The sequence below is a fragment of the Lissotriton helveticus genome, chromosome 12 (assembly GCF_964261635.1).
Source record: "Lissotriton helveticus chromosome 12, aLisHel1.1, whole genome shotgun sequence".
Lineage (NCBI taxonomy): Eukaryota > Metazoa > Chordata > Amphibia > Caudata > Salamandridae > Lissotriton > Lissotriton helveticus.
In genome coordinates, this window is record NC_136073.1 from 344,736,407 (window position 1) to 344,808,495 (window position 72,089).

Genomic DNA, 72,089 nt, shown 5'->3' on the forward strand with positions numbered 1-72,089 from the left:
GTTTGAGCACTACAGACAGATCAGTGACTATGTCATTCAAAGACAAAGGGATGAAGTTGGGAAAGCTATGACCATGGATGCAGAGAAATGGACCCGAGTCAAATGACTGACACAGATGCTAATCCCTTTGAGGTTTTCACACTGGAAGTTAGCAAGGAGGACAGTATGATGGGCCAAGCTATCCTGTTGTTGCATCTGTTACAGGACAGGTAAAGAAGGTGTCTGAAAGGTTCGCCCCTGCAGGTATGAACGAAAGCACAGAAGCACATGCTGTGTTTGAGAGCTTACTCTTTCACTTGGCTTGTAATGTGAGGCTGCAAAATGACATAATCTAACCCAAACAGTACATCTGTGCCACGCTACTTGATCCACAGTATAAAATAATTCTGCCCACTTTTATTCTTTTTCTGAATGGGATGTTTCAAAATACAAGAGGTAGATTATTGAGCAAGCCGATGACCCGGAAAAAGAATGGCTGGGACTTGGAGTCCTACCTGGAAGTTCTGGGGTGCCATCTTCATCTTCCAGAGAGGAGGCCTGTCTTACAACAGCAAGTAACACCATCAACTAGAACACCAGAAATAACAGCAACAGATGGACATGATCCAACCTCTGAATTGTATTGGTTTCAATTGGCTGGGCTTAGGTCCAGTGCAGAGGTGATGGCCAAAGAGGTTGAGCAAGTGGCAGCACCAATGACTATCCACAGGATGTTTCAGGAGTATCCGGATGATCCAAAAGAGGTGTATGTGGATCAAAATCCTTTGATGTATAGGAATGGGAAGATGCACCTATGGGCAGAGCTCAGCCAGCTGGCAATAACGAATCTGGCTTGTCCTGTTGCCAGAGTTTCTGCTGAGTGTGTGTTCAGTGTAGCTGGTACGGTTGTTACAGTGAGAGGACCAGTCTCTCGCCTGTCAATGTGGAGAGATTGAATATGATCAAAATGAACCTACATTTCATACCACACAATTACACCATTCTTAAACCAACAGAGGAGGAGGAGAGTTGGTCAGATTCAAGAGGGCTTTGTCCATTTGGGTCCAAAGATGGGCCAGGTTCTGCTCCATCCTAACGAGCCGGCTCTCGATAGTGTCCAGCTGCTGCAGGATGCGCCGCACCAATAGGCTGCTGTCAGAGCGACCCTGCTCTGCCATGGCACAGGGTGGGGAAAAGATTTGAAAAGAAACTGGAAAAGGAAGGAAAGGAAAGAAGGAATAAGAAAGGAAGGGGAAAAATAAACATCACAAAAAAGTCACGATAAACACAAAAATAATTTAAAGGAGTAAAATAAACAGAATCAAAAACACACACTAATTCAGTAAATAAACATGAGGGGCAGATTAATTAGGAGGGCGGAGGTTTACAAAGATTAAAAAGGGTTTCAAAATTAGGACTAGCACCCTAAGCAGAGTATAAAACAAGATGGCCATGCCCATATGAACTATGTGGTGCCTTTCGAGTGTGATTTGGAATGCAAGGACATACTCCGCATTGCGTTGTGCTAAGTGAACGGGTGTCCTGGCAAACTCTGCCTGTGACTGGAACTCCGCGCAGCATGGTGGAGTCTTTTAGCCACTCCATGGAGTCCCGCTTAGCATGACTATGTGATCTCACCAAGGCCTACCTAATATGTGCTGAGTGTGATTGCAACCACATATTACATCTCTTGTACAATATATATATATTCATCCCTTAAGTGACAGACTGCAGAATCAGAAACAATGCATAACTTCCCCAGGGGAAGAGCATATGGGAGATATATGGGCATTAAACATTGAAAGAAGTTGATCAACGTGAGTTGCATAATGTGCCACACTCTGCAAGCAGTCACTGCCAATGAGTAACCTCTCAACAGCAAGGACCCCCCTTGCACAATGGTGCTAGGGCGTGTGCATTAGTGCAAGACACCAGTGTGTCACTGGGCAGCCAGGGAGTACCAATATGTAGTGACAAAACTATTCTACTTATACAATGCCCTATCACTTTCACACGGCGTACAACAGTAGGAGACTACCTGTGCTGTGCTGTATGTGAAATCCCCAACTGAGCCCCACTTACAGTGTCTAAAGTATGGAAAAGGGACCATAAATTTATCAAATTTGAGGTAGACGAACAGTTGTCCATAGGTCTCTGACAAAGCTACATATAAATTCATAAAGCACAACCTCCTAGACAAAATTGCCCTATTGCAACTGTAGAGAACCTCCTCAAAAGATTCCAAACCATGGAACGATGGGACGATAAATAACGACAGATGCTCTCTTAGAGTAATTGAACGATGCTACACCCTCAACTGACCTCCTCAAACACCTATTTTAGAAAAATCTGAAAATCTAAAACTGACTTCTTCGGGTCTCAACTAGACCTGGCCAAGAACCGCCCCAAAAAAGTTTTCGATCTTATCAAAGCCCAAACCAAGTGCCTTCCTAACGTCCTCAACACCAACCCTCTCGCTATTCCCTCCTTTGATGAATTCGCCTCCTTCTTCACCTCTAAGACATAATCCATTAAATCTGATCTACTCAAGGACCTAGTATCCATCTCAGACTTGAAAGAGCGCCCATCTCAGTCCCTAGACGGTGCCCTAGCTAATGACCTCCCATTATTTAAACTAAAAAACAATGCATCGTGGTCCCACTTCAACACTTACAGTGAAGATACCATACTAAAAACGTCAAACGCGCTGAAACCCTCCAATCACTTCACAGACCCGCTACGAGCAAACTACATTAAAGACTACATTCCTCTCCTACTACCCCTCTGGACCAAGATCATTAACACTTCCCTTCTTCAAGGATCCATTCCGGACACCCTGAAAACGGGGCAGGTCTCGGCTATCCTAAAGAAACCCACAGCGGACCCCTTGGACCCTAATAACTATTGTCTGATTTCAAACATCCCTATGTTAGCCAAACTCCTGGAAAAATGCGTTAACATACAACTGAACAGTCACAATGTTCGTTTCAACCTACTGAACCAACTTCAATCTGGCTTCAGAGCAGGTCACAGCACAGAATCAGCCATGACACATGTATTAGACGACGCTCTAAAATTCCTTGACCAAAATGAAGCCTGTCTTCTAATCCTACTCGACCTGTCATCAGCTTTTGACACCGTCAAACACAACAACCTGCTGAATCTCCTGAAACAAAGAATGGGTTTGTCTGGAAGTGTATTTAACTGGTTCGCCTCTTTCCTCCAAAATAGATCCCAAAGATTCAAGGTCAACAAATCCCTGTCCATCCCCTTGTCTGTCACTCTGGAAGTTCCACAAGGCTCCTCCCTCTCTCCCACCCTAGTCAACCTTTTAATGGAACCGCTCACTGATCTTCTCCGCCTCTCCAAGATACACTTTCACATGTATGCTGACGACACCCAAATATACATCAAAATCCATTCTCTGGAAGACATCAAATCACTCAACACCACACCACAAAAAAACCAAATTTGGCTGGCCGAAAACCACTTGAAACTCAACTCCCTCAAAACGGAATTCCTTGTAATCGCTCGCCCTAACAAAACTCACACTATCATAGACTGGATGAAGCACCAAACAGCTCTCAAAGGACAACCGCTCATAGTCGACTCAGCAAAATCTCTAGGGGTAACGCTGGACCGTAATCTTAAGAAGCAGCAACACATCAGCACCTCAACAAAGGGAGCCAACTTCCATCTAAAGACCCTGCGAAAACTGAAACCCTATCTGCCCGCCTTCGATCTCAAACACGCAGTTCAAGCCCTAGTTATCCCACACTTGGAATATGGAGCAGTAACCCTATGCAGACTCCCTAGGTCATCGACTGCCCAGCTAAGAGCCACGATCAACTCAGCTGCAAGACTCATCATAGGTTCTAAGAGAAACGCCCACATATCCCCAGACCTGAGAGCCATGAACTGGCTACCGTTTGAAGCCAGAATTCATTTAAAAATCGCTTTTATGGCACACAAGGCCCTCTACCACAACGCCCCACAATACCTAGCTCAGAAATTGGTGCTCTCGGCGGGTAGCAGAACTTCCAGGAGTGCCAAGACTCTTCTCCTACAACCTCAACGATTTGCCAAGAAAAAAACGTATAACCGATCCTTCTCTGGTATGGCTCCGCGGATATGGAACGCTTTGGCTAGTGAAACTAGAATGAACCCTTCCTCTGCCTCCTTCAAAAGAGAAGTGAAGCTATCCTCATGGCTCAATTAATGTGAACCCTATGTCTACTCACTGCACTGTATTACCTGTTTTTCTTCGCTCATATTTGTTCTTCTCTTTTTCTTTGATGTTTTGCGCTAGCTTAGCACCGTCTTCACTTGATCTAGACGTATGTATAACGTGCCTATTTTGTGTTATACTATAACGTAATATATCGTATATATACTTTACTTGTCCAGTAAAGCGCTCTGATACTCGCAGGAGTCTGGTTCGCGCTATATAAAACCTTCAAAATAAATAAATATAAATAAATAACTCAATGTATACAATGGTACTAACTCTAACCTACAAATTGATGAGGAAATACTGAAGTAGACATCCTTTTAATGTATGGGAATTATCACTACCTATACCTACCTAACCTACACTAACTAGCCTAACACTAGCCTAAACTATCCAAACATATCTTAAACTTATCTAAATACATTTTAAACTGTCTTAACTTATCATAAACTATATTAACGTATCTTAAACTACCTTGACTACTATACACGCATGGCAAGTTAAACATCAACCCCCACCACCTTAATACACATAGATCAGCACAATCCAAAAATCTTCCACATCATAAACATACATTCATACACATGTAATCCTAAACAAATAAATATATATATTTTTTCTTTTTATCATTTTTCAAACACACACTAAACATCAACCCCCGCCCACTTAAAAACCTAACAGTCTAAAAACAGACAAACTTTACTACCTATTAAAATATCTAAAAACGAACACTAAATTACACTATACCTATACTAATCCCTAACCATCACTATGCCTAATTTCCACAAACAATAAAATCAATATGTAAAAGATAGGAAAATATAATGGTCCAAGGAAAATCTATATTTGTGCACTAAAGTGCTCCATGGCCCACGGAGGCTGGTCTGTTCTTCTATGCATTCTCCTTTTCATCTCCTGCAACTCCTTAAGGATCTGGGCCTCAAATAAAGATCCACTGGCAGCTGTGGAACTCCTGGGCATGTGGTTGGTACATGTGAGCCTGTAGAAGGCCCTGCAATGGTCTGTGTTGTCTCTGACAGCTCTTGGCCTCACTCCAGATGTTTGGGCCCACAGGATTTATGTGCTTGGCCCTGCCATCCAGCATGCCAGGTCCCTATGGCCTTGGCCCTCTCGTACAGCACACCCATCTTCTGTATGTCTTTGCTGCATGGTGAATGTGGCAATAGCAATCCTACCTTAATGCGTGCTGTTTGGCTTTGCCAGCTGTTATATTATCTAGAGAGGTCAAGGAAGAACTTAACAGTTCAAGTTGAAAATATATATGATTTCTGCAAAAATAGGCGTATATTGTCATGCAAGCTTATGTGGCAGTACAGACCAACACAAAATAATGAGAAGGAGATAAGGACAATATCCCTTCAGTACAAAGTAATCTCATAGTCAAACAAGGCAAACTGACTCAAGTGCGGCAGTGTATGTGTACGATATTGAAAAGTAGCCACAAAATGATTACAATCATATCATTCCTTAGTGTATGTCACAACAATGAAATAGGACACATGGTTCAGATATGGACACTTTTGGTGTTGCTATTGCACCATGCAAGTGGGGTTGTAATTAGCTCATTATCATATGTGAACGGTGATAAAGTAAGTAAGTCCAAGTTGTGTGCTTCTACATTGCCTGACTCATCTGGAGTTACACAAAGAAACACACATTGATGTCTTCATGTATTCAGTGTCAAGTAGCCAATACATTAAGTGAGGTTGGTAGCAAACCCCCTGCAAGACATAACTGTAGTACACTTCAGCAACTTACAGCTGTAGCAACACCAGGATGACCTTAACATAATCAAATGTCTGTACACACATTCTCCCAGGGCCGTTTTCATCACCACATTATTTAAATAAGGCAATGCATCTCAGGAGTGTATGTTTGAATGCTGTACAAGAACTTGTGAGGTATGATGCAGGGTACCTTGCAACATGTGGCAAGGGTAACTGTGTTGGTGCTAGCCAGTATGTTAGGTGAGCAGTGTAATGGGCCGTATGCTGCTGACACAGTGCATCCCTGCAAGTGAACTTTTACAAAGTGCAGCAACATAACTTCACACCTTGCATTGTATGAATGCCTCTTAGGAATGGAACATAGGGTATATAGGGGCCAGGAGTTTGGCATTTCAATGTAAATCCTTGTACAGATAGATGCATCTGTGCAGCTGGCCACACCATGCCAATGGGACTGTATCCATGCATTAAGGCCTTCTTGCACTCTGTAGGTTTTACAGCACTGACATTTGCACAATGTGCTCCAGGATATTCACATTGCACTGATATAGGAATACTGACATTCAGTTTTGATCTGCAAAGCCATATGACCATATCCATGCCATGTGGGCATCCACACTAACAATGTGCATGAGTCAGGTAGTCTGGTAATGACTTGTACAACACCTTGGTTAAATTGAGTAGCAGGCCCATAGCCTTACAACCTCCAGGGCATCTGTGTAATTGTTCCTCTGTGAGGCCATTTCTCATAGGTAGGACATGGACTACTCTGAGGGAGGGCAAGTACCCCTGAGGCTGGATAACAACATCCTTAGCTCAGGTTAAGATAATTATGATACAAAAATACTCACAATAATATGCTAGCACCCTTAGAGAAACACATGTTGAGATGCCATTTGTCCTCCGTCATGACACAAATTCATGTTTAGGAAAAAGTTAGCCTTATCACCACAACATTTGCTGCATCTATCATAGGAGTAAGGATTTGTTTGTGATGGCTATCCTGCTAACAAGGTCCTACATAAAATAAAAAAGTGATTTCTGAGGATTCTGGCCCGCTTTTATGTCATCATATTCCTGAGCAACACTGGTTGGCTCATTTTCAAGACATCTATAACAAGAGGAGGGGGCGGGTAGTAAAACTCCTGGGGCACTGTCCAAAACCAGCGACCGAGTGGTTTTCACCTTAGACAAAATCCAACGGGAATCCTCACCTTGACCAGTAACAAGGCCCCGGGCCCAGATAACATACTACTGGACTTGTATGAAGCTAATATTGAGGTTTGGGCTCTGTTAGTAATGAAGCATTTAAATGCGGCTGCACTGGAGGGGTTGACACTCTCCTGGTCTACCACCATGATCATCCCCATATTCAAGAAAGGTGACAGAGAGAACCCACAATGCTATTGGACAATCTCACCTTTGGATGCCTCGGCTAAGCTTCCAGAGAGGGTGGTTTTAAACAGGTTGTCTGAATGGGCAGAAGATAATAACTTCTTAAGTGACGTCTAATAGGGATTCAGGGAGGGGAGGTCGACAGCCGACCAATGCCTCAATCTCCATCTAGTTATCAACAAATACACAGTGGCTCAGGCAGAATCCCTACATCTTGCGTTTATGGACTTGATGTCCGCTTTTGACAAGGTAAATTGAGGTAATCTGTGGGCTCTGCTTTGTGAGCTAGGGGTCGATTCTAGCATTGTGGCACTACTATCTGATCTTCACTCAACAACCTCAGCCATGGTGCCATTCACTTCAAGAGGAGCATGGACCAGACCATTCTCAAGAAGCTATGGGGTTCACTAGGTATGAATACTGGCGCCCTTCTTGTTTACTGTGTGTGTGTGAATGGGCTAGAAGCTGCGCTTCTATAGGTGCAGGTCGACTGCCCTAAGATCAAGAACAGATTTCTCCCAGTCTTGCTCTATGCGGATGATGCAGTCCTGATGGCCCGTACCCCACAGGAGTTGGATTTACTACTAGCTAAGTATGTGTTGTTCATGGGACTCCTGGACCTCTCGGTCAGTTTCTCAAAATCTTACGTAATGGAGTGGACCCCAAATCGACTAGGCGCAAGACCTTCAAGTTATCAAAGTTTATCCTGTCCAAAGATAATGCCTTCCCCTATTTGGGAGTTTTATTTGATGCCAAAAACTGCTGGCGACCCTTGATGGAGGCTAAAAGATCAGAGTCTGTTAAAACCATGGGGGCTGTTTTTAGTTTTGCACAGAGGCTTGGCTCAAGGGCACAGAGGGATCTTTTAAAAATCTTTCAATCTAGGTGTATTGCACATCAGTGATATGGTAACCTTTTCTGTATTGATCCCCCAACTTTGGAATAGTCTACCAGAGATCCTACGTAAGAAATTTGCCCTTCTCCCATTTAGGAAAATACTCAAGACTCTTCTATTTATAGAGGTTTTGGGCACATCATAGGCCCGTGACCGGGAGCATGCACATTCAACTTTTGGCAGGGTTTTAGATACTCTCTCACAGCACTAAGAGACCTGTTAGTGATTATGTGCTCTATAAATCCCAGTTAACAGAACAGTCCAGTAACATAACATGCCGACCTGGGGCTTGATTACTTCTCGGACCTAATCGCCCTAAGCCCGCTTTTGTGCCCTATACAGATCTGGAGCAGGGAGGAGCTGAAATTTAGTCGGCTGACTCTTGAAGACAGCTTGTCCTTGGACCTGGTATTGAGTATTCTATGGGTAGCCAATATTAAGGCATCTTTTTTTCTTTAGGTAGGTCCGACATTTTTGAGTCCAACTGATCTCTTCGCTAGAGTCAGGGAGCATTAAAAGACTGTTTCTGGATTGCTCTCATTTGGCGAGAGAAAGTCTAGAACTCCAGAAGCCAGTAGTTAGGGGCCATATGCTTCTAAAGGCTAAAGGGTTGGATCCGTACTTGTGCCTGGTTCGCTCCCAGCATGATAGGTTTTTATTGGGCAGGTTCAGGTTTAATCAATTGCATAATTTTTTGGCTGCCCAGCGTAGGTGGGTTCGGCCGGAGGGAAGGGAATCCTGTGGCTGCGATAAAGTGTCTCAACAAGATTTGCTTCACTTTACAATGTTATTATTACAGTTGGCTGAAGAATCATTTTTTAATCCCTTTTCCTAAACTGTTGTATTTTAAACAAATTAGACCTGCCTTGTTGTATTTACAGATGCTACCCACAGTCCAGTTAATTTTTACTGTTTTATCCTTTTTACGGGCATCGAGGGAATCGACACTTGATTAATCGTTTCATGTGTTCCTTTATGAACAACTGCATTGTTTGTTTTTATCGTCTTTTAATGAATTCGATTTTATTCTATGGATTTGTATTGTTTAATGGTGATTTTATTTACCAAATAAAGAAATATTGATTGATTGATTTGACATACAGCTACAGGGAAAGGTATGGATCACCAAGCATTTCAAGTGCTGATCAGCATAAATCTCTAACCACACCTATAACCATTCACATTGAATTAATGTAGCAGGAGAGGTTAAACATGTGCAGTATGTATGAGTATAGTATGATGCAAGATGAAGCACTATATGTGGCATTTTGACACACACCTTCTCAAAATCAGATTTTATGATACCGTCATGTTTACACATGGTAAAACTGCCTGGATATTGTTTCCAACTCATAACCACCAGTTTCATATTCAAATATGTACATAGGCAACCAAACCGTGTCCAGACAAGTTTAGCCGAGCTCATTCCACTTTGCTGCTTTATCTGTTAAAACATTGCTTGTAATGTTTGTTCCAAGTGTTGTACATCAAATGTTGAATGTATTGAACATCTAAAGAATTAGTTCCAGATGATGGTACATGTGCCAAATGCATCAAAACAGTAGATGAGCAAACATCACCACAGCTGCTAAAGATGCATGATTTCTATGGGCATATTTCTGGGTTCAAACGGAAATGGCGTGGTTAGCAAAAAAACAATAGCTGTAGGCCTAGCTCTCTGACTGGGTGTGAGTGTTTGACATTGTTCAGCATTCCGTTATTCGACTTTTCTTTCTGCTTTTGTCACCCCAAATGGGACGGGTATGCCCAGACATGGGTGCCGTGCTCGCTATTCCACCAGATTCAAGATATACTGGCTGATGAGGGATGCTACACCAAAACAGGTCCTAGGATGCTTGTTTCTGGTCCAGGCAGGATCTGGCCAGTCAGTTTGGGCTGCACGGGGAGCAGGTTCAAGACATATTTGCATATGGCGTGTCCAAACTGGAATGGCGTGGTAAACAAAAAAATTATGGATTTAGATCCAGATCATCCTGCTCAACACGCGCTCCGTCCACAGGCACGCCATCGAACTCTGGAACCTCCTCGACACAACATCACCAGACGTCGCCTTCCTCACAGGAACCTGGATGAACGCCTCCTCAGCCCCCGACATCGCCATAGCCATCACGGAGGGCTACAAGATCACCCGGAGGGACCGCGTCAACTAAACCGGAGGAGGCATCGCCATCGTCCACAGAAATACCATCCGCATCACGACCAACTCCGACGACATCCTCACCGCCGCCGAACACCTTCACTTCCAGATACACACCGACCCCAAGACCACCCTCAGAGGCACTCTCATCTACAGACCCCCAGGACCACGCACACAATTCAGCCATCGCAGACTTCGTCAGTCCGCACGCCCTCACCTCCACAGACTACATCCTCCTAGGTGAACACCCCCACCCACTACGCCGGCCACATGCTTGACCCCGTCTTCTCCTCCAGCAAGCACATCTCCTTCAGCCACTCCACTGGACTACACTGGACAGACCACAGCTGCTTCCACTTCAACTTCAAGAGAACCACGACCCACCACCACCCGCAACAGGTTCCCCGCAGAAGCTGGAGCAAGATCACCGCCGACCAGCTCGCCACCACCCTCAGCCAAAACCTGCCCACCAACACGACGGACCCAGACGAAGCAGCCCGCAACCTCACACAGTGACAAACCGACTGCGCCGACAAACTCGCACCACTGAAGAAGCCTCCCAGCAGACCCGGCAGCAGGAAAGCCTCGTGGTTTACCAACGACCTCAAAAACGCCAAGAAAACCTACCGCACCCTTGAGAAAGCCTGGCGCCACGACCAAACAGCAGAACACATGACAGCCCTCAAGAACGCCAGCCGCAAACACCACCAGCTGATCCGCACCACCAAGAAGACAGCATTCAAAGAACAACTGGACAACAACACCCACAACAGCAAGGAACTCTTCAGCATCATTAAAGAGCTTTCCAACTGCAGCGCCTGCAACAAAGGCATCACACCCTCTCAAGACCTCTGCGACTCTCTCGCCTCGTTCTTCCACCGCAAGATCGCCGACATGCACAACAGCTTCGGCGCACTGACCACGCACCCAACAACCGAGCCAGCACCCCCTACCACCACCCTCTGCACCTGGACCCCCGTCAGCACCAAAGATACCACCCGCCTGATGAACACCATCCACACCGGCTCCCCTACCGACCCATGCCCACACCGCATCTTCAAGAAAGCCGACTCCATCATCGCACCCCATCTCCGAACCATCATCAACAGCTCCTTCGCCTCCGCCACCTTCCCGGAGAGCTGGAAACACGCCGAACTGAGCGCCCTCCTGAAGAAACCCACGCGGACCCTACGGACCTCAAGAACTTCTGCCCCATCTCGCTCCTCCCCTTTCCAGCCAAAGTCATCGAGAAGACCGTCAACAGACAACTCTCCGCCTTCCTCAAGACCAACAGATCCCTCGACCCCTCACAGTCCCGATTCCGAGCAAACCACGGCACCGAGACCGCCCTCATCGCACCCACCGACGACATCAGGTCCCTGCTCGACAACGGGGAAACTGCAGCCCTCATCCTCCTGGACCTCCCAGCAGCCTTCGACACCGTATGTCACCACACCCTGATACAGCGCCTCAGCAACACCGGAATTCAAGGAGCGGCACTGGATTGGATCATCTCGTTCATCGCCGGAAGAACCCAGAGAGTCCGCCTCCCCCGTACCGTTCCGTGGCCACCGAAGTCATCTGCGGCATTCCGCAAGGATCCTCACTCTGCCCCACCCTCTTCAACGTCTACATGAGCCCTCTCGCAGCCATCGCTCACCAACACAACATCATCTCCTACGCCGACGACACCCAACTGATCCTTTCCCTCACCAACGACCCCGCCACCGCCAAAGACAACCTCCAGGAAGGAATGAAAGACGTCGCAGAATGGATGAAGATCAGCCGCCTGAAACTGAACTCAGACAAGACAGAAGTCCTCAACCTAGGACCATCTCCCTCTGCCTGGGACAAATCCTGGTGGCCCCCTGCCCTGGGCATCGCACCCAAACCAACGGACCACGCACATAACCTGGGCTTCATCCTGGACTCCTCCCTCACGATGACCAAGCAAGTGAATGCCGTCTCGTCATCCTGCTTCAACACCCTGCGCATGCTCCGACAGATCTTCCGGTGGATCCCCACCGAAACCAGGAAGACGGTCACCCAGGCCCTTGTCACCAGCCGTCTGGACTATGGGAACACCCTCTAAGCGTGAACCACAGGCAAACTCCAGAAAAGACTCCAGCGCATTCAGAACGCCTCAGCACGTCTCATCCTGGACATCCCCCACCGCAGCCACATCTCTGCCTACCTGAAGAACCTGCACTGGCTCCCCGTCAACAAGAGGATCACATTCAGACTCCTCACCCACGCACACAAGGCTCTCCACGACACGGGCCCGAAGTACCTCAACAGCCACCTCACTTTCTACACACCCACCCGCCAGCTCTGATCCGCCAGCCTCGCCCTCGCCTCCGTCCCATGCTTTCGGAAATCCACCATCGGAGGTAGATCCTTCTCCTACCTGGCAGCCAAGACATGGAACTTCCTCCCCACTCACGTACGGCTGACCCTGGACCATCTCTCCTTCAGGAAACAACTCAAGACCTGGCTGTTCGAGCAGTAGTGACCCCCCCCTCAGCGCCTTTAGAACCTACAGGTGAGTAGCGCGATATACAAATTTTATGATTGATTGATTGATTGATGAGATGTCTTACTGGAGGTAAGTGCTGACATTTTTCAGTATTCCGTCCATCAACTGTTATTTTGTGCATAATTCTTGTGGCCTGCATACAAGCCCCTACATGCATATTGACATGCATGCTTGTCAATTTAACATTATTCTGTCTACAAGTTCAGTTGTATTTGTACACTGACTATAATTTGGTTTCAGGTAATTGATACATCCACAAACACATCACATTGTCAGAACTATAATGAACCACACATAAACCTTACAGAGCTACAACCATGTACTACTTATTATACTTATTGGTAGCATTGGGATCCCAGGAGGTGTCATCTTCTCCCCTGCTGTATAGGGTAGGTCCACTTAAAAGACAATGATTTGAACATTGCATTGTAAATAGTGCAGCTACACTTGGTCTAAATTAAATTTAAAAGTATTATGACATCTAAGTGATTTGTAATATTCAACACCCTTGACACACATATGTATACATTGTATGTATATGGGATGCAGATAGTCTTTTTGCATGGCAGAAGTGGCAGGATGTTGATGCTTAGATATATATAATATCACATGTCTGAAGCATGCCTTGTGTACTGCTGGGCACCATAACTCAAACGGGGAACCATTGTGCCTAGACAGAGCAAAGTAGTGCTGAGATGGGAAATGACATCTATACACTGTATGTAACATTGTAGGGACCAAATCAGACTTTATGGGGCTGGTGCACAAAGTGCTGACTAGGGGCAATGCATGCTACCTTGCAACATGGTGCATGCCTTGGAAGAAAGTTTTTATTTTTCAGCCCTGAAAGGTCCATCTTCCTGAACAAATACAATTGCTAGAGGCCTTTTCATCTCTCTACATATGCTGAATACTGCAGCACACGTAAAATGGTTAATATTATCGCAGACTGAACATTAAATTTCTCCTTACCCATCACCTGTGCAGGTTTTATAAATGTTTGGCTCATGTCCTGCTCAAGCATGTGTGTGAAATCAGGTAATACTTCCAAATCCATGCATGGTCAATCTGAACAATCACACACATCCCATTGAACAGCCCCCTGGGGCAGGGTAAAGCACTTACGTAGCATTACACTTTTTTTTTTGTAATCACCACATGACCCTTACATGTTCACACTTTTGTTTAAATGTGATAGTAACATAACTACATGCAGAATGTACATACATACATAAATGCATACACACCTAGTGGGCCTCCAATCTCCAACTCAAGGTTGAGAACCAGATCCGCATCTTGTGCCACTGTAGTGTAGTTCCTATATTCCCAATAGGCTCTGCACATTGGAATATTATATCCTGTAGCTTAGAGGTAGGACTGAGGTCGACTAGGTCTCTACCGTGTATATTAGACTTAATTGTGAGTGCCAGCTGGCTCAGAGATCACAAGAAACTTTCTCGAATACACAAGAAGGAATTAGTTTCTGATAACCGCATAAACATGGCAACTTTGTTTCCCAAGAATAAGAACATTATCTCTAGAGTTGCGGAAACAAAAGATAGTTATTTCACTCAGTCAATCGGGCATGGTTCATTTCACCAGAGGTGCAGAGAAGTAGAGAGACTGGCGTTTTCAATAAAAAGGGTTTTTATTGAACAGTCTTCTTTCTCATGCATAAGAAATGAACTGCTACAATTGTAATACTGGTTGCAAAGTATAATGCGTACTGTACGAAGAGTATTATAAAATAATACTGTAAAAGCATGATATGGGTTCTTAGCCATAAAATACATAGAATACATACATTTATTAAATAAAGACTAAAAGTACTCAACTGGTGCTTCTAAAATACGCCTACCCCGGTGTACCTAACCTAGGTCTAGTACGAGGGAAGAAGTAAGTGAGGTGTAGCTTAGTTTCAGTATTCTTTGCCAAGAATCTAATCCAAGAATTCTCTATGGGTCTAATCAGCTCCATACCTTGGTTTAGAATGAAGGAGGTCTTGTATTTCTCTCTCAGGACTCGATTTCCCAGCAACCCGCAAGGGTAGCCTGGAAACACTGGAGCTGGATTTCTCGGCAAGAGAAAAGACAGCGTTTCTCTCAGTGCATTTGCTGGAGGGTCGGCTTCCTTTGGCACTTGCTGCAGTGAGCAGTGTCGTGTAGGTAGATAGTCAAACTGCTCCAAACCACTGTGTGTTTGCCTGGGCAAGTGTGGGCATGTTTATACCTTGAAGGTGCCGAGTTTGACGTAGGGTTGGACATAATAACGTCATCAAAGACTCAGTTCTGTGAAAATTCCTTGAGTTCTTGGATAAATCAATATTCAAGCAAAGGGAAGTCCCTGCCTGCTGAAGGCGGGTTTTTCCAAGAAACCGTTGTGGATTCTCGGACTAGTGGAAGTAGCCATGCCATATTTTGACTGCATAGGCTAAGTCTACATATGGTTATGATTTCTATGCCTATATAAGGACAGGGGATTTATACCTATATATGGGCCTGACTCGGGAAAATTACACTAGGGTCCTAGATTCATACACAACACCACAATGTCAGCTCAGCAATGTTAGAGCTGGTAGATGGTGCGCTCATCCCCAAACACCTTGCACATGCCAACGTACCCTCTTCCAGTACTCCTTCCTATCCTGCAAAAGTGCACACAATTCACACAAGACAGGGACAGATCAGAAACTAGCAAGACCGAAAATCGCAAGAAAACACCACACCCTCTTCAAAACACATCCAACACCCAGCACAAGCCAACATGCTGTAAGAGAAAGTGAATGCAACTTTCACACGTCCTAGTAAGCATCCTGCCACACCCATTGCGACATTTCCTGGGTATATTCACCCCATCTCCGATATCTGCTTCATTGTATATGACATATCGCTGCTTAAATAGCCATTGCAGGATGGATGCACTGGGCAGTGGCTCTTCTGCACTCAGTTACACACATTGGCGTAAATCTACAGGTTCCTACCAGCACAACTGGTGAAGTACTCTGTGCAAACGGGGCAATGCACAGGTTCTGACCCACACAACTGGGCTAATGTGTAGGATCTACTTTAGAGGACTGTGTTATGCTGGATCACACACCTTCGGCCAATTATATTGGTCGAGGACAGGGGTGGCACCACTTACCAGGTCTGTATGACAGCTGGAAATGTTCAGGTGGTGAATCTGGGTGGTTGGAAGTCTTTCATGTGCCTGTAACTAGATGACAAGTGGCCTGGCAGATTGCCCATGGAGTCAGTCTGGAATCAAGAAATGCATGTACACTCCTTATCATCCAGTCAGGCGAACAGCAGGCAGCATGGTAGCACAGCAAGGCAAGAATCATGAGCTGTACGATTACACATCATTTGTCACAGTCATTATTAGAGTACACACCTGGATGCCCCCCACTGTCATTGTACATGTAAAGATTGTTCCTGTGGCCCACTCTATTGTATTCCGTATTTTGTATAACCTCTCTATTACTGCAATGTATCAGGAATCCTTCATTGTGATGTGTCATGGATGCAACACACACGTAGGGAAGCATAGAGACAGTCTGGCTCTCCCATACTCCAGTGTATGTTTCACCCAGCTTGCAGATTTATTGGACTTTCTAACTCAACTTTGTGTAATTCCAATATTCCACAAGTTTTTCTCAGGCAGTCTTATGCACACAGCTAGCCGAGGTCCTCCATCTAATGTAGTGGCACAGAAACGTAGGGTCAGATGTATGACCTGAGATGTGTGATGCTTGCACAATGCAACATTTAACATGTGTAAAGCAAATTTATTATGTTATTTGTTGAGCCATCCAAGTCCACTTTGCGTACCCCTGAGAGGGGTCATTCATCTTGAGTGACGCAATGCATCACAAATCACTGCATTGCCTTACTCTGCACCAGAGACAGGAGTCTATGACCGTTGCATGGGTGCACACATGCAAATCCCATTATTTTAGATGCATTTACAGTCTAAACATATCAGAAAGTACAACCTTCCATGTGGTGGGGTAACAAGGAGTTATATCTTTAATTATCATTGTTACTTCCTTTTTCAATTTTCATTTAGCATGATTTGCGTATTGATTAGCTGACTGCTGGAGATTAGTTGGTTCTGTCCTATCATACAGTTTCAGATGACACAATACTTCTAACAGTTGTTATTTTGGTACTAACATTCCATGAATAGTGAGAGAATGACACGATAGAACAGCATTGTCTACATGTTGTATTAAGTTGTTCCCATTATGGGAATTACACCTTGTTAGTATGTATGATCTATATTTCTGCTTTTCTTACCAATGAGGAGGCCATTCCCAAATTTCGCATTTTGAAACCACTCATTTATTATACTGTGGTGGAAGATGTAGGCCAGGGGTCTCCAACCTTCTCTGTACTGAGACCTACCTATGTTCAATGCAACGCATTAAGAGCTACTAATATTATTAGTGTTTTATAATCTCAATTTTGTTATACGCATATTAATTCAACCAAGCAAAAGCTTTCTAATTTATTAAGCTGGACTGCACAGAGCTGAGCTACTCAGAGGTAGCTGTAAAGCTACTGTAGCTCACAAACTACTGGTTGTAGACCCCATGCGTAAAATGATGTGCATTCCCTGCACATTTTGGCCAGCACATTGATAAAAATCCTCTGGTGATCCACTATGGTCTGGACATGTGGCTTAATGCCTAGAGCGGCCAACTTTGAAGATGGGGAGCCAGGTTCGAGTCTGGTGGGAGGCTCAAACATACTGTGATTCTAAGCAAATCCCTTAATCTCCCCATGCGGGAAACATCCTTTACAACGCAACTGTTACAACGCACTACCATTACGACGCAACCATTACAACGCAAGTCATTACAACGACTTGCGCTGGGGGCGCTCTAGGATAGGGAATAGTTTTAATTTACTATCCAACACCTTCCCTACCATTCACGGGGACTGGAGTTGGAATAGTAAATTAAACTATTCACTATCCAGCGCCCCCCCCCCCAACGCAAGTTGTTGTAACGACTTGCGTTGTAAAACTTGCATCGTAAAGGCATACGTTGTAATAGCATGCGTTGTAACAACATACATCCCCCCCATGCCTAAAAAGGAATGTGTCTGTCTGTAATGCAACTGGTGCTCATGTAAAGCACTCTGCTACCTTTGGGTTGAGTTTGCGCTATATAAAACAGCAGAAAATAATTTTTTTATGTGTGCTTCCAGTTTCTGAAGAGGTGGGATGTTGCAGCAGGAGGCACTAACTGCACATGTACATGTTGGAATCCAGCAATGACATAACATCCTTGCTTGGTGTGCAGCTGTTCTTGTTGAGCTTTGAGGAAGAGGAGGTTTTGGGCTGTGAGTTTGATTATGGCTTCCAAGACAGAGGCAAGGAATGCAGAAAATGCTCCCAGTGAAATTCCTGTTTATCTGGCTGTTGAGATGTGGAAGGAATGGGATGCCAGCATGTGTAGCACAGCCAGAGGTTTTGCATGTGAGGGAATGTCTTTGGGCCTAGCCTTTGGTTGCTGAAGACTTGGCCCAATTGTATTCAGCAATTGAATGATGCACTCATGATGCACCCACTCCTCATCTGTGTAATCGTATGACCTCATCCTCCCAGAGGTCAAGTAGGGATGTGTGCTGCAGAAAAACACGCTCCCTTCTCCTTTGCTGTCTACGTGGTGGTGGTGGCCTTCTAGTGACTCAGAGTTGCAGGATGATGACCTGCATGGCATAGTTGAGCTTGCCAAAATGTTTTGTGAGGTTGCTCTTTCTGTACCACAGCCAATTCATAATTTCCTATGCCTATGCTTATGCTTTGTGATGAGCTTCCCAACGATGTGTGACGCACTGGCAAACCCATAAATATGACTGTGACTTTTACTCGGATTTTGTGGGGCAATGCCTACATTGCATATATTATATTGGGCGTGGCACATCTAGTTTTGACCCAGCAAGCATTATAAAAGGATGCATTTTGGCAAATGCATGGCTTTATAAATATGACTTACTGCTTGCTTTGCTGCAGCATCACAATTCATGATGCAACACCTAGTGTAAGCCTCTCATAAATATGCCCCCTGTGAGTATAGTGTGTCCTCTGAACATTTAGGACCTGATTCACAAGTGTAAACTTACACTTTGGTGTGAGCTTATAACGTCTTTGCTCTTCAGAAACAAATTTTACTAGAAGTAACTTTGCGACTCTGTATTCTCCACACACGAAGCGGAGACTCCACCACTTCTCACACGAGTGCAGAGACTCCGCTGTCATAAAGATACCAATCGAGATTTTCAACCCAGTGAGAACAGGGGTCTAAATATGTTGCATTATGGTTATGGTCTTCTAAACAACTCAGTACCTCTTGTAGGCGTAAGACTTAAGTGCTGCCACTCTCCCTTATGCAAGAGATCGAGGGATTTTATAGAGCCTTTGAACACTTTTGTTTACGAAGAGTTAGGTTGAGCTTTCTGGAAACTTAGAGACTTTTTACCAGTTTTCTTGACAAGTCACTAACTTCTACCAATTTAAACAAGTATATACCTCTGTGTCAACATGTGTACTGTAGATCGTTTCTGTATGGCTTTTTGCATTCATTATGTTCCAAGATTAAAGGCACAAAAGGCATTTGTACTCTTGGGAGAATGTTGTAAAATACAGAATATCAGTAAAAACAGCAAAGCTGTGCCTTTTTTCGGACATTAAACAGATTAATGCTTTGACCGTCCTTTTCCCTTTGATCAGAATGTGATTTACTTTTCTCCTTGATGATGTAAAATGTCCTTTAATTCCTCCCGATTGTTCACCAAAGCCAAAACCGTTTGTAGATCATCTCTGATCACAGGATCTGAAGCACAGTGCTCATCTTTGCAGAATTTCTTCACATCGTGGCATCCTAGACACAAATCTCCATCAGTGTCAAAAGCCTAGCATCTCCCAAGGCAAAGACAGAGAATAAATTGGCACTCATGGACAGCACCGGGGTTTTTAACTGAGCTTTCCTTTGTTCATTGCACAAGCGGGAGGAAACACCTCCTAGAGTGCTCATGGATTTCTACTGGAAAAAAAGCCATTTGTTCAAGGATTCTTTAAAAGCAAGCTGTCAAGTGTTTAAACATTTCTGTGTTGAATATATTACTGTTACCGATCAAACCTCCACTATCCTGATTTTTTAAAAAGCTTTTGTCAAAATTAGCAGTGGAACAATATTCGGAGCAGAACACTAACTCTCACGAACCTGAGGTATTAATTTTACACCCCAAGAGAATTCTCTTTTTCTGCTGATAGAATCCTGGAGGGTTCAATTGCTTCTTTTGACAACTTAATATCTTTTTCTTTCAAGTACAGATCTTTAAATAACAAAAGAGAGGTTACAACATCTGCAGGAACTTAATTAATGGTTTTGTATTTTTCTGCTACTGATCTGCAACCGTAAAACATACATTTCGGGAACTAATAACAGAGAAATTATTTTTCATTGTTATCAGAATCATTGTAATAAACAACATTTCTCCCAAAGTTTTTTAGAAATGATAAATTTGAATAGCGTTGACACAAATCTCTTTATTTGATAAAACCTGTGGCGACAAAAATGTACTTACCACCGATACAAAACTATTTACATGTGGCTATTTTATTCGTAGTGAACATATTTTTGTACTTAGGAGAAACTGTTACAGTAATAGGGTCGCTGACCTGCGTCACATGAAAGCGCAGGAATGTGCTGTATTTATCCCATATGGGACATTCCTGTCCTTTTCCCTTGTACTGGAGCCGTTTTGTCAGCCTAGAGCCAAAGCAAGCACCCTTGCACTATGTTGCAAGGGTGCCTGTGTTCTAGGCAGGATTGCTTTTTGTCTGCACATAAACAATCATGAGAGGCTTTTTCCTCTTTCTATGTGCGCTGCATCTGCAGCACACATAGAAAGAGGAAGTAAGGACACACATAGAAAGAGGAAGTAAGGAGGAGAAATAAGCATATTTCTCCTCGTTGCGCCTCACCTGGGGAGGCATATTTGTTTGGCCTTTCCCAGGTTAACAATGTCTTGTAAATCTGGATATGCATCAAAGACCATGGGAGTTGCATTGGAGCACCCATGAAATGTCCATGGAGTGCCTATCGAAGGCAGAGTAACGCAACGCAACTCAGCGATTTGCACTGTGTTGCGTTACTCCAGATTTTTTGAGCCACTCAAAACCATGCAAAGTGGCTATGCATGGCTTCAAAAATCTGCTTTAAGGCTGTGTCACTCTTGCATCACATTGTGTGGTGCAAGAGCGAGGCAAACCAGGTCATAAATATGGCCCTTAGTTGTTGGTCAATTTATTTCTACTTAAAGTACATATAAATGAAATCATACACTGGGGCCCTATTAGAAGAGTTAAAGTCATTCAAATCCGTTCATGAACTAGGTGGGCGCGAAATGTGCAATTTTTGCTGCAAAAAATGTCATTACAATGAAGTCAAATAACACTTATTAAGTGAAATCGTGCATGAAATGTCATACAAGTGCATGCCTCATATTAAAAAATCGTGTAATAGACTGGTTGGAGACTCATGTGAGGAGAAAATGTCTTTCAAGTGATTTTCTACTTAATCCAGCCACCCAAAGATGGCCTGCAGTAATAAAAAAAAAATACTAAAAGTTTCATGTTTTCCAAGATGCAAAATTCCTGAATTATGTGAGATGTTGCCCATGTAATACATCTCATAGCTCCAAATTACAACACCCTACAGTATAAGAATTTTTAGGTATGAGATTACAAAACAGGTTTCCAACACCACACAAATTGGGGGTTTAAGTTTGCACTGAGGGTATATGATCACACCTGTTGCAGCATATTGGTTTAACAAACTTCCAAATGTTAAGAACAAAATGGGGCCAATTCTTGAAATTGTATTTGTGAGTACTGGCAGGAGCATGCTTGTAGTACTTTTTACATACTCGTTTATACCTTTGTTAATTGCTCATGAAACATACAACTCCATAATCGTAAAACTGCAAAGATGACACAGTCCTTTCTATTCATACGAACTGTATATGAATATGGCAAGAATATTTCCAATTTATTCCCAATCCATCACATGCTTGGGCAAATTCATAAAGGAATGTAAAAGTATTTAAAAGAATTCTGCCCAGGTACTCCTTTATGTACTCGTACATGCCTTTGTGCATCTGCCCCAATGGAGGAGCAGAAACATGTCAGTAGATTCCAGTCGCACTCTTAAATTAGCATATTCCAGTGGTGTAACACAGCCCCCCGCAGCTCCTGCGATGCAGGGGGTCCGAGCTGCATGGGACTCCTCAGCACAGTACTAAGGCCTGGCATCTCTGGATTAAATCTGGAGCGGGGCCCCTCCATGTTGCTAGCGGAGGGGCCACCTCAAGTTTTGTTACGTCACTGGCATATTCTGCCCTATAGCTTGTGATTGTATTTATTTGTATTTATTTATTAACCATTCAATTAATTAAAATCATTACAGTTAAAACAATCAGCATGAGAAGGTTAAAACCATGATCTAAAAACATCTGTTTTTCCTACATAAAATTGAGAGCCCCACCCCTGTGCCGACACAATCATCCCTCCCTGGGAATTATAGTCAGTGCCATGTGGCCTTGTGCGCTTTCTTGAAGTCCCCTTTGACCTTCGCTGGATGACCAGCTATACACCATAATGGATGTCACCTCTTACATTCCTTTTGGCCCTCGCTGATTTTAGCGCTGTCATTAGATTGGCGGGCAAAGGATGTTTGGGACCACTGAGCTTGCTTCTACCAGATTTGCGGTGCCCTTCACCAAAGTCTTGTTGCTTTCGTTCGCGGCTTTTAGGGTGATCCTGATTTGATGGATGAATTTTGCCAGTCTTGCTAGTGTCGTTGTGTAGATGGTGGATAGGCACAATGCTGACGATTCGCTGCAGGTCTATATTCTGTTCGTAAAGCAGATTGGACGCAGGAGTCATCAGCGATCGATGTTAATGTGCGGGCAGCAGCATAGGAAATGCAGCCAGGATTCCCTCGTGTAGGGGCATAGTCTGCAGTTTGTAGATTCCCCCATGCGAGGTTGAAGTTGGGAATTCCTTTTGCGGTTAGCCTCATGTAGAGTATTTTGCTTCGGACCAGTGGAGTGACAGCCTCACTTAGGTAAGGTTGTAACTTGCCTACTTTGTAGGAGTTATTCAGTGGATCTAGGTGTGCGCTTGAACAGAGAGATTTAATGTCCAGATCAAGTGAGGTTACGTGAACTTTTTGGTTTATGGATCTTTTCCAGGCATTCAGGGGGATGACCGGCCATGGTATGCCGCCTTCCTTGATCTTCAATGTTTTAAGCACTTTTCCTAGGCTAATGTGCCAGGCCGTGGCTGATCCCTCAAAGATTATTCTCAGGTGATGTCTCAAAGAGTGGACCAGGGCCCTCAGTGACCTTAAATATGAAGTTATAATCTCCCCCTCTCAAGTCAGGTCTGGCCTTGCTAGGCCTAGCTCCATTCTTAGCCTTGCGTTCCTGGCTGATCTTGGAATATAAAGCACAGCTTTATATGCTTTTACATGGGCTGAGTTGAGGGTGGCATCCAGTAGCCCGGGGAAGGCCAGGTGGCCGTAGCTAATTGCTGGTAATAATTTAGCTTTTAGGACCGTTAGTATTGGACCAGCTGACTGGCTGATCAGAAGATGGCTTAATAGTTTTAGTATGTGTGCAACCTTGCTGGCCTTGGAGCTCAGTTGTTTCAGGTGGGCCTTCTCCTTGGCCCGCTCCGTCGGCAAAACTCCTAAATAATTATATGCATCCACTGTGTTGATTTGTAAATTGCCCATTAGCCATTGTATGTTCTTCTTCCGATGGTATGTTCCAAAAATGACCACCTAGGTCTTTCCTTGATTGATTGTCAAGTTGTTGATGTTGTTAAAACAGTTGAATGCATTTAGGGCTCTTTGTAGGCCCACCCTTGTATGATCCAGTATAGCTGTGTCGTCGGCGTATTGTAGCACCGGCAGCCTCACGCTTCCAAGTCTACGAACTACTAGGCTAGCTCCTTTTAGGGCCTCCCCCAGGTCTGCTGTGTATAGATTGAACAGAATGGGGGCCAGCATGCATCCTTGCTTCAACCCGTTCTCCGTTTGTATTTTAGGGGACACTGTGCGGCCACTGATTTTAACCGGCACCCAAGAATCTTCGTAAAGTGATCTGACTGGCTTCAACAGGTTTGGTTTAATGCCCCAATTTTCTAGCTTCCACCATAATCGTTTGCGGACCACTTTATCGAAGGCTGTACTATAATCGACGAAACAACAGAAAAGTGGTGAGTGATTCTTCAGGGTTGCCTGAGATGATAAATAAGTCAGTGCCAGTACGTTGTCCAAAGTTGATGACTGGGACCTAAAGCCGGTCTGGTAGAAGGGTATTATGCTTTTCTCTTCGGCCCACTTCTCCAAATCTTTCAATAGTAGACGGGCATATGCCTTAGCTTTTAGGTCAAGCAGGCCTATAAGCCTGTAGCTTGTTATTGCTGTGCCAAATGTCTCCAGGCATACAATTAGGTTGAAAGACCCTAAGTTATATAACATAATAATGGAGGATATAATACCTGCATAACTTATATAATTGGAAACATCAAACAGAGATTGTCTAACTTATCCTCCACATATGATGACAAGTATTTAATTATTAATGATCCAAAGTCAGATTGGAATTATGAAGCTATGGTGAATTATATGTGGCCATCCCTAGTATTGAATGAATAAAAAAATCTGAACACATTTAAAAAAAAGGTAATACGGATGACTGTTTTCTCAATATATACTGAGGGGCTTATTTACAAGCACCATGTGCCGTTGGTGAGTTACTTTTTATATGGGAAAAAGTGACATACTGGCAGCGCAAGTGGCTTTTAAATAGACCCCTGAATGTGCAATAACAATGAATGGAACTATAGTGTTGCACCAATCCGAGGCTCACTACTCCAAAATAACCAGGTTTTTAAAGGCTATGCAAGGCTAGACTGAGATGGATATGAGTTATACTGAAATTTTCTAAATAGCGTGCTGCTTTGTCTGTTCACTATTAGGAAGTAGAATGGTCGTTAACACTCGTAACTGTACTTCCTATAGTGTTTGCATGTATGTCATTTCAGGTGCACAATATGCAGTGTGCCCCCTTTTTTTAAGTTCTTCTTTGCTTGCAAAGTTAATTTCTTTTACATTTCTGTTTTCGATGTTTGCTTTGCTCTTAATAAACACAACCATGAGTAAATCAACCTTTGTTAGTCACATTTTAAATAGATCAGTTATAAATGCAAAGAATGCGATTTAGATTTTGTAGGTGGCTACATCAAAGTGTGATTCTGTGATTCGTTCTAGGATGGACATGGTCAAACAAATCTGTTAATAAGTGCAAGAGTTGCCCCTGTTTAATTTTGGTGAGAAAGCTCGATTTGTCATCTGCTACCGATTTTACATTTGGCTTAAGCCAAGTCCTTTTGACCTTACTAAAATGATTGTATACTGTACTTTATAATAGGGCCTTTCAGACAGCCCTCTAAATCAATTGGTCTGTTGTTGTGTGATTCACATTTCTAGGTATCGCCTGCACAACGCTTGTGCTGCGCTTGAAAAATCTATTGTATTCAATAAATCTAAAAAGGGGCCCCCTTGCTTTTCATTGGTTCCTCTGCTTGTTTCTTACTTTTCTTCAATTTCTATTGACTGCCGCATAGTTTCCTACATTTACCAATGCTTGTACCTCACATGCTTCTCTTATCAGTTTCCCGCGGCCGAAGTACCATGTCCTTGTCTATGGGGCACTTTTTTTATGCATACTTTTGCTTAAAGGCATTTACTTTTGCAGTTTACTGTTTCTAGCTGCATGCATTTATCTCATATTTTATTTCAACTTTTTGGGCACGCATTTCAAGTGTCCTTTTGAACCCACACTTAGACTTTAACCCAGCTCCAAGGTCGGCACTTCTGGGCATTACGGAGCAATTTGGCAGCATCTTGGAAGGGTAGACCTACCAAATCAGTGATAGTCCCTAACAAAAAGAACGACCTAGAGGCACTGGAGTCAGCATGTTTTCTAATTTATAAATAACTGTTCCTTTTAACAAATCCAGGTAAAATTATGAACAAATTCAAAATAAATCTTGTTTTGTGTGAACTAGTGAGAATATCCACCTGCCCTAAACTAACCTGGGCTACTTAAAAAAAAAAATGTTTGCTTGCAGTAAGTGCAATGCTCTTCTACTAACGGCTTTAATGAATTAAGTGGCTGAACAATAGAGTTTCTGATTAGAAAAAGTAGGCAACTTAGTGTTTTTTTTTTTTTACGGAGTTTTATATAGCGCAAACTTGACCCGATATCGGGTATCAGAGTGCATTACATAGCACCAGTGTTGATAATGAATAGTCTGAATCAGCTGACATGTAAAACTGACATCTTTAAATGGGTTTGCCGTTGTTGGCTGCTGTAGCCTCTCCGTCTCAGAGAAATGTTTTAAGAGTTTGTGACATCATTACGCAGTGATGGTGCAGGTTGTGCTTCAAGCACTGGAAAGTTACTTCTGCCTTTCGTACATCTGTGTAGGTTTTCAGCACTTACTGAGATGGCAGCTAAACTGTCATCATGCCCTCGGCGCTGGACAGTGTAGTGTAAGTACTATGGACACTTCCCACTGACACATTGAGGTGAACCGGTGGGGGAAAGACTCCCTATCTCCTTTTCTAACGTTATCATACCTTGAGGCATATTCTCAAGGACTTATGGTAGAGTTATCGGTACTTATCGCAGCCGAAGTGGCAATAAATGTATCAACCAATTCACAAGGCAGTGCTAACAGCCCAAATCACCAGTTTACCTGCGATAGCAGCCGCAAAAACATCACCACAGATGACCCCGGCAATTAATGCTATTGAGATGCAGAGTAGGCGTTCCTGTGTAAAAAGCTGCAAAAACACCACTCCACAACCTTCACAATGACCAGCCAGATCAGCAAAAAGATCACAAAACAGGCAATAAGGCGTGTTAGAAGCAGGAATTTAACACCTGCTCTTAACTGGTGTAAAGTTGGACGACAACTGGCACCAGAAAAGGTAGCCCAGGCCAAAGCCACACCTGAAGAACAACAGAAGCTAAGGAGCTACTGATCATGCAGCTCAGAGCCCCAAGAGAGCCACAACACCCACCGCCACCACCACCAGGCCCACCCCCCCCCTGGACCCCCCCACACCCCCGTACTACCACAGAGGCAGCGCAGACAAAGACAGCCGACCTTCAGAAAACGCACCAGCCTCACAGACCTAATACAAGAGGATGTCATTGCCCACTACAGGCTCAAAAGGACAACCATCCTCCGAATCCTGAACATCATAGCCCACAGGCTGATGGTACCAACACAGCAGACAACCAACATCCCTCTGCTGGCAGTGCTCCATCTCTTGGCCTCTGGTACCTTCCAACCAACAACAGCCAGAGTCGGAGGAGTCTCACAGCCAGCCCTATCAAAGTTCCACACAACTGTCTTGGATGCCATCATCAGCTTGGTATCCCAGTACCTTCACTGCCTCCACACTGAGAAGGAACATCTGGAGACCAAGCAAGGCTTCTACACCATAGCTGGTTTCCGCACGTGTTGGGGGCAATTGACTGCACACATTTCCTACTTGTGCCCCCTGCCAGCACTGCACATAATTACTGCAACAGAAAGCACACGCATTCCATCAATTTGGAGGCAATAGTGGACCACCGGGGACTCTTCACCAATGTCGTCGTCAACTACCCAGGCACTGTGCATGATTCCTACATCTTCCGACAGTCCATCATCAACCAGCGCTTTCAGGATGGCACCTACAGAAATGCTCTGCTTGTTGGTAAGTACAAAATGAACACACCACACACCCCAATGCCACAATCATGCAACTCACAACTTTGGGAATGCACACATTACAAACTCACATAAAACATGCAAACCAACATGCCCACCTACCAGACACAACAGCACAACTTACTGTGGTAACCTGGGCTAGCCATGTACATGAGCCATCAATGGCATGGCACTTCAGCCACAAATAGCAGATCGTGGGGAGAGGTGGGAACCAGGCATGTGCGAAGGAGACAAGTGACCCATGAATGAGAATGTACACAATGCCAAGTGTGCTGTGGATGTGCTGGCCAGACTGCAGGGTGCATACCAGAGACATATCCATGTCGACATACACTGCTGGTGTTTGGAGTGTAGTGGACAGTGGACACAACCATGTTACCTGAGGCAGTGTGGAAGATCGCAGAAATGTACCTTGTTACGTCCCCCCCTGTAAGTATGAGCGAAGTGGGCTGGCCCGCTGTATGCCAGGCCAGCATAGGGGTGTGAATAAAAAGCACGTAGCACTGGGCGTGGTTCACTTCCAGAATGCCCAACGTGTCTGCCAGGGCGGTGCCTCTCACCTCGCCACAAGGCTGACTCTGTCACCGTGTGCGGTATTGCCTGCATACCTCTGAGCCTGCTGCACCCCGGGCCACTGGTCCCCGAACCCGTCTTGCCCGCCCCTGCAGACCCAGGCCTCACTGCTCACCTGCCAACACTGGCGTGTGTCAAAGAGGGCCCACCACATGCCGGTGCAAGCTCCAGGCCAGAGGCCCGCGACCTTGGCAGCCTCCTCAGACCATCATGGCCTCCATAACACAGGCCCGCAGTAATCCTTTCCCGTTGACATACTCCGCCGCTGCCTCCGGCCTACACTACGATCAAGTAGGTCACACATTTGGAACTGAGTCTTAATTTCTCAATGGCAGAGTTCGTATTATTGTTTGCAAGGAGAGGTGTAAGAGGAAGACGCATTACTGTCGTTACGGAGGTGATCGAAAACAACCAACAAATGCTCTGGTCTCACTATCTCTGTGCATTGCAAGCCAAAGACACGTGGCTGTGTGCCCCTGCTGTCGGCTGCCTCCGGCCTACCCTTCGGTCGAGTAGGTCACACATTTGGAACTGAGTCTTGATTTATTTATGTCAGAGTTTATATCATTGTACAGGCCTCATCGCAGACTGCACACCCTTTCAGCTCCAGTGCCACTAAGTCTGTTCCCCGACATTCATGGACACTCACTGATTGAACTTTGGTGGCGTCTGAGTATGTGGCCTGGGGGTTGTCTTCATCATCATGTAGGTGATACCGACTGGGTGGTAAAAATGAGTCTGTAGCACTCATCTCCTCCATATTGCAGTTTCTGCTTGATTCTGCCCTCTGTATCATGCCCTGGAAGAACACCCTCCACTGTCCCCCACAACCCTCCCGACATTCACCGTGGACATCGACAAGGACCCACTCACCTCACTTGGCCCTACCTTAGTGCCCCGCAAGTCACCGTCCCGTGGCGGTGTGCTTGTGCCGGCCGCAGTGCATCCAGGGCCACTAACTCTGAGCAGCTCAAGTCATGGACCCTTGCTGTTTGAACTTTGAACTTCTTTATTGTCTGATCACTATTGTCGTTGTTGCGAGCACCACCCCCTCCCTGAGGGCTGTCTTACACTCACCCTACACCCATCCAGCATAGGCGTCACTGGGCATGTGAGCCTTCCAATAAAAGTGTCCGGGCGCACGTGCCCGTAGCCAATCTCACAAACTATCTAAGTGTGTCCGTTATGTTATGTTATGTTATGTTAGGGTTTTTTTTGTAAAGCGCACGTACGCCCGTGGGCTTCATGGCGCTGTTGAAGGAAGGAACATAACATAACAAATCTACTGCGGATATGCTTGCTTATATAGCCAGGTCTTAAGAGAGAGCCTGAAAGTCAAAAGATCTGGGCTTTGCCTGAGAGTCAGCGGAAGAGAGTTCCACAAAACAGCAGCTAGGTGGTGAAAACAGCTACCACCCTGGCGTTTCCTGTTGTAAGAAGGAACAATCAAGAGGTCTTTATTGGAGGAGCGAAGATTCAAAATGGGCTTTTATCTGGTGACCAGCTGAGTGATGAACTGTGGCCCTGTCTCCTGTAAGCTCCTGAATATAATGCAGCTGGTCTTAAACATTATTCTTTGGGGGACAGGCAGCCAGTGTAGTTGTTCAAGGCCTGGCCTGATGGATTGCCACTTAGGCTGTTTAAGAAGCAGCCTAGCTGCCTGATTCTGCACTAACTGCAGTCGTTTAAGGAGACCGAGAGGAAGGCCCAGATAGATGCTGTTGGAAAAGTCCAGCCTAGAGAGAACCAAGGCAATGGTGACTTGAATAAGAGCTGAGAAAGTTAAGAACTGCGCTATTTTTTTAATCTTTCTTATCTGATAGAAGCTAGAAGAGACGACCGCGCCAACTTGGCCCCTCAGTGATAGGTCCGAGGTCAAAATGACTCCGAGGCTTTTCACCGAAGAGGCGATGGGCGGCGGAGGTCCAAGACTAATAGGCCAAAAATGTGGGCCCCAACTGATACTACTGGTCCCGGGGACAATTAGCTCGGTTTTCCCCGGGTTGAGCTTAAGATGGTTAAGGCTCATCCAGCGTTGTATCAGTTGCATTGTTGCTTGGAATTCGATGACAGAATCAGGTGCATTCAGGGGAAAGATAAGCTGCAAATCATCAGCGTAGTTGTAAACTGTAACTTTAAATTGCTTTAGGAGATGCAGAAGGGGGTGCATGTAAAGATTAAAAAGCAAAGGGGAAAGTGAGGACCCCTGTGGAACCCCGCATGTGGAAACAGTTCTAGAGGCGGTAAAAGAGCCCAGTCTAACCGACTGAGTGCGGTCCGAGATGAAAGAGGTTATCCACTCAAGAGCTGTGCCCCTAAGGCCGGCCTGCTCGACACGATTGATTAAGATGGAAAAATCAACCGTGTCGAACGCGGCCAACAAGTCAAGTAAGACCAGGGCCTGGTGGATGCCCTTGTCTGCATTAGATCTTAATACATTTTGGACGGCTAGGATGACCGTTTCCGTCGAATGACAGGGACGGAAACCTGCTTGGTTGGGTTCAAGATAGCTGCTATCCTCTATACATTTAGAGAGATAGGTAAAGGTATATGCCTCCAGTAATTTTGACAAGTATGGGAGCAAGGAGATAGGTCTATAATTGACCAGGACGTGTGGGTCTGCACCCGGCTTCTTCAGCAGAGGGATGAGTAGAGCCTGTTTAAATCGAGATGGTACCCTGCCGCTGATAAGAGAAGCATTTAGTGCGGGAAGAATACTCTGAGGTATGGCTAGGCCTATGTCCTTATATATGTGTGGGGGGCAAACATCATCAGGAGAACCTGATTTAACTCGGTTAAAGAGTTCGGACAGCATTTTAGCATCAATCGGTGGAAAAGCCTCGAGCGTAGAAGGGTTAAAAAAGGAGTCATCCAAAGGAAGTGGGGCTGGAGAGTTGATTATGCATTGTTTTATGTCCAAAATGTTATTAATAAAGAAAGAATTTAAAGAGTCGCACCATGCTTGGGTAGGGACCACCGGGGGGACCGTTCTGTCGCTGTCGCAGAGCTCATTCACCATCTTAAAGATGTCTTTGGATTTATTTTGTGAGTGTGTGATGAGCTCAGAAAAGTAAGTTGTTTTCTGTGCCAGGATGGATTTCTGGTAGACCTTGCGAGCAGCACAGTAGGTCACCCTATCCTGTTGAGAATAGTTGGTCCTCCAGGTCCTTTCTTTCTTACGGACTTCTACTTTTTGCGCCTGAAGTTGTGGGGTAAACCATCTGTGAGTATTGCTAGTGCGAGACCGAGGGGGCCTGACCCAGGGGGCATGGATGTCCGTGTGGTTACTATGTATGCATGAGGGCCCCTGGCCCTACCACATTACACTGTGCAGTGTACAGCAGACGCAAACATGTCACCTCTTGCAGTGGGGTAGACCTGGGCCATGTAGCTGCGTCATTCCCCCCAGTGAGCGTAAGCAGAGTGGACTCGCATACGACAGTGCAGCGTTGGGGTGTGGTTCATCAACATGGGGCTCTGGGCATGGTTAAGTGTTGGCCTTGCCAAGAAAGTAACTAATGCGTGTGTCTCTGTTGTAGTTTCTGCGCCTCCTGTCCCACATTGGACAGTGTTGCAATGCAGCATGCCCCGGAGTGCGGGCTTTGCCAAAGGGGTGAATGAGGGAGCGCAAGCCCGCTCGGGGTCCAGGATCATACATGCCAACTGTTATGTGTGTCACTATTACCGCAGCCTAAGCCAAAGGTCTACCCTAAACAGCATGGCGAGTGCAGCCAGCCATGAACTTCACATCTGTGTCTGCCCTATCCTTACCATAGGCCTACACACACGTGGCCGTCCACCTTCAGCGCACAACATCACTGTGTCGTTGTCAGGCGCGTGGACATGTGCAGACAGGCATGAAAATGGTGTGCCGTTGGGGGTGCAAGTGATGCAACAGCTCTAGTCCTGGAGCACACCACCCTTAAAAAACGGCAAGCCAAGCGCACGCGCAGCGGACGCGCACGGCGGGCACTCCGGCGGTGAGCCGAAGGCGCACCAACGGCAAGCCCGTCTGCACCTGTCCGCGCCCTGCCGCGACCAGGGGCCAGTCCCCCTACTTCAATCTCGAAGACACCCATATCTCATTTAAGGTATGACTCCGAGGCACTTAGGCAACTAGAGCCTAAAACAGAGTCTTTGTGCCGCAATTCCATGTGCCTAAACAACACCATTAGGAAGTGCCCACACTGTGGCTTCAACCCCGGACCCCCGAGCAAACTAATGGAGAACCCCAACCCCCCGTCCAAAATGTTTCTTCTAAACTGTCGGTCCTTAACAAAACACTCCACGGAAATGTCACTCCTCCTTGACAATCTCAACCCGGACGCCATATTCCTTACGGAAACCTGGCTAAAAGACGAGATTGACCCAGACATCAGCTCCATACTACAACGGGGCTATGGATTACAGAGAGTAGACAGAAAGAGGGGAAGAGGAGGAGGACTAGGGATACTATTTAAAAATAGCTACCAATGCAGAGCCTGTCCAGTTGACATTCCGGACTGTGAAAGCATGAGCCTTGCCCTAGATCTATCTGCAACTTCAACTTTTTCGGGACTACTTCTTTACCGCCCTCCGGGACAAATAGGAGATTTCATAGAATCTATCCCCTCCTATGTCGCCGAGCTAGCTATTTCCTCACCTCACTTTACAGTGTTGGGAGATATAAATATACATCTGGATGACCACGCAAACCCCCTAGCTAAGTCCTTCTTAAACAACTTTGCAGCCCTCCAACTTACCCAAAAGGGATTCGAACCCACACACAACAAAGGCCACCTGCTGGATGCAGTGCTGAGCAACGATCACAGGCTTGAGGTAGGAAGCCCAGTCCCCCTTCCTTGGACCGACCACTTCTTGGTACCACTAATTTGGGACATCCCAAACTCCCTGTCAGTCCCCCCGTGCTATGCTAAAGGATAGGAATTGGGCAAAGTTATCAACCGACCAATGGGCTAACTCCCTTTCCACCACTCCGCCTCAAACAGGAGACAACCTAGATATACTCTACAAGCACTACTCTGAATGGATACAGTCCTCACTAGACGCGATAGCTCCCCTGAAACCCCTCAAGGAAAAAAACAAATGCAAAGAGTCACCTTGGTTCAATCCTAAACTAAAAGAGCTAAAACAGAATTGCAGGAGGCTAGAGAGGACATGGAGACGCACACTCAATAACCAGGACAAGAATAGGTATCGAGAAGCCATCAAGGGATACAAAGCCGGAATTAACGCGACTCAGTCAGCTTTCTATGAGGAACAAATTAGGTCCGCATCCAACAGCCCGAGGGAAATATTTTGGATCGCCAAATCCCTGATTAGTACCCCTCCCATTATGCTAGACCCCAGCGAAGCCCAGGACCGCTGTGAAAGCCAGGCAGAGTACTTTCATCAAAAGATCCACACCATCTCCCTATCCTTCAATTCCACTGAATTGCACTCCTTGCAAACAGATACTACCCCCACTATCTCTGTACACCAGCTAACAGAATTCCCACTGATGGAGGAAGACTCTGTCAAAGCACTAATGCAAAAAGTAACATCCGGATCCCCCATCGATCCTGCCCCTCTACGCCACCTGTTGAAGGTTGCAGACACCATTAGTCCAACCATCTTAAATATCATAAACAGGTCTATAACCACAGGGAATGTACCAAAAGCATGGAAATGTGCACAAGTCAGAGCCTTGCTGAAAAAGCCAAACCTTGACACTGGAAAAATGGCAAATTATCGCCCAATCTCGCTCCTCCCCTGGATAAGTAAGCTGCTTGAGAAGCACATCAATTCCACTCTGATGCAATACTTGGAAATGATTCATCTACTCCATGATTCTCAAGCTGGATTCCGACCAAAACTGGGAACAGAGGCAGCCCTGCTAACAGTAACAGAACTAGCCCGGAAGCACATGGATCAAGGCGGCACAACAGCAATTATGTTGCTAGACCTGAGTGCCACTTTCGACACCGTGAATAACAACATCCTACTCTCCCGCCTAATAAATCTGGGAGTAACAGGAAATGCGATCACATGGCTAAAATCCTTTCTGAAAGACCGCACATTTCAGGTGGTGGAGGAGGCCACTCACTCTAAAAATCATAACCTACGCCAACGACACACAATTAGTAGTGTCCCTGAATCATCCAGACAGCACTCCCCACAATCTGAGTGGCTGCCTAGAAGTCATAACAAAATGGATGACCTTGTCCCACCTGAAATTAAATGGTGATAAAACAGAGTAAATGTTCCTGGGGAACACAGCAGTACCAAGGCCTACCATTGATTGGCCTGTCTGCATGGGTACCCCACCAGAACCAAAGGATCGGATTAAAAGCCTAGGTGTATGGTTGGACGACACACTTAGCTTCAACCAACAGGTCACAATATTGTCTGCCACATGTTTTGGCCTACTGAGGATGTTAAGGAAGGTCCTGCCTCTCCTCCCGTTTCAAGCCCGAAGAATAATGGTCCAGGCCATTGTCCTGTCCCGTCTTGATTATGGGATTGCCCTCTACTTGGGCGCCCCCCCAGCACAATAAGATAACTCCAAGTAACTCAGAACGCGGCGGCCCGCCTTCTCCTTAGACTCCCCCGAAGACATTCAGGAGCCACCGCCCTGAGAAAATTACACTGGCTGCCCATCCAAGCCAGAGTAAAATTCAAGGCGATGTGCATTATGTACAAGGCCATGTGGAAGAAAGCCCCTCCAATGATCTGTTCCCTCGCTACCCCCTACCATCCGCCGAGATCACTGCACTCTTGCACAGCTTTTCTGTCCACAACTAAGAAAATCAAACGGGCCAGATGGGGTGGACGCTCCTTTTCATTGAATGCGGCCCTAGTCTGGAACTCCCTGCCACCCACACTGCGTTGTGAACCCGACCTACAAAAGTTCAGGAAAAACTTGAAAACTTTTCTTTTCCATTAAGCTAGATAGCAACCTCCAACAAAACCTACCGTTCTACAGCGCTACGAGGCCTCCGGGTATTAACGCGCTCTACAAAACACAATTTCATTTCATTTCATTTCATTTCACTACACACACTAGTAAATAGGCCAGGGGGGATGGAGGAGCAGCAATGAGGCTATGAAATACACATCGATGCCATTCATTTGCTACAAGCAGTACATTTCAATCATGAATTACTAAGTCACACATATCACACACCAATGAACAAGTGAGCCTGCCAATACGTCATGCATGACCAACTATTGACTCATGTGTCTCTGCACTGTGACAGGTGATCTAGGATATGCACTCTGTGCTTGGATGATGTCACTCCTCTGAGCCCCGAACACACAGGCCCAGAGGCAGTATAATGCGGCCGACAAACGCACCAGGAGCATTGTTGAATGCACATTCGGCGTGTTGAAGTCACGTTTCAGGTGCCTGGACATGACAGGTTGAAGGCTCCTGTACAGCCCAGATATCGTGAGCAAGATGATCATTGCATGTTGTGTGTTGTATAACATATGTGTACGCACCAATGCCCCATTGATACAAGTGCTAGATGCACCGGATGATGATGAGGACGTTGAGGCAGGTGTACCACACCCCACTGCAGCCGCAGCAGGAATAGCCCTTAGGAAGACCATCATTGACAATTTCTTCACATGAGCACGTCACATTGTGACAGTCCTTAGCCATCATGGGATGGTACAAAATGACCACAGGCACAGCATGTGCAAATAAATGCATTCCAAGACATATTCCCTACGTTCATGTTAATCATCTGTAAAAGCTCATCACTCAGACGAGTATACGTGCAAAATGTAGTGCTGGCAATTTCATGATTTGAAAATAGATGGTGGGTGTGCCACCTCTGTACAGAGAGGCTGTTTAGGGTGTCACGTATTCGAAAAGCCAGTCTGTGTGCCACAGATGGTACAGAATCCCACTCTTCGGTGTTCCACATGTATTGCATATCATTACATATAGGATGTCATTTGTGACCCACAAGTGACAATAGGGCTTCTTTCGGGGTCAAATTTGTTCCATCACGAGGCAGGGATGCACCCAGTGACTCCAGTCCCACAACATTAGCAACATGTACGTAAGGGGGAGTCACTGCCCCTGCATTCGTCCATGCTTTCATACTTGATTGTTCATGAATATGTCATGTCTGTGTGCAGGAGGTGTTGATTGTCCCTCTTCAATGTGCTTGGAAGGTGCGGTTTCACAGTGTATTCCATGTATGTTTCCGCATTGGCGCAGTTTACATACAGACTGCATGTCAATGTAAATTGGAATGTTTGTGGAGAGATGCCGATTTGATGCGGGATAATTGACATTTATTCTACATCATGGATGTGAGGTTGCACTCGTACATTGTCATCTCACCATTTTTTTCACTGCTTTTATGGTGCATTTTTCCGCATGACGCGTGGGAATTGCAGGCCTGTCGCTGGTTATCGCTGATTTTTGTATTGCGGTTTGGGACATTGGCACTTTTTTTGCGTTCCTGTTTCGGTGTTTTGTGGCATTGATTTTTACGTGGGCATTTGATGCGTTATCGTGAGACTATCGCATGGTACCGCAGTGTTGAGAATACAATGTTAACATACCCCTTGTATTTTGGAGGCCAGGCTCTGCTTTGGTTAGTAACATGCATCACACATGTTCTCTGGGAAAAGAGCACTGCCTGGAAGGCTTTTGCATCATATTTTTATCTGCTATTCTTGCATTTACATACCTTGTTATTTGGAGGTAGGCTCTCTAGCTTCAATATTTTGATGAAAATCACATATCAATATTGTGTCATTAATTATTATTAAATCTGTTTCATCTGTGAGTTCCACTTTGATCTTTACATTGCCCTTGCCCTATGCATTTTGAGTCTGTAGGAGCCCGCTACAGTTTTGGTCGATGAAACACAAGTCTTTATCAGAGAGAGGTTAACTCCCTTCTACTAGAAAGCGGAGCTGGGAAGCCTGGTAGTAGCGTAGTAGCATGGTCACTGTGAATCTGCCTTCCTGTGTTGTTCGGTATTGTAGAAGTTTGTGGAGGAATGGGTTTCTTCCATCCAAATTAAGCTTGTTAATTTTAAGTTGTAGCTAAAGTGCAGTGTGTCTTGGTAGGGTCAATGGGACGGTTTGACAGAGATGGAGAATACAGTGCAGCGTTGTCATTTTGACTTCCAATATTCTACCCAGGCATGATAGGCGGAGGAGGCCCTAGGTGGCTAGATCCACATGTATTTATGAGGTAAGAGCTGCATAATTTACTGATATGGTTTTAGGAGCAGACCTATTCAGCTTAATATCCAGTTTGGGTATTGAGTCTGTTGCCCATTCAATGGGAAGCAGGGAGAAAAAATACTGAAAGGTTTAAGCTTTGGGACTTTTGCATATTCACTTAAAATCCAGAGACATCCTCAAAAGCCTGGCGTTCCGGGACAAGGGCAGGGAGAGATGACATTGGGTCAGTTATAGATAAGATCACATCATTGGTGTAGAGGCTGATGAGATGGTGAGCTCTGCCAAAGGGAATCCCAGATATAGCTGGGTTTGCCCTCAGTCTTTGAGCCAGGACCTCCATGTAAATGGCGAAATGAAGATGGGAAAGGGGACACCCTTGTCACATTCTCAATTGCTTGGAAAAGGGCTGGGATATCACCCTGTTGACTCCCACTGACGCCCCAAGAGCACTGTAGGTGCAGCGGACCCATCTGCAGAATTTTTCACTGAATATGAATTGCCTCAGGGTTTCAAATAGGTAGATGTAGTGGACTCTACGAAATGCATTTTCAGCATTGATGGAGAGGAGAATAGCATCTCTCTTGGATCTATGTGTCATTAAGTGTAAGATGAGTTTAGTAGTATCGCCACACTGGCTGGAGGGAATTAAGCCTGCTTGGTCCAATTTGATTAGGCCAGGCATCGGGGTGTTAAGGTGGTGGGCTACAATGCTAATGAAAAGTTTTTCATCAGTGTTCAAATGTGAGATGGACCTATAGGACCCACATTGGGTCGGACACTTGCTGTTTTTGGGTATTACAGAAATTGAGGCATCCAGCATGGAGTTAGTGAGGGAGCCAATATCATCTAAAGAGTAGTAACGCATGTGAGCAATGGAGCCAAGTCCTGGGAAAAGACCTTATAGAATTGTGGCAAGTAGCTGAAGGGCCAAGGGGACTTAATCAATTTTAAGCAGGCTATGGGTGAGATCACCTCCTCAATCTGGATGGGCTCCTACTGCCCTGCAAAGGCTCATATTGGGAGAGGAGGGAATTGGGACAGCATCAGTGTAATACGAGGGGTCTTTACAGTAGCTGCATATAGAGTGCCATAGAAAGTTTGTAATGCTGATGCAATTTGTGCATCAGTTTGCTCTTCAGTCGATGGGCAGGGTTGGATCACCTGAACCGAACCAGAGTGTATTTTGGCCCAGAGTTGGTGCGCCAGCATTCTGCCACATCGGTTACTCCCGAGATAGAACTTGTGTTTCAAGCGTGCCATTGCATATTCAGCTCTGTCGAGGTCTAAGCGTTTGAGGAAAAGACAAGCCTTTTCCAATTATCTCTCAACCCAGGGGTCCCGATTCGTTTGTGTATAGCTTCAAGTTTCTAAGACTGTCTGTTCTAAACTCTGTCTCTTCTTTCTCTGGCATAGTGATCTATGTATATGGTGCTGATGGGTGCTGTATAACCAGCTACTGTGTCTACTACCATTACCCCAAATTTTTAGAGACTGTACTAAAGCATGTGTTTTAGGCTCTGTCATGGCAATAGCCCATAACCTCTTAAGGGTGTAGAGGAGGACAATGTGTATCAAGAACCAGCCCTCATACATTGTGAGATATTTGCATAGACAATTATAGGGAAGGGGTTGTCAATTTTGGAATAGATTGCCTATGGTAGTAATGCTGGTGATGGAGCAGGATTTCGCGAAAGAGACCTGCTCTATTGAACAATCCTATAATACGTACTAACAGTAAGTAGTGTCAACATGAAATAATGTGCCCAATTACACCACAAGCAGGAAGCTTGCTTTGAAATATGCACCAACTAACCGAATTGAATGCGTAAATAACCGTAAATGAAGTGAGAGTGTTTGCATGGCAGGGCAGCATGTGCAAAGCATGGTAAGTGTTGCTAAAAACTAATAAATAATGCTGTTTTCCTGCTTGTATCATGCTAGGCTAACCTTCAATATGAAGTAGAGCTAAAGTGTGTGGTAAACAGTGAAATTTACATTATCACATAATTAATAAATGTCTGTATTCCGTTTTCCTAGTGAAGAGTGAAGCCGCCATATCGTTTAAGTTGTCCTATGTCAGGGCGGGTCGAATCGGGAGAGAGTAAAAACCACTTGACCACTTAACTGAAAGCCGAGCAGAGCTGGAAAGGATGACCTGGTGAAGGACAGAACATTGAAGTCCTGCCAATTGTCAATGTGGTCGTGGGAACCGAAACGTCAAGCTGTTTAATATAGTGAAAGTTTAATAAAGTGTAATAAAAATGTTACATGTGTACTCATGAGGTATGGATGACTGTATAAAAAAAATTTACTGAGACAATGGGGAAGTCAAAATTTGCTGATTTCACCATGGTGTGATATCCCACCCCTAGTAATTAAACAATCCCTTAGCTAGAAATCGTGAATTTAGTTACCACTGTGGGACTGTGGTACATTTTTGGGTATAAAAATAGGTACTTTAGGGGTGTGGTCTTTAGTCGTTGTCGATTGTAGGCTGATGTGTTCGAGAGGGAGACTCGTCGCTGTTCGTTGGGTTTGCAGAGAGGCCTAGCTGTTCCTGTCCTGCCCCACTCCTAACTCCTGAGTCTTTTGATCCCTGAATCTCTTTCAGGGGACCCCACTACTGCCTAGGCCTGGGTGGTAGTTTTCCCCTAGAGAGCTTTTGGTTTGTATTAAACTTGGCATTGCATAATTAAATTGTAGTTGCATTTTTGTCTCGGAAACCTTTGTCTCTTCATCTATCCCCTCTTATATTTGATGATTAAAATCGATATAATTTGTTTGTTTCTAATGTCTCCACATAGATCCATTCTTTGCAACAAATTTGGAATGATTGTACCATTATTTGCTTTGTTGTAGATTGTAACTCTCTCTCATGAGGTTTTGGTATTTTTGAAATTATTAATTAGTTTAAATCTCACCAGAGTTTGTGGTTATTTTAGATTGTTTTCTATGATAAATGTCTATTGAAAATTGCCATTGTCATCAACTCTTCAACTAGTTGGTTCATCGACCAAGTAGATGAAAAGTCCATTAATACCATTTTATATTCAACTACACAGAATGTTTAAATAATACCTAAGTAAATTAAGGCAAATTGAAGTACAACAACAAACTTGACCCCAGCGCATCAGGGATTTGGGTGAATGTGTATAGGCCAAAGTAGTGTGATAATGTTGAATATTTTTCCCTGATCATTTTATTGAGTTTGCACTGGATTAGATTCTTGGCAGCAGAGGTCGGTTTAATTATTGATTAGTTTGGTAATGGTTATTGAATATTTTATGTATAACAAGAAGAGTTAGTGTCATGTTTTATGTTGTCTAGAAGTACAGGTATGGAGTTGCCTGAGGAATCCCGGGAAGGAATTTAGAAGTGTGTGGTGAAGAAATCACACTGCAGAAGTACTTCGTCTGTTGTAATAATACTCTAAAGCTACGCAGAGCTGTCAGTGTTATATTTAGGGAAAATGTTGTATGTAAGTTGACTGTCTGAAATAGCGCTGGGTCCACTTTTGAAACTTTAGCAGTATCTCTGAGTGGAGTAACAGGACACCTTTTTATGCCAAAATAGTCCTCTTGGGAAACCTCTGGTTTATCCCTAGAAGAGTAACAGGTCTCCTCGGAGCTTGTTAGAGAAGTGAGTTAACGCTGGTCATTAGTATTACTTGCAGTGAAAGAAATTCTCTTGAAAAGTGAAAACTATCTCTTTGATCAGTGAAATAGGCAAAGTACCATTGTCTTTTTTATGTTGTTACTTATACATTTATTTGTATTTTTAAATCACAAAAACATTACTGTAAAATTTTGTGAAGGAAGGGTCAGAAGGAGGAGCAAATACGGACGTCACAAAAAGGCAGCACTGGGATTGGACAAAGCAGCAGGTGTGTCATGAGCTCAAATTGTAAAGGGAGGGTCAGTAGTAGGAGGAATACTGATGTCAGAAAATCCATGCTGGCATTGGTCAGATAGCGGGTACATGTGCTAAACCATGATTGGACGATTGGTGTGAGCTGCGCTAGTATTGGTCAAGACAACAGATACATAAGGAGCTGTGATTGGATGGTTGGTGTGAGTTGCGCTGGCGTAGGAAAAGATTTGGCAAATAGAAAAAGGAATTATACAGAGAAATGTTGTTGCGTTGCTTGTTAAGAAAACAATTGTAAAGAAGTTTTGAAAATGGGTTTAAAAAGACAGTGAAGAAATTCTTTAAGAAAGACAAGCCAATCGTGACTAAGGAGGGAATTTCAATTCCGCCTCCAAAAACACCTGCTTCCTTTATGATGTTAGAGTGACGTTATGATACTTGTGTGTGGTTGGAAAATTGGAAGAGGTACGTGAAGGATGATGGTGTGTTAGCTTTCTCCGAATATGTTACCTTTATTGTTATGATTGTTCAGAACTTGAGAAATCTGATGGATTCTCTAGACCCTAATCCTAGATTTACTCAGTAAGAAGCATTGGAAGAATGGGAGGAAGAGGCATTTGAGCGGAAAAAAAATAGAATTGGTAGAAGATTCAGAGGTTTTATACCTAGATATCCATTTAAGAGGAGAGAAGATTAAATGAAAAGATGGAGAAGGGCGATTGTGACAGAGGGTCTATATCCAGTTTTGACAGTAGGGAGTCAGACAGGTACTAAATGTAAAGACATAAAGAAAAACATAGAAACATCAATGGAGGGTTTGAACGAATCCGATGATGAATTGTTGGAAGACATTATGACTAAAAGACCTCGGCCACATGAGGAAAACTCAGGGGAGGTGATTCCAGGTGTACCGCAAGTCCCACTCACTCCCCAAGTCACAGAAATAGCCAGAATAGTGCGAGAAAATGAAGTGAGTTTGTTAAACAAAGCCAAAATGGAACAGTTTCAGAACTAAATCAGTTCAGTTTGAATGAAGAAGCCTTAATGGTACCAGTGACCATTGTTCCTGTAGTTCCATTATTTGGGGAAAAAACGAATTTGCAAAAAGAACCCACCTTTTCAGTTCCAAGAAACAGTATAAGGAGTGAAATAATGTCAGTAACGAATTAAAATAGACAGGATGAACAAAATACTACATTGTTGGACCTTTCGATTGGTGATTTATTAACAGAAACCCCCAGAAGAAGTATTCAGTTAGGAAAATAGGGCCAAACATTTCTCCAGTAGCAGGGAGTTCAGCAGGTCTCTCGCGAGAAGAGTTAACTACTTGGACAAAAGAACTGACAAAGCAAAAACCTCAACCACAGAGTATAAATGTGAGTCAATTGAAAGTATATTTGGAAGAGATGATAATTGGAACAATAAGTCCAGACAGATTAGGGACTTATAATGATGAAGAGTTGTTGTCTTATGTAAAAGCATTACTTGGTGAGCAAAGAATCTCCATGAGAGCTTGTCAGAAGCTGCTAGTGAATTTGGTATAGATATAGAAAAGTCAAAGGTGTTCCAGAAACCCTATAGAGTGGCTTTTACAGAAAATGATTTAGAGGGTTTGACTGTGTCAGGAAAAAGATTACAAATAAAAGAACTAATGAATTTTCTGAAGAAATGGGGAAATGTCGAAAGATGGAAAGGTAAATAGATGAAAAATAAGGAAGAAGCTGTGGGTAAAGGAACTTCTATGTTTCCGTTAAAAGAAACAGAACAGGTTGAAAGATCGTGTCTGATGAGAGAGGTTCCAGGTGGTGGATATGTTCATGTACCCTGGACTCCACAGGATATATATTGTCATTCACAAATTATTTTCCCCGACTGCGAGAAAAGCCAGTTGAGTTGTATAAACAAGTAGATAGATTTGTAAAGGTTTCAAGGGTGTTGTTGAAGGGTTTGGATGGAGTGTTTGAAATAGTGGTTCTGGCTGATTTGTGGACAGAATGTAAAATTACTGTTGATTGGCCAAAAGATGAGTATCCCAGAGATGCAAAACAGGTGCACCGTCTGAAGAAGTGATGAAAAAATACAATCAGGTTATTACTTTCCTGAAAGGGAAGATTTCCCCTAAAGAAACAGATTGGGTTAAGATTGACAGGATGACCCAAGAGCCTAAAGAGTTTGTGCATGTTCATTATGAGAGATTGTTGCAGGTGTTTAAGCAGTAGAATGGGTTTGAGAATATTGGAGAGAAAGATATGGGACATTTTGTGTATCGATTTGTATATGGATTGAAACCAGATATCGGTGCAATGATTCAGCAGCGTATTCTCTGCTAGCAAAGCAAATTGATAGACAAAATTTTGAGGTATGCAAAATACTGTAGTGATGACATTGATTCAAGGCTTGAAAGGTTAAAAGAGAAAATTATGTGGGCACAAGTAAAGATGGCAGAACAATGGCAAGAAAATAATAATGTACAGCAAAGTCAGAATCAGGCTGGTCAGGTATCCAGTGGAGGTAATGGGAAATAAAAAATGAATAAAGAGGAAGCTAAAAATAAATTTTCATGTCATTCATGCAGAAAATGTGGACATTGGAAGAATGAGTGTAGATCTGGCCAAAGGGTAACAGCGTCAATCAAAATTTAAATCTATAGATGCAGAATGAGGTGAATGGGAACCAACAGCAGCAGCAGCAGGTAGTTACTCGACAGTTTCAGGTGCCACAACCTCCTAAACCTCATAGTATGAATACTCATATGCAGATGTACAGTGCGAGTACTGGATACCTCGGAGAAGAACAGTTTGGTAAGAATCCACTAGTTTGTCAGTATTTGGTGAGGTGTAATGAGAGTGATTCGGAGTCATCTCAATGACGGTGCCTGAGGGAGGAGCAAGAGTGCGTACTTGGCGCATCTTTAGTGGTAGATCAGTCAGGTCCATTTGTTGATGGAAAGGTTGAAGGCAAAGATATCACCTTCGTGTTGGACACCGGTGCTACCCGTTCTACTGTGAGAGCAGCAGAAATCCCAAACCTATCCCTCTCAGAAGAAACGATCCAAGTTGTCGGCGTTACAAACAAACATATCAGAACTCCTGTCACAGTCCCGATAGAAGTTCATATTGGAAATTTCAATGACATATATCCATTTGTGGTATGTGATTCCAGTCCTGTTAATCTGTTGGGCAGAGATTTGTTGTGCAAAATGAATTGCACCATTTATTGAACACCGGATGGTATTGCTTTTATGACACCTGGTGAGGATATTGAATACAAGGTTATGATGGTCCAAAGAGAATCAGAAGTGAGTGAACTATATTCACTTCTAACTGAGGAAGATTTGCCAGAAGAAGTAAAAGGTATTGTGAGAACAGATATGTGGGATTTCACAGGAAAAGAGATTGGGTTAATGAAAAATGTAGATCACATTCAAATTACAGTGAAAGACGGTGCTGTTTATCCAAATACCCCTCAGTACAAAATGAGTCCTGAAGTAATTGCTGGAGTTACACCTGTGATTGATCAAATGATTGAACAGGGAATCCTACATCTCTCCTCCTGGATGATATATCTCTCCAGTTGCACCTACTGACTGCCGAACTACATGACTTGAAAGCCCTTTCAAATGATCATTTCCCCTTGATCCGCTCCGTCCTCACCTCTTTGAATTTTCCCAGAGCCTCCCTCAGGGTAAGAGATTGCATGGGCCAACATATTGCCCCGTCTGTCTCGAAAACCATACCCCTTCCTAATGCCCCCTCCTGCCCCAGAAGATCTAAGACCTACCTGGCATCCAATGATCTCTATGACCTTCACAACTCTTACTCTCCTAGGCCCAACACCAACTCCATCCCTCCGAGACAAATACAAACCATCTACTCTAACCCAAACAGAGAACCCCCACATAAACTTGGAGTCATCAATAAAGACGAGATTTAGACATTATCATCCTCACTGAAACGTGGCTATATCCCGCCTCCACTCTTATCCTAGACCTCCTAGTACCTCCTTCACATGACATTATTAGGCAAGACAGAGCTCAAAAACTGGGTGGCGGCCTAACCTGTATACATCGGAACACACTCTCAATCTCAATCTTGGAGTCCTCCACGCCTTCCTCCTGCGAATACCTTGGTCTCAGTATCTCGAATAATAACTGGCCGGTGTGTAAACTCAACACATTTTTTATCACCCTCCGGGAGACAATCTCCCCTTCATCGAGCAACTAATGAAAACCATCTATGGCAATGTCGACTGATCAGTCTCCCAAATCTTCCTGGTTGACTTCGACCTTCACTGGTCTAACCCCAATGACCATGCTGTGACTTGCCTTAAATCATTCCTAAATGACAAAGAATTGATTCAGCACTGTGACCAACCAGCTCACAATAAGGGAGAAATTCTAGACCTCATCATCTCGAACAGACAGACCATCACATTGGACACCATTACCCCCTGAGATTGGTCCGACCACCACTGCATCCTCTTTTAAATAAACAGGGATGTGTTTGGGAGGAAGGCTCAACCAAAGAAATAAACGATCGAAAAAGGGACCTCAGATCAATAAATTCAGATGAACTAGCAGCCCACTGTAAATCTGCCCTCTCCTCCCAAGTTGACCTGGTTGAGGTTAAGTTACTGACCGACTCTTACAACTCAACCATCTCCAACATCATGGATGACATTGCACCACTCCAACAGAAAAATGCTTCAATGAAAATATCCAAACCATGGTACAATGACAATTTAAACACGGAACGCCGCAACCTTAGGGCAGCTGAACATTCCTGGAGATCCAAACCCTCCTCGGACCAGCTAAAACTCCTCAGAGATATTAGGAGCTTCTACAACAAACAAATAAAGAGCGCTAAGGCAGACTACTTAAGACACCAACTTGATCAAGTTGCAAACCGCCCCAAGAAACTTTTCGAATTGGTTAAACCGTAATCAGTGGTAGCTCCAAACAACTCAGCTTCCGAAGGCAGCCCACCCTCATGTGACTAACTGGCTGCTTTCTTCACTGAGAAATCAAGACTCATCAACATTGAACTCACCTCCAAGAAGGCGCTTCTGCCATTCTCTGGGCCGGCACCACCCCTTGACCTCTTAAAAACCGCAAACCTATCAGCCTGAACACCTAGAACAACGCATCATGGAGCACCTTTACCCCTTTCAGTGAAAAAGACATCAACAAGGTTCTTCAGACTATCAACCCTTCTAACCATTTCAGCGACCCCCAGCCATCTTCAAAGAAATCAAGAAAGTCCTCATCCCCACCTGGACAAGAATTGTAAATGCTTCACTGTCACAAGGTACAATCCCAGATTGTCTAAAAGCAGCTCAGGTATCACCGATATGAAAATAAACTAACACAGATAGAGCTGGCTTCAATACCTTCTGCCCTATCTCCAACATCCCCACCCTAGCCAAACTCCTAGAAAAATGCATACAATCCAAACTTTGTGCTCACATTGAGAATTTCTAACTCCTGGACCAACATCAATCTGGCTTTCGGAAGTGGCACAGTACTGAATCGGCTCTCACTCCCATTATGGATGATTGTTTTTAAAATGCTTGACAAAAATGAATCCTGCCTCCTAATCCTCCTTGACCTTTCCTCCGCATTCAACGCGGTCAATTACGACAACCTCCTATCCATTCTGAAGAACAGGATAGGATTCTCTGGTTGGGTATTACAATGGTTCTCGTCTTTCCTCCACCACAGATCACGAAGAGTTAAGGCAAACTACTCTCTCTCCTAGCCCTTGCCAGTTCTCATGGGTGTACCCTAAGGGTCCTCCATATCTCCTATACTCTTCAACCTTTTCCTGGAACCATTAGCTAACTCACTATAAACTCTACAAACATTTTCTTCCATATGTATGAGGACGATACACAACTCTATTTGAAAATCTCCTCCCCGGATAACATCATATCACTCAACTCTACCCTATCGTCCACTCAAAATTGGTTAACTGAGAACCGTCTCCTGCTCAACACCTCCAAACTGAATTCCTTCTCATCTCTCCACCGAACCACATCCCCAAGCTAGATCTGTGGTTGAATCCCCTCACGGCTTTCAACTACACCCCCCTCATTATAGACTCAGCCAAATCTCTCGGAATCACCCTGAACAAGCACCTGAACATGAATAATAATATCAGCAATGTGTGAAGAGGAACAAATCACTTGATGAGGACACTTAGAAATATCAAAACATTCCTTCCACAAACTGATTTCAAGCAAGTGGTTCAAGTGCTCCTCTTACCGAGATTAGACTATGGCAGCGATACGCTCTGTGGGCTTCCCAAATACGCCTTGGCTCCACTAAGGGCATCACTGAACGCTGCGGCCAGACTGGTTAGAGTTACCAAACAAAATGTGCACATATCCCCAGTCCTACAATCTCTTAAATGGTTGTCTTATGAAGCTCAAATCCAGTTAAAGATTGCCGTTCTGGCGCACAAAGCCCTCCACTTGAAAACTCCCTGGTACCTAGTGCAAAAACTTGAATTATCCTGCAGGGGTAGAGCCTCAAGAAGCGCTACCACTTTCCTCTTGAAACCACAAATCTTTAGGAAAAAGAGAACTGCCAGCGAGCCTTCTACGGCGCCACCCCTAAGATATGGAACTCTCTTCCACCGGAAATACGCAAAATCTCCTCAATGATTGACTGAAGTCAAAAGATTCCTAATGAACACATTCCTACCTTAATTGGGCTAGGGTTCCCTGCTCAAGGTCATTGATCCTACAACCATTGGACCATCATTGGATGCTGCTCTTCTTTATCTCATAGTTTGCCCCCGGTTTAGTCCGCTATGTACCTGCTTATTGTATTACTTTCCTTTGACCCATTCGTCTTTTAATTATGTGATTATTCTTTCTGTTATTCCTACCTAATGTCGATATTGTATGTATTACCCTCCTTCCATCCTTTTTGTAAAGTGCTCTGATATCCTTCAGGATCTTGTTTGCGCTATATAAAACTTTATAAATAAATTAAATGAATAAATAAATAAAAGAAATAATGAGCAGCCCCTGTAATTGTGCCATCATTGGAATCAAAAAGCCTAATGGAGAATATAGAATAGTGCAATATTTGCGAGGAGAAGTGAATAAAATTGTAGTACCATGCTGTCCAGTAGTGCCAAATCCAGCAGTGATTCTCTACCAACTTCCTTGCGATGCTGAATGGTACACTGTCATTGATTTGTGTCAGGTATTTTTCTCCATCCCTTTGCGTCCGGAGAGTCAATATTTGTTTGCATTCCGGTTCGGAAACCATGTCTTGGCATGGAGCAGAGTTCCTCAAGGGTTCCCTGAGAGTCCTTCGATCTTTAATCAGATCTTGAAAAGATGTTTGGAGACTTTGGTTATGCCTGGAAATTCCGTCTTGGTTCAGTACATTGATGACCTACTGGTGGTATCAAAAACACGGGAAGCATGTGTGACAGACACAGTTGCGTTACTGAACCATTTAGCAGAAGGAGGACATAAAGTATCACCAACTAAATTACAATTCTGTAAACAGGAAGTTCAGTATTTAGGTCACAAAATGGACAAGGGGGTCAGAAAGGTGACGCCAGAGAGAATCAGTGTGATCAAGAAAATGTATCCACCTAGAAATCAAAAAAGTGCGCATGATTTTGGGAATGGTTTGGTACTTCAGAAAGTGGATCTGTGAGCATTATTATTACTAGATAAAAGCTTTAAATCTCACCACAGTTGTGGTTATTTTAGCTGGCTTTCCATGATAAATGTCTAAAGAAAGTTTCCATTGCCATCAACTCTTCAACTAGTTGGTTCATCGACCAAGAAGATGAAAAGTCGTTTAATAACATTTTACATGCAACCACACAGAATGTTTAAATAATACCTGAGTAAATTAAGGCAAATTGAAGTAAAAAAACAAACTTGACCCCAGAACATCAGGGATTTGGGTGAATGTGTATGGGCCAAAGTAGTGTGATAATATTGAATATTTTTCCTTGATCAATTTATTGATTTCGCCCTGGATCACTGGCATCAGCCCAAAGTTTCAGGTCACCGGCGTTGATATGTCCTTGATGTTTCAGAAGACCAAGTAGCAGGGTGGCTGGGCAGATGGAGTAATGGACTTATTAATTAGTAGCCTATTTACGTAGAAGCTCATTATCACAAATAACAAAGAAGGTCATTTCTGATGTATTGAGTGTCTGCAAGCAGAAATCTGTGTAGTTCTTCAAGATGCAGGGGTCTTTCACCTGCACAAGTTGAAGAGGCATTCCCAATCTAAGGATGAAAATGCTACATATTAGAGGAATCTCCACACCCAGCTTACAGAGGTTGAGAGGCAGCACAGAGAAGCTGAATATTTATCACTTGGCATGCAAATAGCTGCAAATCGTCTTGGGAGTAGATGAGACAGATGATTGTCAACTGAAGGTGCTTAGCATTTGCCCAGTTCCTTGCAGCAGGAAGTTAGCCAGACTCCATTAATATTGTGTTGCATATGATGTTAATACTAGCAACACCCCCCACACTTTGTCTGCCTCAAAATGACTACAATATATGATTGGTCCTCTGAAAGATCTGCAACAAGAAATAGCTGTCCAGCCACATATTGCCACATTTTGGTATGTCAACCTTAGACTATTTAGAGGCACCAATCCCTCTTTGCCAGTCATTACCTGCCTTGGGTAGTTAGGATGAGGCCCTTTTGATGATTTTAAGTGTCAATTGAGTTTTTAGAACGTTGTATGTACATTTGTCTAAATAAACTTGTTTTTCTACCTACCTACCTGTCTTGTTCTCATAAAAGTTAAGAGATTCCAGAAGATTGTAGCTCTACACACTTATGCTTTTGGAAAAGCATACTTCTGGCTCCATCCTCCTATGTTTGACTAGGTCAATATAGCTCAGAATAGTAATATTATTTTATAAAAATTTGTTACATTTGAAATCATTTCTCAGGATTAGATTAAAACCGCCCTTAAGAACAGTGCCAGCAAGAAGGCTGCAGGCCCAGATGGGGTCCCAATTGATGTTTTTAAATCATAACATTGAATTTTGGGTACCTATCCCGTATACATTTTTTAACACAACCATCAATGGGGTGATACTGCAACTTGGGCTGAGTGTGTGATTGTCCCCATTTTGAAAAAAGGTGATAGAGGCAGCCGAGCTGCTACCGTCCAATATCCCTTCTCGACTCAACATCTAAAGTAATAGGCAGAATGTTGCTGGCCAGATTGGAATGCTAGGTAAAGGATAAAATGATCTTTTCCATAGCCCAGTATGGTTTTCGAAGGGGTATTGGAACGATTGAGAAGTGCGTTAACCATGAGCTGCTTATAGGGAAATACACCCTCGCAAGGAAAGGCTCCCTCCATCTTTGTTTTGTTGATTTATGTAGTGCGTTTGATTTAGTAAATAATTGTAAGTTATGGCAGACGCTCGAAGGGATAGGTGCCCCACAGGACATTATTAGCTTTTTATCGCAAATATATGGCCACTTAACCTCAAAGATACATTTTGGCGAGAATGGGGAATGCACAAAGCACTTTAGAATTACTCGTGGGATTAGACAAGGTTGCACCCTTGCCCCCCTCTTATTCTCACTTTATATAAATGGTGTTGACTCTTTATTACAGAGTCTGAGAGTTGATGCTCCTAAAGTTGGTAAGCGCGTTACCCCAGTTATATTATATTTCGACGATGCTGTCCTAATTTCTAGGAAGCAAATGGCCTGCAACTCCTGATGGATAATTCAAATTTCTGAGATCCATCTAGGCTATTTTTAGATTTTCACACAAAATCGGTAATAAACCAGTATGGGAATTTTTTTTATTATATGGGTCTAAATGTACCACTGGGGTTTGTTATGGTGGAGCTTTAGGGGTATGGCAGGTACCTCCCCATTACAAACTCTGGAAAATCAATTTTTAAGTAGGTTGTTATTGGTACCTAATTCTACAGCCACTTACATAGCCCATAGGAAGACAGATACACCATACATAAATTATCTGATTAGTATAGCCGCCTTAAATTTGTGGCACCGAACTTGGTCCAGGGAGGAGACACATTTTACTAAGGATATCATTCTGGACTGCCTCGCCCTGGATTATTGTAAGAAAATAACATGGCTAAACTATATTCGCTGTCTTTTAATTGAATGTAATTTGGCCGTGAATCTTAAGACCCCTGCAGATATTCAAAAAACAGTTTAAGGATGAATTCCCAAAGATGGGTAAGTGGAGCTCAAATTTACCAAAGTGCCCGTGTGATGGTAGATCTAGACATTATAAAATCTATTTTACGATCCCTTTTTATTGTTAATAGCTTGTATTCTTTTAAAGCTGCTTTAAATCAACTTCGTAATTTGGAAAATGTATCAACTTGTAATGCAGTTATTCTTTATATATTGATGGCCATTAACTGGAGAAAGGATGTTGCTTATCTGGAAAACTTGAATTATGAAATCGAATAGATCACATTCTGTTAAACTGTATTTTTTAATTCAAATAATTAGGGTATAAAGGCCTTTAATGAGTAACTTTGGAAAAATATATATAAATGTATCAGTTAATGGGGTATTATTTTTATATTATAGTATGCTTGTATGGTAATTTTTCCTATGCACCGAATAAAGCTTGATTTGATCTGATTTTATTTTACTAGGTTATATATACAACTGCACTTTGGAAAAGGTAGTGCTGGGAAATGCAGTCACGTGATACACCTTTTAAATTACGCCTGAGCGCACCTGAGCACTATTGTTCCTGTCCTTGATCAAGGCAATAAAGCTGAAACATTGGGCAAAAAGGAAACTGGCGCTTTGGAAAGACTCTTGAAATAAAGCATTTTTCAAGGTATTGGGCCTCACATTGTTTGTTCTGCCAGTGTGGTGTTTGTGGGCTGCTCCGTGCCCATGTAGTGAGGCCTGAAGGGCCTGGGGCTCCAGAAATGGGGAGACGCTGTTGCTTCTTCAAGATATATATATATATATATATATATATATATTCACTGAAAAAACCATAGGTTATACACCATATATAGTTAGGAATTAGCATTTAAAAAACCTTATTTTACTCACACAAAACCAATGAAATTCCATATATAGTTAGTTGTACTAACTATATATCGCGCACCCGCAATCCACTGCTGATCATGTCACATATTACATCATTCATGACATGGTCAGTGACATCACTGTTGACATCACTGATGACATCTCAAATGACATCACTGATGACATCACTGATGACATCTCAAATGACATCACTGATGACATCACTGATGACATCTCAAATGACATCACTGATGACAACATCCAGTGACTGTGTATTTCTGTAAAGTTAAAATATGTCTTACATATTGAAGAATGAGTGGATGTAGAAGTGTCTGGATGAAGGATTTAGTAGGTGCATGACTGACTGTATGAGTGAGTGGTTAAATGTGTCTCACTGAGTGCATGGGTTAGTGACTAAACTGTCTTAATTTGTGCATCATTATGTCTGTTGTTCTGTAAACTGCTGCATGTGTTGATCAGTAGCTATATGAGTAACTATATGGGTTATTGATTGGTTGCCCAAGCATTTGTATGGGAGACTGAGTGTGTGTGTGGGTGGCTGGGAGGTGTATGACTCTGTGCATAGATGTATGGGTTCAAAAGTGCATGTGGAAACAGCTGTATGGGCGGTTGACTGTGTGCATGACTGTATTGGTGAGTGAATAGATATCTCAGTGCTACATGTCAAAGTAAGTACATATGTAAAATACAGTACATGTGAGAGTTGACATATATAAATAACTGTGCATAAGAGCCAGTGAATGTGTGAGTGGCTGTATGGATCATTGTGCACTTGTATCCAGGATTGTATAAGTGAGTAAATATGTTTTAGTATATGTTTGAATAAGTAAGGTGTGTATAACTGTATAGTTGTGAAAATGGAGGTGTGATTGATTCTTTGCATGACTGACTAGGTGTGTAAGTAACTCCATGGATGAGTGACAGTCTGTGAGTGTCTGTTTACACTGAGTGTATCTAAGGTTATATTAGAGTCTGAAGAGGTTCATCGTATTATCACATGAATGATGTCATCAGTGATGTGATCAGTAATGTCAAATGAGATGTCATCAGTGATGTCATCAGTGATGTCATCAGTGATGTCATTTGAGATGTCATCAGTGATGTCACTGACCATGTCATGAATGATGTAATATGTGACATGATCAGCAGTGGATTGCGGGTGCGCGATATATAGTTAGTACAACTAACTATATATGGAATTTCATTGGTTTTGTGTGAGTAAAATAAGGTTTTTTAAATGCTAATTGCTAACTATATATGGTGTATAACCTATGGTTTTTTCAGTGAATTTTCAAGGTTTTGTAAATGCTAATTCCTAACTATATATGGTCTATAACCTATGTTTTTTTCAGTGAATTTCATTGGTTTTTTAAAAGCTAATATCTATAGCTGTAAAATGTATTCTTCTTTAAATCCAAAAATATATTTTATATGTTTATTAATAATTTTTTGTAAATATTTTTTTTGTTTCGCTCCCGGTCCGCGAACCGGAAAGCTTTCCGTTAGCTCAAATTGATGCCGCGACCCGGTCCGCGAACCGGTAACAAAATCAACATAGTGACGGTATCGCGTTGCCGCGTAATGCGTCTTATGACGTACTGCGTTAGCGCACCCGGAAGTGCCCCGGGGCGCGGACCGAGGCGCGAAACGCAGCTCCCCAGAAGCGATCCGCGGCGCGGCGCGAAAGCGCGACGTATCGCGTTGCCGCGTAATGCGTCTTGTGACGTACCGCGTTAGCGCACCCGGAAGTGCCCCGGGGCGCGGACCGAGGCGCGAAGCGCAGCGACCCGGAAGCTAACCGGGGCGCGTTCCGCAGCGCGTAACATGAGCGTGAGAGGTCATGTGACTTGTTAATAAAACTTTTCATTGGTTCATTTCACTTTTGGTTTCATAATGATGTAAGGCTAGGTCAGGTGACCTAAAAATAACACTTTTCATTGGTTGAGAAGTATTGTTTTTCCCAAATGATGAAAACCCCTCCTTCTTTCCTCACTCTGACTTTCATCATTGTGAGAGGAAGACCTTTATTACTATATCAGAAATGGCTTCAGTAGTTGCTTCAGCTGGTGCACCCCCACCACCACCTCCACCTCCTCATGGGAAGAGAGGACCACCTCCCCAGGTCATGACCAACACTGAGGAGGAAGAGGAAGAAATGGAGGAAGAGGAGGGAGAAGAACCACAGTTCTTAGAAGAGGTGCCCCGGGTTTCCCATAAGAAAGCCAGTTTCATCTGGCAGTTTTATTCGATCCCTCCTGGCCAAAAAAAAGTGAATGCGAGGTATGTCACCTGCCTCATCTGCAAAGAACAATTATCCAGAGGGACGGATAAGAAAAATAGTTATGGTAACCATACTATGCACAGGCACATGACCAGGAAGCATCCACTCAATTATAGCCGGGCGGAAATACGGGATTTGCAGGAAAATCCAACATCAACTCCTGTGGCCAGATCAAGAATATCAATTTCATTGACACCAGCAGAGGCACGGGAAACTGTGCCAAACATACAAGAAAATTTTGGCCACATGATACACACTTGTATGCACTGTCGTGCGTTGTTAGCATGTGGCAATATGAGCATAAATGCTATCAACCTGGCATATGAACATCATAATTGCCCTAACCGCCCCCAGTAATTTTTTTTTTGCTCCTGTTGAGCCCTTTTCAATGCCTGTTTTTTGTTGTTCCCCCCCCCCCCAAAAACCCCAAAAAATATAAAATCGTTCAAAAAATACAAAAAAAAACAAAAAATGTTCCAAAAAAAAAATATATAAAACAACAAAAATATTTAAAAAAAGTTCTTTTCAGAACTACCTTCCCTTTCAAAAAAAATTGCTAGAATGTTTAGCACTCTGTCAAGCTCTATTTCTTTTGGTTCGCTTCCCGGTTAGCTTCCCGGTACGCGGACCGGGAGCTAACCAAAACATTTTTTTTTTTTTTTAAAAGAGTAAGTTTAAGGAAAGTAAACAGAGAGTGATGTTAAAAGAAAGACAGCTATAGGGAGTAAAGAAGAGATACTGTTTAATAGATCTATTTACCGAAGAAAAGACGGAAGAGGGTATAATTGTGAAAAACAAAATAGATAACGAAGTGAAAGAAAAAAAAAGAGAGTATAACATTAACAAAGAAGAGTTTCTTGGAGAATGTGAGTGAATGTTCAAAATAAGATTAAAACATGAGGAATAACAGAGAGAAAAAATAGAAAACAGAAAACAAAAAATAACAGAAAAAGATTAATTGAAACAGCAAAGAAATGTAAGTAGCATAGAGCCATATCATCAACATAGGCAATAAAAGTTTTGCAGCTTTTATTGGCAGAAATGAGTCGCTAAAGCTGCTTTTGCGGCAGAAAACTGCCGCTAAAACCACTTTTGCACCAGTTTCCTGCCAATAAAAAGAGCAATAATTTTATTGGCTGTGTTCATAATATGCCCCTTAGTGTGCTTCAACTACACAGAGAAAGCATTATGAACAAATAGTGATACAGTGATCAGTCAAAGACACTAAGAGTAATAGAGACGGAGTGAGTGAACAAGAGTGAGGAACTATGAGAAGAGAGGGACTGACAAAAAGAGTGGAAGGAGTTGAGTAAGTAGGTAATAGAGAAAGGAATGAGGGAAGTAGCAAAGGCAGGAAACTGAGGGTTAAAGAAATGAAGCAGTGGAACTAATAGTAGTTAAATGTGATAGAAATGTAACGAAAAGAGTACAAAACATTTACCTTATAATTGTCGTTAAATTACTCACTTTTTTGTTTTTATACTTTCAATCTGTGAAAGAGAGAACAAACATTTGAAAAATATTAAAACATGTATTTAAAAATTACAAAAGACAAGGGAAAAGATTGAAGGACAAACAGTTTTTCAACAACTTTGACACTTACAGAAGCTTCTGCTTCTCCAGGCCCCCTACACAGTCCTAAAGATATACATTTTAAACTAACAGTATCTTGATGCAGATGAAGTGAGGCCTATCTTAAAACATGGTGCATCTTTTGCATTGCTGTTGTCTCAGAAAAGTGTCGCTAGACACTAAAATTTTAAATAATTGCTTCAGGATGCCAATAAGATGTCTCCTATCCAGAGGTTTGTTTGAGGTGAGGCCTACTCAGGGTTGCAGATGAAATTTCGAGTTGTTGAAGAGAATAGAGGACATAATATATGTGAAGGTCTACCAATGAAGTGAGTCATGTCCACTGCACTCTTGAACAAAGTCCAAACCTCCTATGTTTCCCTGGACAGACCTAAACTTGATCTGCACAATGTGATTCGTAATGATAGGAAACACAGGTGATGTAAATGAAATACGTGCAATTTATTTTGCTCATTTCATAATCACATCACTTGTGTTTCCTTTGCTTAGGTATCTCATTGTGCAGATGTAGTCTAGCATATGAAAGAATACGCAGAAGTGCAGCACTGCATGCAACAACTTTGACACTTACAGAAGCCTCACCTTCTCCATGCCTCCTACACAGTTCTACATATACATCATAAATGCAAACAGCACAGAATTAATTATACATGTTAAATGGTTTATTTTTGCTGTTCTCAGAATGTATCAAAATTCACTAAAAACAGTGACTTGAAGGTATTCATCATATAACAGCGGGGAAAAAAAACACAATCAAAATGATTGTGTTTAAAAAACCCATACAACATAACAAATCAGAATTCAGAACTCCTTAAAGTTAACTTACTTTCCATGACGTCAAAGGATGTCCTATGAACAGCTTACACTCTTTTGTGCTGTTATTACTTTCAGCCCGCCACTTTCTGAAAGAAAATCTCCATCGTTTTTAAAAACATGTTACATGCAATAAATGACTTCTTGCTCTCTACCACAAGTTTCCACAAGGCCAAATCTTGTCAGAGCCATTTATAACTCTTGGATTTCTTGTAAGCCAATCCCGTCATGTGGCATTTCTGCAACTTTCAGAATTAAAATGTTGAAGATCATTTTCACAATCCAGGAATAGTAATATCTTCCCCTTCTTGCTCAGTCATGTTCTACATTTCCTATGACACTGATACTGCTTACTATGAAGCAGACTTACACTAACTACTACAATTATTTAATTCTCAATATCACTTTCAATCACAAAGCAATGTAAAACAGTAGACAGCATTGCAGACTTACATTCCCTCTACTCTATGTTTTGATTGGCTGCTTCAATTAGCTTATAAAAAGAAATAGTTTTTCTGAACTCATTCAAAGTGCACTTATTTCTCCATGACGTCCAGTCTTATGGTTAGAAGTTATGTCTCTGAACTACACTTATCCTCAAGGGCAAATTGTGTAGGAGCCATTAGAACTTCTTGAAATTCCACAGAGCACATCCCGAGATTATTTCCCTAAAATTTTGGTTTTAAAAACACCAGGTAAGAGTTTTTAAGGTCATACGGCAATTTTTTTTTGAAAATTAAAACAGAATCATTGCAGAATGACCAGCCATTTCTAGACTTTAAATAAGCTGTGTAATGTCCTGATGTTATTGAAGGGCCGTCATGATATATAATTGCTGCAGTTACAAAAGTCCTTCCTGATATTGACAACTGCGAAGCTACAAAATTTTTAATTAAAGTTGTCAATTTTGTTCCATCAGGCCTACATCGTTGGAACATTAAAATGACATACTGGCCATATGTTCGTATAAATAATGTGGACATCATTTCAGATTTACATTGGCTACACTCCATGTTGTGATCAGCTGCTTTTACTAGCTTATTAAAGGAGACTGATTTACTGTCTGGCAAAGTTAAATATATAAATCTTTCTGAGTCTACACTAGTAGTACTTGATACCATACAGTTCTCGCAGTCATGCTGCCATTGATAAGAAAGCCCAAACAGCTGATCTACATCTACACCTTCAGCATGCAATACATCAAGCATATACATTAAAAACTCCTGACAATCTTGCTGAATATTTTGAGAGAATTGTGTTTGGCCTGAACATCTGTCTAACAGATTTCGAATTTCAGACACACTTTCTATGTTTGTTCTATCAGTGCTACATTTCTCTAACACAGAATTTAACAAACTGCAAAATCTTTGATCAGAATTGACCACAATCTCTTCTTTTACATTTTCTAGAGAAAACAAAACATTAACCACTACATTAGCATAGCAGTTGACACCAGAACTGTTTTCAAATTGAAAACCAACAACATCTTCAACAGAATCCTTTTTGTTTCTGCTTGTAATTTTAGGTTCATCGACTTTTCGTCTTTTTGCTACAACCTCCCCAGTATTGGTCACATTTCTTCGTTTCCGGCCTACCACACGTTTCTCAAACAAAGGATACTGAGGCAAATGTGGCGCATACTCTCTTCTTAACCTATTGTATTCCTTAACACAATCTAGATCCGCACAAATGTTTGTTTCATCACACTCAATCAAGTACAATCCCGATAAAGTTCTAACTCGTGACAATGCCACATATGCCATACCCTCCTTGAACACAGAACTGCCAATATTCACCAATGCACAGTCTACACTTAAACCTTGCGATTTATGGATTGTCACCGCATATGCCAAGCAAACAGGAAACTGCTTACGGCGAACATATAAGTCTTTTACAAGCAAAAATCTAGCAGAGCAACGACCAATTAGCTGTACTTCCTCAATGCCATCAAATTTAATTTTTAAAAATTCAATTCCATCTCTATTTCTGTATTTTACAAAATCAACAACATTACCCATTGATCCATTTACCAGACCTCTTTCAACATGTGAATTCCTTCTTAAAATTATACGGCAGTTCAAGCACACATTCAGAGTCTTTTCAAAACCTGCAGTTTTAGATATACTCTTCTCTAATGAATCCAATTTTGTTTTCAGATTCTCAGACAAAATAATTGTTGATCCCATATGCTCTACTCTGTCAATAGCTTCCAGTTTCACAATCTCTTGCTTTTCTAAATGCAACATTTTGTTGTTGAATTTGGCACATTCTGCAAGAGTTGGCATCAAACATATTCCAGATTTCTTATCAGTAATTTTCTGAAAAATATTCTCAGGCACAACATCTTGTTCTGGATATAAATTTGACAGTAATCGTGCATGTAAAGCTTCTTTCCCATGCTCGGTCACTTTTCCAATTCTAACATCTTGTAGAATAGTCTTGTAAACTTCATCCTTCGCCTGACGCATATTTTCATGCAGTTCAGCATAATTGAAGTTTAACCATATATTGACGTTGCCAATGCTGCCTAGGCACTTCCTGGTATCTTCATGCGTGAGCATTTTGAACACAGGTTGCCCTTTCACTGGTGTCAGCTGCAAAAGATCTCCGAAAACAATGATGTGTTTGCCACCAAATAACACATCATACTCTGTTTTGAGAACTTCTTGCATTCTCAAATGCACAAAGGCAAGCATGACATTGGAAACCATGCTTACTTCGTCAATGATAAGAAGTTTCATTTTCCTCAAGATTCTTGAAACTTCAAAACAAGCATCTCCAGATAGCTTGTGATATTGTAATTTGTTGCCATGCTCCACTGGCAGCATCAGTAAACGATGTAAAGTAATCCCTTTAATGTTATGTGCTGCCAGTCCAGTTGGAGCGGTGACAACACAAGACAGCGATGACTCTGTCCTTTCCTGCAAATAGCATGAAATTGCTTTAATGAGGAAACTTTTTCCAGTTCCCGCTTCTCCACTCACGTACAGTCGGACAGGCTTCAACGACGTACATGAGCACTCTTTCTTGTCATGACTTAATCCATGATCAATTTGCATGGTAACTTCGTCATATATTTTCCTCTGCTCAACGTTGAGTTGTCTTTCCAACTCTTCTAAGTTAACCGCATCCTCCTGAGCATGTGCCATGGCTCTTTCCACTTCATTCATGGCAGTGGCAGCTTCATTTTCGATAACAGGTCCTCCTAGTGGATCCTGACTCAATGAAGCAGAACTCTGACTGTCCTGAGAACTGTCTCTGGCAATCTTGGCTGCAATCGTTGCTTCCTGCTCAATTTCCGCATTCAACATTTCTACATATTTGGGAAAAGCAGGACATTCTATGGTCTCCTTGGCGGCATTGAAAGAGTCTTCGTAACAGAGGAAATCTCCAAGCAGTTCCTCTTCTGCACGCCAAGGCTTGAAAAGTTGCAAAAGTGCTAAATAGAAAAACTCCTTTTTTTCAGGAGATTCGCCACTCAATTTTCGATGGTTTACCAAGTGGCATTTTCTTTGCTTGACCAGACATCCCTCACTTCCTATTACAGCATACACTCCTTTCTCAGTATCTTCTTTGATGTTCCTCTTGAATATGTAATTTTGAAGAACCTCATACAGACAAACATTGTCGAGGTGACTGCTTCTATTTGGATAATATGTATCCAACATGTTGGTCTTCAAAATGTCGGTACTGTTTGGCTCCTTTTCCGCCAAATACTCAATTTCCCGCACAGGTTTCAGAACTCGATTACGCGTTGCAGCAAGACCAAGACTCGCCCAAACGATACTCTTGGACTTGGCATAGAGACTTGCTGAAGACAACCGGTCAGAGCATTCGTAAGCTCCAATTTCTCGATGCGACAACATCTTCAGACTGAAACTGTACAACTTCTTGCTGAGGCTCTTTTCATGGGAAATGTCCTCCCACATATCCTTCAATTCTGTCTTCTCTTTTTTGGTGATGTAAGACGTCACATACCGAGCCACAGCCATACAGTTATCAGCCACAAACTGTATATCCATGTTAGCATTCCACATGGACAAAATCACCGGGTTGTAGTCGTTGATGTACTTGGACTCTTCGTTCCTCTTCAAATTGTATGTGTTTTTAGGTGATTTCTTCATGACATTATGTCGCAGCGAAGACATCAAACTGTTTACTCTTCCTTTAGAAATCACCGGTCGTGGAAAGCCGAAACGACATTTGGTGTAGAACTTGTCCTTGTTTTGGAATTTACGACGGCAGTACTTTCCACATCGATGGCTTTGGAAACGCAGAACTTTTTCTCTTAGGCTTTTCTTCTCCTTTGCGTTTGGAACAGCACACGTAGAATACTGTTGGATGAAACTCATCACTGAGTCTTCTGGATCCGTTCCAAATTTAGGTGCATCCTTGATCCACAGCAACATATGTATATGAGGAGCACCTCTTGCTTGGTACTCCTTTCTCCAGAAGAAATCCAACACCTCTCCAAGAGGTGGATTCTTCTTATTCATGATGAAAGACATCATAGCTTCAAATCTATGATTGAAGTACCTACATACATTGACTGGATCCAAAGAGCACAGTTCTCCGGGTGTCTTGAATTCGATGTTATCTACGTTAGCATTTGCCTCTCGTAGAAATTCAAGTAAGTCTTCCCAGCCATACTCGGCACAGCTCAGAGTGAGGAACCATGTGGGAGTACCTAAGTTCCTCAGCATACATTTTAAATCACCATGACGACGGTACCAGTACTCATTAGTACCACGCTGACACGCCATGAGATTAATCAGGTGAGAATCCAAAATACTGTCTTGGACATTGACTTTATCCATAAAGTCACTTGCCGAGATGTTTTGTATGTGTATACCACTTTTCAAGATGTGGTTCACTGCATATGACAGTCCAGACAGATCGCTTTCAAACAGGAGATGAAACAAATAAGGAATGCATTGTCGAAACCTAGCATCTCCTGCATACAATCGCAAAGTCCGGTATTCAGAAGCAGGAATTTGATGAGGTCGCTCATCATATCTTCCTCCCTGACCTGTTGGAAAAAGCTGTGGGAAACACCGAGCTTCCAAACTTTCCTCCCAAACACTAATGGGACTCCCTTTGGCTTGTTTCATTTGAAACAACTCAATAGCATTCCCCATGACTTCCTTGGAATGCAAAGGATGAACACTATAATGTTCATATATTTCTTCACTAGTAGAGGGTTCTACTTTCTCAATTTGACCAGCACACAAATCGCTATCCTCTTCCTCACTTACTTCCTCTTCTGCAACATATACATTCTTATAGTATTTATTATTTTTTTTCAAATACAATGTTGCCTTTTTAACTTTCCTAACATCTACTAAATCTTGCCATATTTTCTTATTCTTTGTCGGAACCCCATTAACTAAGATAACCAGAGGTTCCTCTTCCACTTTTTCTACTCCAATTGTGTTAATGTTTTTCTTCAAATCTAGAGGCAAATAAACAACTCTTCCCTTTAATCCTCTCTGTAAATCTGATGGAGGCAATTTCCCTGTCTTTGGCTCCATTCTTACAATAGCCTGAAAGGGATGGATACTTTGAATCAAAATAGATTCATAAGTATTTAAATCCTTCAATTCAGAAGGAATCTCAACCAATTCCAGATTATTATGAACTGCTCTAGCAGGCATCTGGTTTTGATTTAATTTGCAACAACAATAAGTACACACACGTTGATCCAATCCCAAATCAAAACAATTTTCTACCATCAAGTATGTTGCAAAATCCTTCCATTCACTATTATTTTCCCTTTCACTTTTTGCATATAAATTCACTAACTTAGTCTGATTCTTATAATAAGTGCGTCGACAACACACACAAGTGAAATTTGGCCTCTCACTTGATTTGACCTGAAATGTGACAATTTCCCTCTGGAAATTATCTGTACTGGAAACCTGTACACTATCGTCCACATTACCCGCTTCTTCTTGGTCAATTTCAACATTCTCCTCTTTACTTCCAAAGTAACAAAACTCAATTTCTTCACATATATTCTTCACATCTATTTCAGAACCATGCAAAAGAGCAGCGCATAATTGTTTAAGCATAATTGCTGGACTCTTAGCATAATACAACATTCTAACTAATTTCCTCACTTTATTATGATGCACTGCTAGCATCCTGAAATGATGAAAAACACTCTGGCATACTCTCCTGGAAAGACAAGCCAGTGAATGACCATGCAAACCTGTCACTTCTCTCACTCTGCAAGGATCTAATTCTTGCAACAACCTTATTTTCTGCTTCAAACTTTTCTTATTAAATGACCGTACAAAATCACAAAGCAAATTGATGGAATCCTGTCGCACACTACAAATACTACTACACTTCCAGGTGTACACAGGCCCCTTAGCACGTCTTCCTAAAACCTCATTACCTAACACCTCTTCTGTCTCTGTTGTCACAAGTTTTTCTTTTTCAACTGGACAACCATCTTTCACTTCATAAGCACGACCACTGGTGTCAACTGCATGCACCAAATCATTATCCTGGAAATAACTCTCCTCATTAAAAAATGCCTCACAGCTTGAACTATGCATCCATTCTCCAGAAAAAACTTCACAAAAATTACTACGATTAACTATTCTCTTCCATCTACTATTTCTTTTGAAATCATAAATTGCCTTGTTTAGCTTCCTAATTCTATTGATTATCAAAATAAATAACTTACGTTTAATTTCAAATGCCTGATCAATAACTTTCTCAACTTTTTTTTTTCTCTTATAAAAAACCACTTTCTGTTGACCTTTCTTAATATTTTTTAACAAATTGCCAATTATCCTGTTGCGGAACATTCGTTTACGAATGTCCCTAAACTGTTGTTTCCTTCTACTATCATGCACAGAGTTATCTCTTGCTCTAACAGTAACATTTTTGATTGGCCTTTCCTTTCCATTTGAATTGCTTCTCTTTTTATGGACTGAAACATTTTCTGTAGTAATATTTTTTATACTACACATATTTCTTATGAATGTTTTTGTACTCTTACCCGGTGCTTTCTTCGTGACTTGACAAATCTTTTTGTTAGAGGACTGCTGCTTCTTTTGATTCACCTGCTGTCTTTGACGTTTTGCAGCCTTTCTCTCTCTTTCTTTCGTTGGCATGGTGAAATGTTGAAATGATCTGCAGTTGAATCTGTGGTAAAATATATTAAAAAATGTTATTAACCACTATTACCAAACAGTAAATCAATAACAGTGATCAAAAACTTAACACACTACTTGACATTTTAAATAGAAGATTTTTTAGTCCTTGGCAAATTTACAATACAGAAATAGCAGAAAAGAAATGGAATTTATATTCATGTTACCTGTGCTATTTTATATGTGAATCTGATCTAATTTTATGAGCATATTTTAATATTTTATTGAAGACACTACACATAACCTGTTTTTGAAGGTGTCTTTATTTTTAAATTAAACGGTTTACACTTTTACTTTTTATTTATTATAAATTTTAAAAATAAATGTTTATAGTTCCATAGGCTCAAGCAGGTCAGCTTCCCACCCTATGTCATATAATTCGGACAAATCTGCATCCTCATCACGCTCTTCTTCATCCTCAGGATATAATCATCCAAGGGATCAACATCCACTGATGTTTCAATTACAAGTTCAATGATGAGGTCAAAATCAACTGATTGCAGATTGTCGCTCATGTTGATGTTGTCTTTATCTTTAAAGAAAGATAACAACAATGAGATGTTGCAGAGTAAGAGACAAATCTCAGAGATTATAATAGTAAAATTGTTTAACAAGAGTAACATTTTGCAGCTATTATTTAGCCATGTCCAGCGATGCTGAGCAGGTGAAGCCTATGTCTAATTTTTCAGTGAACAGGACTCATCTCTTCTTAACCTTGGATAAGCCTCACCAACTCTGTGTCCCCTGCACATACTTAAATGTAAAGGGGCAGATTTATGTTAAATGGCACATCCCCAGGCATGCACCAGTTAACGTGCACGGCTGCTCTGCCACCCATGGTGTGCCGTATTTACAATCAGATAGGAGAAAGCTGCGTCAAAACCCTGCGCCTGCTTTAAGCAGGCATAGGTCTTGACGCAACATTGTGGAGATGGGGCACCCCTGAGCCTTGCTTGAGCTGCATCGCACTTGCGATACAACTCCAGCAATCACTACCTTTACAGCACAGATACGTCACGCATCTGTGCCATTTTTGCCCCATGATGCCCCGCATTGTAAATGCAGCACACCATGGGTGGCGGAACAGCGGCGCAGGATGACTGGCACATCCCTGGTGATGCGCCAGTCATCATAAATCTATCCCTAAGCTTCTTATCTTGTTACAGATGAACCGCCATATGTACCATCAAACTATTTTGCATTTCCTAAATAGCGAATTTTAAGGAATAAATAGCAATTCTTTACTATTCCTAATTTGCAATGAGCAAATTGCTAATTGCAAGTTACCCATTCATTTCCATGGGCTAGGAGGCTCATAGGAATGAAGGTTTAATTTACGATTAGCAATTAGCTCATCACAAATTAGGAATTTTTCCAAGGGTGCAGGGGTGTGTCAAGAACACCCTGCTGCACCCCTGAAAAAGAAATTTGGGGGCATATGGCACACATACATGCCCTAAGGGCATGTATTGGCGTCATATGGCACCTTTTGTTTTTTGGAAAAAAAGCTTTTTGAAAAGAATTCACAAATTACCACCAACTAGAAGTTGGTGGTAGTTTCCAAATCCTTAATGTCATTTTTTACATATTTTTTGTTTGATACATTGCATTTAAGTAATCGCAAAATTTGCAAATCCTTCAGTGCAATCGCAAAATAAGGAATAGCAAATTTTGCTATTCCTTATTTTGCATCAAACTTGTTTGATACATACCATTTGTCTAATTAGCATTCGCAAAGGCCGAAATTCGCAGAATTTTGATCTTTGCGAATGCTAATTAGCTTGATACATATGGCCCCAAGTGAGGCCTGTCTTGCAACATGGTGCATCTTTTGCATCACTGCTGCATCGGTTTCATGTGGTACGTTTTTTTTACACCATGACATATCTGCCTAAATGCATCAATTTGTAATTTTGTCGCCTCATAGCAAATCTTTTGCACCGCCGCTGCATCATAAAAGTGACGCACAGTGGCGCAAAAGAGGCATACACCTATCATAAATCTGTCCCTAGAATTTTAAATGATTAATCCAGGATGACGATAAGGTGTGGCCTATCCAAAGGTTTGTTTAAGGTGAGGCCTACTCAGGATTGCAGATTAAACTTACGCTTGATGAAGAATACAGAGGAGATAATACATGTAAAGGCCTACCAATGAAGTAAGTGATGTGCACTTTATTTCACCAGTCATCATAAATGTATCCCTAAGCTTCTTATCTTGTTACAGATGAACCACCATATGTACCATCAAACTATTTTGCATTTCCTAAATAGCGAATTTTAAGGAATAAATAGCAATTCTTTACCATTCCTAATTTGCAATGAGCAAATTGCTAATTGCAAATTACCCATTCATTTCCATGGGCTAGGAGGCTCATAGGAATGAAGGTGCAATTTGCGATTAGCAATTAGCTCATCGCAAATTAGGAATTTTTTCAAGGGTGCAGGGGTATCTCAAGAACACCCTGCTGCACCCCTGAAAAAGAAATTTGGGGGCATATGGCGCACATACATGCCCTAAGGACATGTATTGGCGTCATATGGCACCTTTTGTTTTTTGGAAAAAAATGCTTTTTGAAAAGAATTCGCAAATTACCACAAACTAGAAGTTGGTGGTAGTTTCCAAATCCTTAATGTTATTTTTTACATATTTTTTGTTTGATACATTGCATTTAAGGAATCGCAAAATTTGCAAATCCTTCAGTGCAATCACAAAATAAAGAATAGCAAATTTTGAATTAAGGACATTTTAAGTAATTTCCACATGTGCAGTGTTTTCAAATTATGATTTGAAAATCGTTTTTGGGGAAAAGGAATGGTTTGCAAATTTATGACAAGGACATAATGGTGTATGCTTCTCTATAAGGCATTTCACTGTCTCTGATGTCATTTTTCCCATATTACATTATAAGACCTTTCCCCATGGAGCACATTCCTTGTAAATATGCTCCCACCTGTGCATGGTGAATTTAGATTTTGACTGTTTGAGTCACATAGCCATGTTAAAAGTGACCCAAAAAAATTGCAAACGCTTTAAAAAAACACATTCATGTGTCTTAAGGACATTTTAAATCATTTCCCCGTGGACAGTGTTTTGTAAGTGGCGCAAAAGAGGCATACACCTATCATAAATCTGTCCCTAGCATTTTAAATGATTAATTCAGGATGACGATAAGGTGTGGCCTATCCAGAGGTTTGTTTAAGGTGAGGCCTACTCAGGATTGCAGATTAAAGTTACGCTTGTAGAAGAATACAGAGGAGATAATACATGTAAAGCTCTACCAATGAAGTAAGTAATGTCCACTTCATTGCGCCAGTCATCATAAATGTATCCCTAAGCTTCTTATCTTGTTAGACATCAACTGCCATATGTATCATATAACTATTTTGCATTTCCAAAATAGCGAATTTTAAGGAATAAATAGCGATTCTTTACCATTCCTAATTTGCGATGAGCAAATTGCTAATTGCAAATTACCCATTCATTTCCATGGGCCAGGATGCCCATATGAATAAAGGTGCAATTTGCGATTAGCAATTAGCTCATCGCAAATTAGGAATTTTTCCAAAGGTGCAGGGGTGTCTCAAGAACACCCTGCTGCACCCCTGAAAAATAAATTTGGGGGCATATGGCGCACATAAATTTTAACAACATTCCATTACCTCAAAAACGATTTTCAATTCATAATTTGAAAACACTGCCCACAGGGAAATTACTTAAAATGTCCTTAAGACACATGAAAGTGTCTTTTGAAAGCCTTTGCAAGTTTTTGGGTCACTTTTAACATGGCTATGTAACTCAAACAGTCAAAATCTAAATTTACCATGCACAGGTGGGAGCATATTTACAAGGAATGTGCTCCACGGGGAAAGGTCTTTTAATGTAATATGTGAAAAATGACATCAGAGACACTGAAATGCCTTATAAAGAAGCATACACCATTATGTCCTTGTCATAAATTTACAAACCATTCCTTTTCCCCAAAAACGATTTTCAAATCATAATTTGAAAACACTGCACATGAGGAAATCACTTAAAATGTCCTTAAGACACATGAAAGTGTTTTTTGATTGCCTTTCCAGCATGGTTGGGTCACTTTTAACATGGCTATGTAACACAAACATTTAAAATCTAAATTTGCCATGCACAGGTGGGAGCATATTTACAAGCAATTTGCGCCACAGAGAAAGGTCTTACATTAAAATGGGAAAAATAACATCAGGGACAGTCAATTGCCTTATAAAGAAGCATACACCATTATGTCCTTGTCATAAATTTAAAAACAATTCCTTTTCCCCAAAAACGATTTTCAAATCATAATTTCAAAACACTGTACATGGGAAAATTACTTAAAATGTCCTTAAGACACATAAAAGCGTTTTTTTGATTGCCTTTGCAGCATGTTTGTATCACTTTTAACATGGCTATGTAACACAAACATTCAAAATCTAAATTTTCCATGCACAGATGGGAGCATATTTACAAGCAATTTGCGCCACATAATTCATAATTTTCTCCTTAAAGCACACTATTCTCTATCTAAATTAAAGAAATATTTTCTCACCTTAGCAAATACTTTGAGTTTGAAAACAGTCTCGGAAACACACCAATTTGTCTTCAGCAGAGCAAAAGGTATGCACTCCAGAGTCTGCAGCTATCAAAAGCACAGAAATGCTGTAATTCTTCACACATATCTCTCATGTCACCCAATCAAAACTCTTCCCTCACTTTTTTTCAAATGAAAACCCTTCCCCCCTCTGCCATTTCATGCCTTTTCTGCATGGCAACCACTTCTTGGAAGACCTCTGGTGTTTGCAAGTTCACACAACAATGTTGCAATTGAACTCTGAACTCTCAGTGCACCTGCGTATCCACTGCAATCTTTCATTTAATGATTTTTTATTGACCATTCAAAATACATCTTTCAAATAACTCATCCATGCACCCTAACTTTCTGTTTTCAGCAATCAAAATCCACCAATCACTGTTACTGCTTCATGAACACAGAAACTCCACAGTTTTTTTCATTTTAAACTCTTATTTTTTCAACTGCCATTTCATTGCCACACTTCATCTGACTGCAGCAGAACCTTCTCTCACCATGTTTTCTGTCTGGATTGTTGGACATAGTTACATCTATTGGGCTCAGAGGTATGCTGAGAACAGGAATTTACCTAACCTCAATTTACAAGATGTGGAAATTAAGTGGTTTGGCCACAGAGGATTAAAATGTCACCAATTGATACCATTGGTGAAAACCTTTATGCATTTGCCAAAACCTGACCTGTTAATTGTGCACTGTGGAGGTAATGATTTGGGCACTTTGACTGGGGTAGGTCTGGAAATGCTTTTAAAGGACACCTTTGAGCAATTGATGGCACTTTTTCCTCAGACTGCCTTGGTATATTCAAATATATGCCAAAGACAGAAATGGAGGTGGTCAAACCAATTTTGTCCACAAATTGAGAAGTCGAGGAAGCATGTAAACAAATCTGTTTCAGCTTACATGAGAGACCATGGAATGGGCTCCCTGTACAACAATAACTTGCGTTACTACATGCAAGATATCTACAGAGGAGATGGAGTTCACTTCTCAGATGAGGGGAACAGAATTTTCATTCTGAATTTAAGACTGTGCATTGGTACCTACTTATAAGTACCTAAATGTACCATAAACCCAAAAGCTCTTCTCAGAGCTACCCTACATCTGATCACTCACAATTATTATTTTACTCTAACATTTTTCACTAATTTTCAACAAAGTACGCTCCCTGGGGCGCTTCCCGGTACGCGAACCGGGAGCTAACCTCGCTAAATTTTAAAAAAAATGTTTTTTTTTCTCGCACATATGGGCCTCCTCAGCCACCCTCAGAAAACCTAGGGGGTCAAGATAAGTCTACCGTGCCCCCTTCTACCCATTCTGAACATTATTTGCCCTCCATCTTGTATCTTAATTCGACCGAAACACAAAATGGTGGACTCCCGTAACGCTTAAGGTTCGCGAACCGGGGCGCTCACCAGTTCGCGTACCGGGTCGCTCCCTGGGAAGCGCACCATCAAAAAAGGTGGGAAAATAATTTACAGAAAAACGACTGGAGACACTCTCACCAAATATAGATTAGCTCATACTTTCACAAATTTGATTGAAATTCCATTAAGGCCATTTAGCCTGTAGACCACTCTAAATACCGTGAGGTAAATTACTTCACAAAACACATCTGAAGTGTTGGAATTGACAACCAATGAAAATGTTACTTTCATTTTCTACTTTTTTTACCTGACATTTGATTGGTTATGTACCTGAATATATATAAAAGAAGAGAATGAAACACAGCCATTTTGACTACTACTTCCTGGTGTACATTTCAATTGGATTTTCACTAATCACTTCAACTTCTTTCTAAAGGTAAGTTGTTATTTTAAAAACTGAACTATATTGTGCACTATCAGTTAATATGGTAAACTTTTTCTGATAGTTATATACTATCCCTCTGTAGTAGTTATAGATTTAGATAGACTTCTCTGTTATAGTTATGGATGGAGTTAGGCTTCTCTTTTATAATTATGAATTTACTTACGTTAAATCACATACACTTTTTTATATTCCTACTTCCACTCTGATACTATACACTGCCCAAAGATAAATTCTCTGTTAAAAAATGCCTATCTAAAATTAATCCCAACAGTGCCCTATCTCTACTAATATATATATTTTTTATCCAAATTTCAGGCAACATGGAAGGCGAACAGAAAGTTTCATTTCAAATTGTCCTGCAAGAGAGCAGCCAAGAATTAATTGATCCAAATTATATAGAATTTATGGATGAAACTTGGGACCAAGAACTACTGCAATGTGTGCAAGCAGTGGATGACCTCCTTCAAAATGAGGACATTTTACACCCTCATAGATTACAAGCTATGTTCAATGAAAATGACGACATTTCAGACAGTGAAATGTTAGAAATGTTATTAAATTTTGAAACACAATCACAATAATAAATAATTGCTTAAAAAATAAAATAAAAAAAAAATAATCAACAAAACCAACAATCAATTAACATACAGTATTTGAAAAGTCTATCAATCATTTTTCATTGCAGTACGCTGCCCAGAACGCTTCCCGGTTCGCGGACCGGGCGCTACCCACGCAAAAAAACAAAAAAAAAGTATTTTTTTTTTGCCCCGCCGGGCCCTTTTAAAACCTCCACATTAAACCTAGGGGGTCAGGGAGGATCTAGTATGCCCCCTTATGGTTATTTCCCCCTTTGTTTTGGCCTCCTCTTGTCTCTCAATCCTACCGAGAGACAAGATGGCGGCCGCTCCGGACTGTTTAGAATGTTGACAGACACCGGAGAACCAATCAGCTTCGCTACGCGAAGTTCCGGTACGCGTAAGGTCTGCGAACCGGAGCGCTGCCCGGAGCGCGCTTACAGATATATATCTTTTTTTGAACGTTAATTTCTCAAAATCCACTGGAGCACATATATTGAGACCTACAAAAGGCACATCGGGCTACCAGTCCCTACAATTTTGCCAAGTTTCGTGCAAATCCATTCAGCCGTTCGGGCTAAAAGTGAGGCCAACCGCCCTATGGAAAACTCAATGTTAAAAACACGTTTTGGGACCCCTCTTTTTCTCGACCCCCCCTGGACGAACCCCCCCCAAATTTCCAGGGGCTGCTCAGAAACAAAATGTTCCATTTTCCAGAAAATTTCAGCCAATTCCG